The following is a 71,178-nucleotide window of genomic DNA, read 5'->3' as shown; positions in this document are numbered from 1 at the left end:
TGCAGATACTACCCATTTGACCTAGCCTCGATGGCTTTATCAGAACTCGACTAGAGGTAGATAAAAAAGAAAACAATTTTTGAAAAGGAAATGAGGGTAAATTGCTACAATTTGATGAATGTGACCTATACTCATGGAGGTGGTGGTGGTGGTGGTGGTGGTTATGTGCCGTGGAGTCGGTTCTGACTCATAGCGAACCTGTACAGGGTTTCCGAGGCTGTAAATCTTTACAGGAGCAGAAAGCCTCATCTTTCTCCCGCAGAACAGCTGGTAGTTTCGAACTGCTGACCTTGTGGTTCGCAGCCTGATTTATAACCACTACGCTACCAGAGCTCCTTACTCATGGAGGCAGTAGCTCAAAATACCAACAGAGAGGGAAGGAGTCTTCATATCAAATATCAATGCTATCCCTGCTGTACACAGGGTAGATAAGGACGGGTAACTTAGACACTGGCTACCTAAAATGAGGGGCAATAAAGGCTCAAAGTGACTGGCTTACAAGTTTTCAAGAGGGAGTTTAGTTTAAGAGTGTGCAGGCCAGCTGATTAAGAAGTGAGGGCATATGCACAAGAACACCCACACTTGCAGATAATACCCACTTGCCTTGGCTTCAATGACTGGATGATCAGAGCTCAACTAGAAGAGGAAAAACAGTAATCAATAGTAACAGTAAACAGTTAACAGTAATTTGATGAACTTGACCTATACCTACGGATGCTGTAACTCAAAAGAGGGAACAAATCTTTACAGCAAGGATCATTCCCACCCTCTTGATACACAGGGTAGACAGGGATGGGCAAGTTGGACCTGAAATGGGGGGAGGGGGAGGGAGGGGAGGAGTACAAAGGCAAGAAGTGACTGGCTTACAAGCTTTCAAGAGGGAGCCTAGATCCAGAGGGCACAGAGGAAGATAGACTCTCCACTGCGTAGTAGCCAATCTGTCTGGGCGGGACTGATGAAAGGAGATGGGGCTAGTACTCACGTGGTACAATAGTGAATAATTTCTATCAGGACTGACTGTGAGGGTTGGAAATGTAAAGGCAGATGTTTTGTAGCAAAAGGAGGGGAGTGGTTGACTTTGCAGGCTAGGAGTGGAGGCCCCTGGGACCATCAAGGGAGAAGAGTGGAGTATAGGACCTTCTCAGACAAGCAGTGATGCCAGAGATGGAGACAGAGACGATGACATGGAGAGATGGGAACTCTAGACCAGAGAGGGAGAGGGGCTGTGTGCTGACAACCAGGGGGCAGGCTTGCAGGGTGTACCCTTTGGTTGGTTGATGATGCATGGAGGGGATTATAGCCATGGCAATGTAACAATATACTAAAGGATGAATGTAAAGCTAGTGTTCTCCCATATAAACAATAATTCACAATAAAACAGTTAAAAAAAAGAGCAGAACCAAAATTTTCAAAGGGCAGCTCAAGAAGACAAAGTCAAATACTAAAATGACATGTGCAAAGACCTGGAGTAAGAAAACCAAAAGTGAAGAACACAATCAGCATTTCTCACCTGCAATGTTGAATGATTCTATGAATATTAAATGATGAAAAATACTGAATGATATAGGAAACATCAAAAAAAGATGGAAGAAATACACAGTCACTGTACCAAAAAAAAAAAAGGTCACTATTTAACCATTTCAAGAGGTAGCATACGATCAAAAACCAGTGGTATTGAAGGAAGAAATTCAAACTGCATTGAAGGCACTGGCAAGAAACAAGGCTCCAGGAACTGATGGACAACAAATCATAATCTTTCAACAAGCTGATACAGCACTGGAGGCACTCACTCATTCATCGATTACAAGAAATTGGAAGAGATCCACACCTGTGCCCACTCCAAAGAGAAGTGACCCAGTGGAACGAGGAAATCATCGAACAATATCAGTAATATCACATACAAGCAAAGTTTTGCTTAAGATCATTCAAAAACAGCTGCAACAGTATAGTGACAGAGACCTGCCAGAAATTCAAGCCAGATTCAGAAGCTACATTGAAGTAGGGCTATCATTACTGAATATTGAGAGTACCATGAACGGCCAGAAGGACAAACAAATCGGTTTTGGAAGAAGTACAGACAGAATGCTCCTTAGAAGCCAGAATGGGGAGGCTTCATTTCTCATACTGGAACTTATTATCAGGAGGGACCAGTCCTTTGAAAAATACTTAATCTTGATAAAGTGGAGAATCAATGCAAGAGAGGAAAAGCGCCAATAAAATGGATTGGCACAATGGTAGCCACAGTGGTCTCAAGCAAAACAACTGTGAGGATGGTGTAGGACCAGGCAGTGTTTGGTTCTGTTGTGCAGAGGGCCATTATGATTCAGAATTGACTCAATGGCACCTAACAACATCACCCATATAAACATCGTGTATTCTCTAGAAAGTGTACATATGACCTTGGGCACATCTCAAAACCTTCCTAAACTTCTATTTTCCCATCTCTAAACCAGAAGCAAGAATATTCCCACTGCCAGTGAGTCGATTCTGACTCACAGCAACCCTATATAGAGATTCTGAGACTGTAAATTTCTACAGAAGCAGATAACTTCATCTTCCTCCTGAGGAGCAGCCGGTGGGTTTGAACTATTGATCTTGTGGTTAGCAGTCCAGTGATTATCCTACAGTGCCACCAGGGATCCTTGGGAACAAGAATAGTAACCACAAAAGAGGATCTCTTGAGAGAATTAAATAGAATAATTGTAGCTCTATGCATGGTTCTGATCAGAGCTTAATATGTGTTAAGTCACTGAAATATCTGAAACAACCCACAATAAATTACAAATGGAGTTACAAAAAAAAAGAGTGCGCGGGGGAAGATAGAGTCCCCACTGAATAGTTTTCATCTTGTCTGGATGGGTCTGGTAAAAGGAGATGGGGATAAGATTCATATGATTCCATAGTAAGTAACTGTTATCATGACTAATCGCAACTGTCACAACTGTAAAGGTAGAAGTTTTGTATCAAAAAACAGGAGAATAGTTAATCTTCCAGTCCAGAAACAGAGGACCCTAGGACCATCAAGGGAGAAGAGTACAAGCAGAATGCAGGACCTTATCCAGAGAAGCAGCACCACTAGAGATGGAGGCAGAGATGAGGACATGGAGAGAGGGAGCAGCTGAAGACTCTAGACTCATGGAAAGAGAGGGACTGAGAGCTGACGGCCAAGTGGCAGGTTTGCAGAATGTGCCCTTTGGTTGTTTAAATTATATATGCCTGAGTGTTTGAAAAAAAAAAAAGAGCTAAAAGAAATATAGAGAAATACTGTTAACTGATGATACTTGGAGGGCATTATAATCATTGTAATTAAACAAAGTATATGATTTGTTGAATATAAAACTGATGATCTGCCCTGTAAACTTTCACTCAAATCACAATAAAAAACTTAATAATAAACATATAAAAGTTACCTATAAAGTAGAACCAATAAGACTAAATTTTGATTTCTTAGTAGAAACCATGCATGCAAGAAGGCAATGGAGAAAAAAAAAAAAGAAAGAAAGAAATGGAATGACATATACAAAACTCTGAAAGAAAAAAGGTGCTAACCAAGAATCATTTACCTAGCAAAGCGGTCCCTCAAATATGAGAGCACAATTAAGACATTTCCAGATAAACAGAAATTAAAGAACTTTGTAATAACCAGACCACCTTTACAAGACAACACACAGAACTCAATGCAGATAGATTACCAAAGTAAAACAAATCTACAAGATTGAAAATAGGGAACCAGAGATATCAATTTATAATGAATTAAACTACAAAGGGGGGAATAGTGTAGATATAGAACATCCAAATAGTAAAGAAGTCAACTAAGTAGATTTCAAAATAAAGCAGACTGTTTTAAAACGGGAGGAAAACAATAACTTACAGAGTAACCTCAAAGAATATGAATAAATTTTCACATTAAGATAAAAAAGAGGAAAATAAGATTTAGTAATAATTGACACAACAGAAATGAAGAAAATGAAAAGAAAACCCACAAAATGAACTCAGTGCAGAAAATTAAGTGGAAAGAAAACAGCAACACTACAAAAAAAGCACACTGCAAAATGACAGCAATCGATTAAAATCTATTGATAATTACACTGACTGTAAATGGATTAAATGTGTCAGTCAAAAGACAGAGAGTAACAGAATGGATAAGAACCAGGATCCTTCAATATGCTGCCTAGAAGAGACACACCTTAAACACAAAGACAAAAGTAGATTAAATATCAAAGGATGGAAAAAAATATATCAAGCTAACGGCAATCAAAATCGAGCAGGAATAGCTAAGTCAATCTCTGATAAAATAGACTGTAAGGTAAAAAACAGCATAAGGGACAAAAAAGGAAATTATATCATGACTATAGGCTTACTTGAACATAATAAATATCTATGCTCCCAATGAAAGAGCCTAAAAATACATAAATTAAACTCTAATAGAACTGAAGAAAGAAATTGACAACTCTACAATGATGGCAGATTTTAATACAATCAGAACAAGAGCAGTGAAGTATGCTTACAGCCACAAGAATAATAATAATAAAAAAGGTTAGAGCTGAAATAAATGAAATAGACATCAGAAAAATAAAATCAACAAGATAAGAAGTTGGTTCTTTGAAAGGATTAATAAAATCAACAAACTAGTGCTAAATCTAACAAAAGAAAAGGAGACAATGCAAACAAATAAGAAATGATATGGGTGACATCACAACAGAGACAGCAGAAATTAAAAAGGATAATAACACAATACTATGAAGAATAGTACCAAGAGTTAAGGACTGGCACTGTGAGATAAAGCGCTGGACTGCAAGGTCAGTTTAAACCACAAATTCAGTACTGCTGCATACTGTTTTTATAGACATTTCACAGCATGTATTGTGCTTTCTCTATACCTGAAACCGAGAAGAAGCATGGCAATTTCAAATATAAGAAATTTCTTTTAGGTAAAGGTTATATTTTAACAGTAGTCAGTCTGATCGCCCTTTACAAAAACAAAAAAAATAAACAAACTCCTTTCTTGGGACTAATTATATTGAACAGGCTTAGGTATTTTGAATTTTATTTTATTTTGTGAGTTTCTTCTACCTCATGTTAGTGTTCAAAAATAAAAATGAATTTAAAGTACTATTAGAGAGAATAAGCCTAAGAGTTCCAGTCTCTCTATAATATTTAACATAATTTAAAATTTCATGACTATAAATTTTATTATGGGAGTTAGAACACTTTATTCCAGATAGCCCCTACAAAGCAGTATTCCTGACCATATGTCACCTCTTAGTGGCTAAGAGAGAAACGAAAGGGCCCCAGTGGTTGGTTCTGTTTCAGCAGTATTAATGGACAAGAGTCTTCAGTGACAACATCAGAGATTCACCTTGTGACTGCCTTTTTGTTTTGTTTTGTTTACCATAATGTCTTCCACAAATCTCTTTTTTTTAATTTAAAATTTTATTGTGAATTGAGTGATAGTTTACAGGGAAGAACATCAGTTTTACACTCATTGCTTCATTGCAATGATTACAATCTCTTCTGGCATCATCATTCAATAGTATTTGCTTCTATTCCCTCTGGGTTTTTTTGTTTTTTTTTTTTTTGGGGGGGGGTGATGTACACACGAACACTCAGGAATATATAATCATTTAAACAACCAAAAGACATATTCTGCAAGCCTGCACCCCCTGGCCTCTAGCACCTGGCTGTCAGCAACCCTTTCTCTTTCCATGAGTCTAGAGTCCTCAGCTGCTCTCTCTCTCCATGTCCTCATGTCTGCCTCCATCTCTATCGCTGCTTCTCTGGATAGGGTTCCCACATTCCACTCATGCTCCTCTCCCTCGATGCTCCTAAGGTTTCCTGTTCCTGGACTGACTGCAAGATTAACTACTCCCCTCTTTTTGTTATAAAACTTCTACCTTTACAGTTGAGACAGTCACAGTTAGTGACTTGAGTGATGAGTGAAGTAGGTCACACTTTAGTGTGACCACATTCATACCTGATTTTTTCCTGCCCCCATTACTTGTTTCCTTGAGCATGTATCTCTGCCCAACATTTTACTGGAGACCTCTGGAACCCTATTCAGGGTTGCTGTGAGATGGGACTGACTTGATGGCACTTAACAACAACAACAATTTAACACAGTGCTGGAAATCTTAGCCAGAGTTTTAAGGCAAGAAAGAGAAATTAATTGGCAAAGAAAAAATAAAAGTCTCTCTATTTGCAGATTCTGTTCATAAAAAAACCTCAAAGACTCAGCAAGAAAATTACTGGATTTCATTTAAATTAGGTTCAGTAAAGTGGCAGGGTACAAGATCAACATCCCAAAATCAGTTGCATTCCTTTACACTAAAAGAGAGCTCTAAAGAAGATATCAAGAAAACAGTATCATTTGCAATAACCAACCCAAAGATGAAATACTTAGGAATAAATCTAATAAGGAAATCCAACACCTATGCTAACTGCAAGGTCAGTAGTTCAGTCCTACCAGTCACTTTGTGGGAGAAAGAAAAGGCTTTCTGCTCCTGTAAAGATTTAAGCCTTGGAAACCCTATACAAGGTCACTACGAGTCAGAACCAACTCGGTGGCACACCACAACCATGAAGCAAAAAAAAACTTCACAACACTACTACAAGAAACCAAAAGAGACTTACAAAAATGAAAGAATATGCCATTCTCATGGACAGGAAGACTTAACATTGTGAGAATGTCAACGTAATTTAAAACAATTGATAGATATAATGCAATCTAAATCCAGATTCCAACATCATTCTTTAAAGAGATAGAAAATCTGATCACTAACTTTAGATGGAAAGGAAAGAGACTCGGGAAAAGCAAAGCTTGACTAAAAAAAGAACGAAGTAAGAGGCCTTTCACTTCTTGAGATCAAAACTTACTATATAATTAAAGGAATCAAAACAGCCTGGTACTGGTTCAACAAAAGATACATAGAGCAATGGAACAAAATTGAGAACACAGAAATAAATCCATCCACCTATGATCAGTTGATCTTTAACAAAGGGACCAAACACATTAAATGGTGACGAGACAGTCTCTTCAACAAATGGTGTTGGCAAAACTGGAAATCCATTTGCAGAAGAAATAAGACCCGTATCTTGGTGACTCCATATAATAATCACTAGACTGTGATCCACAAGGTCCGCAGTTCAAGCCCACCAGCGGAGGCTTTCTGTTCCCCCCCAAAGATTTAAAAGCCTCCGAAACTCTATATAGGTTGCTATGAGTTGGAATTGACTTGAGCGCATTTAACAACAATAAAACAAACGTGAACTCAAGGTAGATCAAAGACCCAAACTTAGAACCAAAAAGATCATCAATGAAAAATAGGGACAAACTTAGAGGCTCTGATATATGGCATATACATGCTATCAAACATAACTGAAAACACACAAACTGAAGGAAAAATGGATGACTGGGATCTCCTAAAAAACTGGATAATTATGTGTATAAAAGGATTTCACTGTAAAAAGATAATCCAAAGATTGGGAACAATTTTTTTACAATGACATTTCAGACAAGGGATATAATTTATAGAAAATCACGACACCACTACAAGAAAAAGACAACCCAATTAAAACATAGGCAGAGGACATGAACACCAAGACATTCAGGAATTCAGAAAACATGAAGAAATGTTCACGATCATTAGCCATTAGTGGTGGTGGTTATGTGCCGTGGAGTCGGTTCCAACTCACAGTGACCCTGCATAGGGTTTCCAAGGCTGTAAACCTTCACAGGAGCAGAAAGCTTCATCTTTCTTCCATGGTACCATAGATAGTTTTAAATTGCAGACCTTGAGATTAGTAGCCTGACTCCTAACCACTATGCTACGAGAGCTCCTTCATTGGCTATTGCTGCTATTAAGTGTCATCGAGTCAGTTCCGACCCATAGGGATCCTGTATAGGGTTTCTAAGGAGCGGCTGGTGAGCTTGAACTGCCGACCTTGTGGTTCAAACAACTTTGTTGTCTAGCGCATTAACCCACAGCACCTCAAATTAGAGAGATGTAAATCAAAACAACAATGAGACATCATCTTACTCCAGCATTAATAGCAAAGTTCAAAAAGTAGAAAACAACAAATGCTTATGAGTGTGTGAACAGACCAGGACCCTCCTATATTGCTGGTGGGGCTGAAGATGGTACAACCACCGTGGAAAATGGTATAGCACTTCCTCAAAAAGTTGGAAATAGAATTAATGTAAGATACAACAGTCCCTCTACTTGCCATATGTTGTTGTTGTTAAGTACAGTCGAGGTGGTTCCAACTCATAGCAACCCTGTATATGGTTTCCAAGGAGCAGCTGGTGAGTCTGAACTGCCAACCTTGCCCTTCGACACTCTGCAGATCTGGAAATGGGCTTAACCTTTGGCTCAATTTTCAGCCAAACAATACACACAATTTCCCTATTCCATGAAGTGAGAGATGCTGATTTACATGCCTACTCTAATCTAGTTTTGTAGGTGTCTTGCCAACTAGGATGAGATGATATTCTGTATTCTTGTTTAGCCGATCAAAGGGACTCTTCACAATATAAACATAAACATTTATGGGACACAAGAGTAAACATAGCTGAGGGACAGCTCCAGATACAGATGTGTTTTATACAGTTATGCACATATGTGTTTTCCATAACACTTGACTATTCTGGAGTTCAAGAACATATTTCTACTTTCCTTTACATTGATTATAATGTTAAGTTCCTGGAGAAAACGTTTTCAGCTTAAACAGCATTTAATGGATTGGCCAAGTGGCAGCATCGATGGACTCAAGTGTGGCAACAGTAGTGAGGTTGGCCCAGGATCGGGCAGTGTCTCGTTCTGTGGTGCATAAGGTCACTAAGAGTCTGTACCGACTCGATGGCACTTAACAACAACAACAACAATGTGCCTCCATATACATAAACACAAAACCAAAACCAAATTTACTGCAATTTTAATTCACAATGACCCTACAGGACACAATAGAACTGCTTCCTAGGGTCTCTAAGACGGTAAATCTTTATGGATGCAGATGGTCTCATCTTTGTCCTGTGGAGTGGCTGCTGGGTGCAAAATGCCAACCTTGCAGTTTAGAAGCCCAACATATAAACCACTACATTACATTCCTAATATGCCCACAGATACTAAACAAATAACACCATTAGGTCACATAGCTATTTGAGGTCTTTAGTTCAAATTTGAATCATGAGTTGGTCCACTTTATTATGAACTAGATCTAACTGGAAGTTCTAACAGAGATTTGAACCCTTTCATTGAGTACAGAACTATGAGTTCCTTTACTAGAACTTCCTAGCAGTAAATGAGTAAATTGTAAATGGTAAATGAATGAAGTACGCAAAGAACTGAGGCCCACTCAACCCATCCCACCCTTTCCAACCCTATCACATCACTCAGCTCTTCTCTCAGAATCAGCCACGCTAACCATTTTTTTCTCACCTGGAATACCATCTGGCCTCACTGCTGATATCCACCATGTTCACTGCTTCCTGTCAGACTCAAGTCAAGAACAAGTTTTCCTTGGCTAACGTCACCACAAACCATTGACTCCAGCCCCCTGTTCCCTCTGCACTTAATAGCGAAGCTGTATCACCCCATAGGAACACATTCAAGGGGAGCTTAAAAAAACTCGTGGAAATGTAATTAAAAGATAAAGGAATTTTCCCATAAACTTTTTGAAGCCTCCTTATATACATCTTCTCCATCATGGCATGCTCTGTATTTTGGTCAATGGCCTATGAGGCCCAATATGATGTTTCCCTATCCCCAGCTCTCCTGCTGGTTCCCTTTCCCAGTCTGCTACAGCCATACTAGTTGGCTTCCTCCATGTTGCTCAAATATGTCAGGCACATTCCTGCCTCAGGGTCTCTGCACTTGCTGTTCCCTCTGTCTGGGATAAAATGACTCATCCCTGAAATGTTACCTCTTCAGTGAGACTCTTTAACCACCTTATTTAAAAGTATAATGCCCTGACTTCTAGCATTCTCAATATTTCCCATCTCTGGGTCCCCAGCCGATCTCCTCCCTCCCTGCCTTCCTCGGATGGCGGCTGTTTATGCTGGACATGTGGCCAGAGACGGGTAAGGATCACGTGGAACCTCAGCAACCTAAAACAGAGCCATTGCCATGCTGCAATGAGTTTAGATGACGGGTAAGACTGAGGAATTCGCACTGACCGCCTAAGACAGGCAGCGTCCCTTAAACAAACAATAAATAAGGGGGAATCTGATGCAGACCGTGCAGACCCGGTCAGGAGGTCAAGACCCTGTGGGCCCAAGTGTTGTTGACCGTCCAAACCATAGGCTCTGAGGATCAGACTTTAGCCACCTAGCAGACATTGAAAACTGTCCCTCATCTGATTATTCAGTAATGCTTGTTAGTAATTTCATACATGAGCCCTGGATATCCACTGTAAAAACCTTCCCTAAAAGCCGAGAATGTAAATTCCAAAAAGGCAAGTCCCCCCCACCTCAAAAAAAAAAAAGCTAAAGAGGATAGAGAGAAACACTGTTAACTGATGATATATGGAGGGGATAATAATCAATGTAATGAAACAAGCTATATGAATGGTTGAATGTGAAGCTGATGATGTGCCCTGTAAACTTTCACTCAATCCAAAATAAAAACATTTAATAATAATAAAAAAAAAAATATTTCCCATCTCTGCTTTATTTTTCTCAATATATCTGAGGGGGCTTCAAAAAGTTCATGGAAAAATGGAATTAAAAGAAAATGGAATTCTTCCATGAACATTTCAAAGCCTCTTTTTGTATTTTACTATTGTTTCTCCCTTGCCAACTCCCTCCCAATAGGTGAGTTCCTTAAGTCCTGGAACTCTGTTCACCACTATATCCCTGGAGTCTAGGACAGTACATGGAATGTAGCACATACCAGACATTTGTGGAATAGATGAATGAATAGTTCTACTTTCGGATCTCCCAGTAATTTGCAGGCTTTAGGACAGAAGAGGAGGACCCTAGTTGAGCCCTGGCTCCCACCTCACTGCCTCACTTTCTTCTAAGGTCTAATCCAGCCCTCTACCACCAGAAATCACCTGGCTGAGAAGCAGGAAGGACTAAGGCCAATAGGTACTTGTTGCAGATGTTACAATTCCCAGGCCACCAGATACAGGATTCTACAAGTTGCCAATTTTCATATTCAGCATCCAGAATCTCAGACAATCTCAGGCCAGAGGCAGGTGGTTATGACTAACTAGATAACTTAACCTGCATAAGAACACTGTCTCATTTGTTGTGAGGTGTTTCCCAAGGAGCAGTGCTAAATATGCTCTTGGACATTTTCAAACAAACACAAAAGTGAAAACAAAAAAGCACCATAATGAACCCTATTTGTCATTGTTAAGTGCCATGGAGTCAGTTCCAACTCATAATGAGCCTGTATAAGGTTTCTGAGGAGCCGCTGGTGAGCTTGAACTGCCAATCTTGTAGTTCAAACCAATTTTGCAGTCCAGTATATTAACCCACAGCACCACACCGGGATTCCATGAACCCTATGGACTCATTGAATTTCAACAATTACCAACGGTTTTCCAATTTTATTTCCTCTATTCCAAAATTCTTTCTGCAACCTCCATTAAACAAATACCTCATCTGCTTTCTTGCAAGCTGGTCTATATTAGACTGATTCTGGCCTTGTTACCACTATATTCTAGCAACTGTGCCAACCAATCTCTCAAGTAGTATCAGAAATAAAACAAAAACAACATCCATTTCCCTACCTAAGGAACAACCGAAAAGGAAATGTCTAAATACTAGTCTGTTTAAGTCAAGGGATTTACCTCTTATGTTGGGAAAAGTTTTGAAAGGGAGAGGGTGTTGTTATTACAAAATGATGAGAGATATGAACTATTTTTATTTGGTTGTATCTGATCTAGAACAAGTGAGTTAATTCAGTTTGCGGGAAAATTCCATTATCTTTTCATTTCATTTTTCCACGAACTTTTTGAAGCCCCCTTATGGTCACTGTGTATCCGCTAAAGATGAAGGACATGACCAAGATGGCAGAAGAGAAACAAAACCCAGTCCTTGTTCTTAAGGAGATCACAACAGGGAGGAGTGGTAAGAAAAGCACACAGATAACTAAGACACAAAGCAGAGTACGTTCTGTGCCTAAGGCAATGTGACTGCAGAAACAGACACTCAAAGCATTCTACCCAGAAGGTGCATACAGCATGCAGCTTAATAAACAGAACAGGCTTGTGGGAGTGCCTCATGGAGACACAACGAGCTTGAGCTGGAAGAATTTCCTTGTTACCTAAAGGGCTGAGAATTCATTAGAAGTTCTCATAGCGTATTTCTATGAACAAACCAAGGAGGCTGCTGAAGTTTGGTTGGGCAGTGCTGTGTGAAAGGAAAGGAAGGCTGACAACCAAGCTCATTCATCTGGTCCTGGAGTTAGATATATAGGAGTAGAAAAATTAAGGGCAGAGCCAGGATGGGAGGGAGATCTACATGGGAATCAATTTGCTATCAGCTTTGTGAGGTGAGGATGGTTTGGGAGACAAACAAGCGGAATGGTTTTGGCAAAAAGGCACTGTGGGAGATGAGGAGAGAGAAAAGGTAAAAATCAATTCCGGTTTGAAAAGGAAAGAAAATGAGGGAAAGAAATCATGAGATCTATGAATCAGAGAGGTAGGATCTCACTGGAAATGGGGAGAGGGGTATGAAGAGGCTATGGAGGATGTTCAATGTGGGAACAGAAAAGGCTCATTTCACAGAAGCTGGGCCTATCAGGAGGTTACCAGATGAAGGACAATTGAAATGAAGGGTTCAGATAACAGGATGTGGATGAGGATAGCAGAAGGGGTGGAGAGAGCTACAGCAATGAGACTAGAAAAAGATTGTAGGGTGAGGTAATACTGGTCTAGAAGGTTTTAGAAGGAGGCCTGGTGGGGTTGTGGGTTGGGCAATAGGCTGCCAACTGTTAGGTCAGTGGTTCAAACTCACCATCTGTCCTGTAGGAGAAAGATGATTCTGTCTGCTCCCATAAAGATTATCATCTCAGAACCCTTATATAAGGTTGCTATAAATTGAAATCAATTCAACGGCAGTAGAGGTTAGGGAGGTTTTGGAGTATATGGATTCCTGGAGGTAAGTTACTTAGCAAAATGAATGAGTGGGGGTAAAGGATCAGTGAGGTGGGAGACACCCAAGGGTGTGTGAGATCACTGAAGCTCCAAGGACTTAGAGAGGACATCTGAACAAAGGGCAGAGAGGTACTAACGTTCAGAGGTCTCAGGGATTATGTGACCAAAATCATAAACAGTGGGATGAGTAAATCACTAAACTATAGGGCAAAGAGTAATAAAAACTATGGGGCTCATGGAATGAATTGATGTTGGGCTTAGAAAGTACTGGAAAATAGGAAATAAAGGGCCGTGAATGACATGGAAAACCAGCAAGTTTGGGAAGCAAGAGAGGCAATGCAGCAAGGTAGTGAAGAGCACAGGATTTGAAGGCTATGGGTTCAAATCCCAGCTCTGTTACTTAGACGCTGTGTGAGTTTCGTGTTCTTCATATACTTGAAAACATAAAAATGTAAAACAGGGACATGGCAGTGGACATAATTACCTCTTGGGGATTGGAGAGAATAAGTTAATTTATATGAGTAGGTTTCAAAAAGTTTTTGAAAAAATTCCATTATCTTTTAACATTAACAATAGCATCCATGTGCCACATATAGTGCCAAGTGCTTAACATGCATTATCTCAGACACTGCTATAATCTTCTCTTAGCAGGTATAGAGGCTTAAATGCGCAGGCAGATTAATGGATATGCCTACAGTCCCATAGCTGAACTGTCAAACTGGTATCTAACTGGAACCCAGGTTTCTTATGATACCAATGTCTTGAATTGAAGCACAGTACTATTGTGCTTTGCAAACATGTTAACTGACAGGGCCTGATCAAGGGAGATGGGTATTTACTATTTAAAAAGTATCAGGGTCATGGGGGCCAGGGAACAAAGTTCATGAAGCAAGTGGACCTTAGAGTGGGGTGCAAAAACAATTGTAATCTGGGAATTGCAGAATTTCACACGTGGAAGGAAATTCTGACATCATTATACCCAACCTCATTAATACACAGATGAGAAAATGAAGCCTTAGTATGAAGAAGGGACTTCTCCAAGGTTTCCACAGCCCCACTGCAGAGCTGGAACTTGAACACACTCTCCAGAAATCTTTGATGCCTCCAATTATTATTACATCTTATTCACCTGTGTAGCCTCCTTGGCACTAGCATGGTATTGGGGCACTTAAGTAATGTGCTGATTAACAATGGGAAGGTGAGAGTGATTTTAGGATGAAGGGGGGAAACATTGAATGAGGATCATGGGGAGAGCCCATCAGATACTGAGGGTCATGTAGATGACTGGGTGGAAAACTGGGAGTTGTGCTAAGCAGTTGATCAACTCACTGAATTTGTGGGGAACACGGGATAGAGTGAGTTGAGTTCACCTAGGAAGATTTGGGGATCACAAGGAGGAACGTGGGAATCTTGGGGTCCTGCGAGTCACTGGAATGGAATGGGGAGAGTCCTTGGGTTGGTGGGTCTCTGGGCAGTGGTGGGAGCGTTCCTGGGCTAGCAGAGCCCATAATTATGAATCGAAGATTACCTGATGAGGTTTTGGGTCAGTGGGTGGGGTGAGGGGGATCACAGGTGGGGAGCAGGCGCAGTCTCGAGAAGAGGTTAGGAAATTAAGGGGGCGGAGTCGCAGGGCCAAATGAAGGGGCTGGAACTCGGGCTGGAACTCGGGCCGGGACCCCGGGTGGGGCATGGGTCAGGCCTCTCTCCAGCTGGCCGGCCACCCAGCTAGGACCAGAGTAAGGTGGGCACGCCAGGGCATTCCTGGGGCCCTGCGCCCGCCCAGCTCCCCGCCTTAAGCACAGTGGACCCACTCTTCCGCAGCCACCAACCTGACAGCCCCAGAGGTCGACTCCGCCGACAGACCGCCAAGCACTGGGCCTCGCCACCAGCGCCGGCCCCGCAACCCGCCTGCGCCATAGCCCGCCCGCCCTCGCACAGCTTGCCTCGCGCGATATCCCGGTTCCAGGGCCGCCGCACTTTCTTCTCCTCTGGATACGCCTCTACCAGGCCCCGGAACCCGTATAGAAAATACAGGGCACGCTCCGCCCCGCACCCTCCAGTGCCGCGGTGACTGTTTTACTTATCCTGGTTCCGGGGCCCCTGAAGCCCTGCCACCTGGGCTCTGAACCGAACCTGTCGGAGCTCCGCCTAGTTCCCCTGTTCGGGTGACGCACGGCCCGCGGGGCCGAGCGCCTGGGGACGGGCGTGGTGACGTCACGACGCCCCGGTCAGGGCTGGGTCGTGGCTCCTAAGCCGGGTCGTTGCCATAGAAATCGGGCGCCGCTACCTGTCCCGCCAAGGGACTCTTTGCACCTGAGGCTCGAGAACGAGACGGGGGAGGAGCCCGAAGCTCAGAGAGCTTTGCGCCTTGACGTCAACAGCCTGTGGGCTAGATGTGCGCTTCAAGAACGCTGGAGGACCGAAGGCCCAGGTTGTGAGGGAAGCGTTCGCCGGCGTCTCACTATTCGCACTGGAGCTGCTGACCCTTTTCAGGGCCCAGAGCCACTACGCTCCCTCCTGGCGGCACGCCCAGTGCAGACTGTGCCTTACGGTTCGGAAGCGCTGTACAGTCCGCAGGCCTTTGCTACTGATCTTCAAGCCAATCCTCAGAAGGAAGCGACTGCAGGTATTAATAGCATCTTTTTGGATGACGATAGCGAGTAGCGGTGGAGGGGCTTGCGTCCTTAGGGAGGGCGCCCTGACTGCCCTCTGCGCTTCTCCCACCTCATTCCCTCATCACCCCACACCCAGTCTCCAGGCCCGCTACTAGTCTCCCCTGTAGGCTCCCTTAGGAATGAACAAAACAAAAACCCTTTTACTGCTTCCTTTATCAGCGAATAGGGGAATTAAAAAAAACCTGGTGGGAAATTAGAGTAAGCATTTGGTTAAAACAAAAACAAAAAAACAACAAATAAATGAAAGAGGAGGAGTGTTAGATAGCGAATTGGATAGGAACTGAGTACCTGGGGGGTAAAATGGGAGCGAAACTGGTGGGTGTAGCGCTGTAAGATAATAACCAAGGACGGCGGTTCAAACCCAGCAGCCTCTCCTGGGAAACCGAATACAGGGTCGCTGTGAGACTGAACCCACTCGACAGCATTTAACAGCAACATATCCTTTTGGAGTTTTGAATTTTACGTTTTTTATTAGGTTTCCTGCCTTCCCCCCACCTCAAAACAAGAAAAAACTGAGAAAAGAAATTAAAAAAAATTTTTTTTAATTAAAGAAGTATTTCCATACATTAGAAACATTTATAGAAGACTGGGTTTGGGGTCTATGTTAGCTAAAAATGCCACTGGAAGTACAGGTATTCTGCTTCTCTCTTCCCGTTTGAGGAACTGTAGCAGAAAGACTCCCTTTCAGAAAGTCTTACACAAGCTCTCTCCCCATTTTCAAAATTTGTTTTGCCTTATTATTTCCAGAGGTGAGTAAGAGTTCTTCGTAGGTTCCCAGTTGGTAAAGATGGTAATGAGTGACAATTGATGGCCCAGGCCTAAGATTAAAGGAGCCCTGGTTAAGCATTAGGCTAGCTATAGATCAAACCCAGCAGCTGCTCTGAGAGAGAAAGGCTGTCTGTTCCCATAAAGATATACAGTCTCCAAAACCCTATAGGGCTGCTCTGCGTTGGAATCCACTCAATGGCAATGGGTTAATAGACACAGTCTGACGACTATAAGGTCCTCTTTCTGTCCCTTTTGGATGAGAATTTGACAAGTTATTTCTTATTGCTCTAGAGAGACAATGAAGCTATTTAAGTAGTTTTGGCATAAATTGCTGTTAAAAACAGAGCCGGGAATAGAACTCAGGATTTTGCCCTCCCTTTCCTTCCCACTCTTTTTCCATAATCAAAGATACATCTGTCCTTTCTCACATTCCCTGCAGCTTCTAATCTGATTGGCTAATCACCTCTCCCATTACACACTTAATACAAATTCTGGAAAGCTAGTGTCTGAGTCTGAAGTCATAGATGCTAACGGTGGGGATACCATGGTTGATGGTTAGTGATACAATAGTTTAGCAGTGAGTGCTTAATGGAAAGGTGGTGGTTTGAACCCACCTGGTCACTCTTCAGAAGGAAGACTTAGAGATCTGCTTCCGTAAAGGTGGGTGTTGTTAAGTGCTGTCCAGTTTGTCCCCAGTCATAGCAACCCTGCATAGGGTTCCCAAGGTGCGGCTGGTGGGTTTGAATTGCCAACCTTGTGGTTAGCAGTTCTGTGCTTATCCTACAGTGCCACCCCAGGACTCCTTCCATAAAGATTGTTGTTAAGTCCCTTCAATTTTTTAGTGAAAGTGCATCTCTTAATAAGAAGTATGGTGTTCCTCCCAATTTTTTCAGTTATTCATGGATAAATATTACCTCATGGTAGAAGGAGATATAAAGTACAACATCAATTCTTTACCTGCTTTTTATTTTTATAGACATAGCACTGAGGAAACTCATTTAAATAATTGGGAAAGGAAGAGATTGGTTATAATGGTAGCCTTTGAGTCTTTGAACTAGTAAATAATATGCCAACAATCATAAAGTGATCTATGAGTACTATTACCAATTACTATCAGTTAGAGCCCTCCTTTAATTATATTAAAAACAAAGAAATGGAACTCACAGGACTTGTACAAGGATTTGTTATCAAATCACTAATCTCAGTTTCAGTCTTAAAAATTAGTTACCTTTTCTCTCAGAGGCACCTTCCTTGTTCATCAAATCCTGATTTCCAGATTCTTTTTCTAACAGAGAACAAGGAGGCTTCAAAAAAATCAGTGGAAAAATGCATTTATCTTTTAATTCCATTTTCCACGGTTCAAACCCACCAGCCTTTCCTTGTTGTTGTTGTTGTTGTTAAGTGCCGTCGAGTCAATTCTGACCCATAGAACCCAAGGAGCAGCTGGTGAGCTTGAACCACCAACCTTGCAGTTCAAACAGCTTTGCAGTCTGGCACATTAACCCACAATGCCACAGCAGGAAACCCTATATAGAGAGAGTTGCTATGAGTTGGAACTGACTTGATGGCACTTGACAACAGTATAAGCTATGAAAAAAAGGTAATACTATGTCTCATTTCATAATTTGTAGTATTGTCATGTACAATACAACTAAATATATCAGTTCATTAAGTGGGAAATAGGAGAGAAGGCATGTTATCCCCTTGGTAAATGTGTGTGTGTGTAGAACTGTGATGTTTGACTTTTGGAAAATATTTTAAATAAGAATCATGTCTAACAGTTAGAAATAACCACAATAGTTTTGTGAGATTTCATTATCAAACTTAAAAAATGTGTTTAATAAAAGAAAAGGTGGTATTTTCTAGGGACTAATGGACTAAGCAGCTAACAATTTTATTTTGGGTCAATTATTGTTAAGTGCCATCAAGTGGGAGGTAGAAAATATAAATTTTATAAAATAATTTATTATAATATAAATTTTCTATTTACAGCTTTATGTATCTTAGAAATTTTCATAGTTCTGGGAACATCTCAGGTAGACTTAAAAGAAGCAGCCTCATTAACCTATTGCTTTTGACTGAAAATACTTTTATTTTCCACTAATAACTAGTCTTAAAGATGACTTGAGGAAAGCTGAAAATAATTGCTTATGTTTAGAAGAAAAAAGTCCTTTCTAGCATCTGCTGCTCTCTGCTTTTTTCTTGGGGAACTCTCCCTCAAAAGCAATGTTTTTTTTTTTTTTTGGTTTTTTTTTTAATGTTTTATTGTGAATTATGTGGTGGTTTACATGGGAGAACATTAGTTTTACATTCATCCTATCGCATATTGTTTCATTGCCATGGTTAAATCCATTCCATGCATCATCAACCAACAAAAGGGTATATACCCTGCAAGCCTGCCCCCTGGTCATCAACACACAGCCCCTCTCCCTCTCTGGGTCCAAAGTCCCCAGCTGCTCCATCTCGCCACGTCATCGTCTCTGCCTCCATCTCTGGTGTCACTGCTTCTCTGGGTAGGGTCCCACTCTCCGCTCTTCTCCCTTGATGGTTCCAGGGACCTCCACTCCTAGACTGCAGTTAATCACTCCCCTCCTTGCTACAAAACATCTACCTTTACATTTCCAACCCTCATAATCAGTCCTCAATTACAATTATTCACTATTGTATCACAAGAGACCTATCCGCACTTCCTTTCATCAGCCCCACCTACACAGATTGGATACTACTTAGTGGAGATTCCACCTTCCTCCACGCCTTCTGGATCTAGGTTCACTTCTTGCCTTTGTAGCCCCCCACTTTGGGTAGCCAATGTCCAAGTTGCCCATCCCTGTCTACTCTGTGTATGGAGGGGGTGGGAATGATCCTAAAACCAATGTATTCTTGAAAAGTAGTCCATGGATGGAAGAAATGACATGTTTCTTAATTCCAGTCATCCAACATTTGTATCTTAACTTCAACATGTATCCTAATTCCAACATTAGCCAAAGTACCCTGGCTCTGAGCACAACTTTCTCTTTAACAGAATTATTTTTGGTGGTGGTAGTGTGCCCTTGAGTTGATTTCAACTCATAGAGACCCTGTGTAGCATTTCCAAGGTTGTAAATCTTCCTGAAGCTGAAAGCCTCCATCTTTCTCCTGAGGAACCACTTGTGGATTTAAACTGCTGACCTTGTTGTTAGCAGTCCAAGGGTTAGTAACCCAGGGCTCCTTATTTATTGCTGTTGTTGTTAAGTGCTAGCAAATCGGCTCTGACTCATAGGACCATGTATAGGGTTTCCAAGAGGGTCTGGTGAGCTTGAACTGCCGACCTTGCGGTTCAAAGCAACCATATAGTCCAGCACATTAACACACAGTGCCACACCAGGACTCCTAAATTATTTATGAGGAGGGGAAACAACCCTTTCTTATTACCTCCCAGGCTTTTACTTAGTGGATCATTCAGTGTAGGTGAGGGATATGCCTGGGATGAGGACTATGGTGAAAGAGGAAATGAATATGCAGAGTGGCTCTCAAAAAGGTAAGTTTTAGGCAAGATTTCATATGCAAGTTGAGAATCTAAATATTAATTCCCTTAAGACTTCTTAGATTTGATTTTCTTGCCTATGTGCCCCTTGGAAAGTTTTCATGTACCTCACATTGTTATTATGTGCCGTGGAGTCGGTTCCGACTCATAGCAACCCTGTATAGGGTTTCCGAGGCTGTAAATCTTTATGGGAGCAGAAAGCCTCCTCTTTCTCCTGCAGAACAACTGGTAGTTTCGAACTGCTGACCCTGAGGTTAACAACCTGATTCGTAACCACTATACTACCAGAGCTCCTTGTACCTCACATTAAAGACTGCTCAATATAGGCAGACCGATAGCTCATCAGCCTTGACTGGTACTCCTTTATTGGTGTTCTAGGAAGTAAAGAAGACTGGTGTTCTGGGAATAGAAGAGGTTTAAGGGAGAAATCTAAGAGGATAGCTCTTAGTTGGTGTAGTTATGGTTTTCTGGTTATGGTCTTCAGCTTTGTAGTTCTAGAAATGTGATTTTGTCAATACACACCAAAGTGTTCTTGTCTCCCAAACAAAATCAAACTCACAGGAAGTTAATATATAAAATAGGATGTCAATGAATTTATTTATACTTCTACCCACCAAATAGATTGGATTATCCCTCCTGTTGGGAAATTTATATAAGATGCTCATTTACATTCAGAAAGTTACATGAGGAGAATGGATCTTGAGAATGGCTGTTGTTTTCAAGCTATGAGAGCCTTGCACATAATAAAAGCTCAGTAAATATTTGTAGAATGAAGGTATGTATCTTTGTTATCGATGCCAAAGTGGAATTTCAGGTTTCTGGGAGGCCAACCCAATGTATTTTTAAATAAGGCAGACCTCTCATTGCTCCTCAAATCATATTCTTAAATTATTGTATCATCTAGGCTTTAAAACCAATAAGATTTTGTGTCAGGGAATTATGTGATTGGAACTATTTTTATCTATCAACTCTGAGCCTAGAAATTGGGACCATTCATTTATAAAAGAGATTGGAGATTGCTCGCCCATGCTTATAGTAGTAGTGATGGTGGTAGTGGCTGAGTGATCTGTATTACAAAAATCTTCCATTTGGTGGCTAATAGTGTTGTTGTTGTTGTTGTTAAGTGCCGTCGAGTCGGATCCGACCCATAGCGACCCTGTACAGGGTTTCTGAGGCTGTAAATCTTTACGGGAGCAGAATGCCTCATCTTTCTCCCGCGGAGCGGCTGGTAGTTTTGAACTGCTGGCCTTAAGGTTCGCAGCCCGATTCGTAACCACTACGCTACCAGAGCTACCTTGACTAATAGTGTACTGCATAAAAATAAACTAAAAAAACCTTGGGTGACCCTCAGTGCTTGTACTTTGCTAGAGTTGTTGTTAAGTGCAGACGAGTCAATTCTGACTCATAGTGACCCTATATAGGCTTTCTGAGGAGCAGCTGGTGCATTTGAACCGACGACCTTGCAGTTAGCACTCCACTGCTTATGCTACAGTAGCACACCAGGAAATCTTAATTAAGGAAGTTATCTGAGCCACCTGTGAGCTGGCCAGCTTTGGGGAACTGCATTGTGGTGAGGAACAGTGCTCTGAATTTCCCCTACTTTGTAAGCATCCTCCCCTCTAGCCCCCTCCAGGAGATAATTCTTGACACTGCTTTTATCAAGATACTCAAAGGGACAAGCCTTTTCAAATTCAAAAATCACTAGGAAGAAGATGCAACATGGAAAAACTTGGCTAGGTCCTATTGGGAAGCCAGAAGACACTATGTCTGTCCAAAGCTTTTTCCAACTCTAGGAAAAGCTACTGAGACAGAGGAAGAGGTGCCAACTTGAGGAGTTCCATTTAGTATTTTAATAATAATAATAAAAAAGACAATACAAAATCCAAACATATCTTTTTACAAGTTCAGATAACATTTTTCCCGAAGTGCAAAATATTCTATGAACTGCATCTTTTGCTGTTTATTGTTGATTGTGTAGATGTTTACTATATTGACAGCTGTGGAAGGCAGATATAAACACAGTCTTTTGAGATTTCTTCTGCATTAAAAAAAAAAAAAAAAAAAAAGGCCTCCCACATAGTAATGATTATTCTCTGACATTTCAACTCACACAGAAAAAAAATTTCAGCTTGTCCAAACTGCTACAATCTGTTGTCTAGATAAGCTGGTAACCAAACTGGGGGTTCTAGTCCCTCTAATTATACATTTTAAAAAAGTATTCCTAGTCCAAATCGCCCAAGGACAAGGGTGTGTTACCTTTCATCTAGGTCAAATCTAAAGATATCCTTGTGTTGTTTGCTTTCACTTTTCTCTCAACTGTGCTTAAGAAGGAAACCAGGCAGTTAATATTTTCTGCTTATGGTCAGTTACACTTAGCCTCCCTTCCACTAGTTAGGCTGTTATATTGAAGTTAGCAGCAAATACAAAAGCTTGAATGCTTTATAACATTTCTGACATTTTGAGACATCATCTAATCCACTCCAGTCACTCCCAAGTATGGAGAGCACTTCTCAGGTATACAAGGTCTCATGAGGGCCAGAGGCCAGGACTGTATTACTGAACTTTCAGCCATAGATCTGAGCCAACACCTCAGACAAACCAAATCCTAGGGAAGTCACAGCAGGCCCAGCGCAATGTCAACATTCCAGGATTCTTAGGGGTGAGGTTGGCAGCTCAAGTCCAGGCTTTGGTTGATTTTTCCTGACTATATTCTCTCAAGTTTAGGGATTAGGCCTGGCCTGAAGTCAGAAGGGATTGGCAGGTTGCTGAGGATATAAGTACCTTTCTGTTATGTGTTATCTGGTGCTTGGAGCCCTTTGGGTAATGGCTTCTCATTCTGACTGAGATCAGGGCAGGCTTTGCACTAAAATGAATGAGGCCCCAGAGCACTGTGGCCTTTGAGAGCAACTATCCTGCAGAGAGGTCTCTGGGCTGGTTTTTGAAGTGTTACCATATATATTATCTTCCCACTTTCCCTACACTGGTAAAATACTTCCTTTATTCTGTCTGGCCTATAAAGGCCTAGTGACTCCCTGAGTGGTGTTGATTCCTCATTTCCCAACCACTTAGTCTCTAGCTTCCTCATGGGTTCAGCAGAAACTGCTCGTTTTCTTAATCCCCAATTGGATGATCTAAATTAAGCTTGATGGACATCACCTTCTGATCAAGATCTGTCTAAGGAGTTTAGTGACCTTTACTGTGGAAATCATTTGCAGAAACTATGGAGTAAATGATTGTAGGAAGTGTTTCGGTGTATGAGGAAGCTTCAAAAAGTTTGTGGGAAAATTCCATTTTCTTTTCACTTCCTTTTTCTACTAACATTTTGAAGTCCCTCATATGTGTGCAGTGACAAGAGAGGCAAAGAAAAGAAGCCAGAGCCTGAAGGCCTAAATTGGGAAGCCCTTTTGTTTAACCTTCCAAGAGAGGTCTGAAATGGCAGCAAGCGAGGAATCAGAATTCCCTGTGGAGGTGGAGAAAGTTGACTAGTGGTTCTCCTGACATCCTCTGGGAAGTGTAGACACTCCTACTGAATGACAATTTCCCCTACTTGGAAACAGCCATTTTGCATCTTTCTAGCAGCTCTTTGACCCAGGCAGTGAGACGCTCCACCCTCACGAGGTCCTGGTGCTGGTTAGTGGATGTGCATGGCGCTAGCTGTGACAATGGTTACCCATTGCTAAGGCTGTTTGGGCTGGTGAATGGAAGTAGGTGGGAGTTGGGCTCCTTTATTTACTGTTGAATCTCTTCAGGATATAGGAGCTGGGGACAGAAAATCAGTGGTTGCCTTTGCCTTTGATCAGCTAGTTTACAGCTTTGAGGGAACTGGAGGAAGAAGATGGAAAGTGATTTTATAGGCAGTTGGATTGAGGATGGAGTATGTGTAGCATTTGGAATTGGGCATGAACTTGTTGGCTATTCATTTTGAAAAACAGTAGTTGAGGAAGTTAGGTTTGAAGTTAATTCTGAGAGGGAATGGCAAACAGGTAGGTGTAGGAAGAATGAACAAAGTCAGGCAAACATCTAGTGCCTTCAACTTCATACCTGGGTAACTGTTCTGCTCTTGGCTCCCAAAGTCTTGTCTCTGGCCTCAGGACCCTAAGACACCCATCTCTAGGTGGCTTTCTCCTGATCCTCTTCCATTGTAGACTGGAGATGTGCACATTAGGAAAAAGAAGATGAATAAGAAAAAAGACAGAGGTTTTCTCTCTTGGGGTAGAGAATTACTGACCAGTTCCATTGGCTGCCACAGTCACGAGGTCCATGATGAGTCCATGGTGAGGCATAGGGTTGGCAGGATTGGTTTAGCAAACACAAGTGTCTCTCCCACCTGCTCCATCAAGTCCCCAGAATTCCTGTCCTACACATCATGTGCTTCTGAGCTATTGTCTTGGTTTACCCCAGCTGAGGGCCCTAAAGTCTGAGTAGCCATTGGTGGAAAGTAAGACAGATTAGATGCTTCGGGACTCAAGGTTCATGAGATTCAAAACGTTTTTTTCTTCCACTCCAAACACACATTCTCCTCTCTTGGGTAGCTATAAATAGGGTTCTAATAGAGAAAAAACAAAACAAAACAAAAACCCAGAAAACAAAATACCCTCCATCTAGACAACATAGAAAGACTCTAAATGATTGCACTTATTAGATGTGGACAAGGTGGGCAGAAGGCTCGCCAAGTGCACACACATTCCTCTTGCTGCCCATGGCCTGGGGCCAGAGGTAGGTGGCTCTAGGCTGACCGCAGAGCAGGGTCCTCTTTGGTGGAGCCAACAAGCCACCTGGAGTTACAAGGGATAGACAACTATGGGATGAGGCTCAAGCTGGCTTCTGGTCAGCAGCCATGTTTCTTCAAGGACAGCACTTAGCAAGAGTAGTAGGGCTCCCCCAGGGAGCACTTTAGTGGGGATGAGGGAATGGCTGGGCCAGGGAAGACAGGAAAAGGGATTAGTGTTTGAGGCTGGCTTCTAATCATTCTGTAGTCTAGTCTTTAGATACATTTTCTTTCCTTTTGTTTTTTTTTTTTTTTGGTGATGCTTTAAAACCTGGTTTCTGTCCTGCAGAGCTATATAGTCTTTCTCTTGGAGAGCCCTAAAGGCATATTCACCACGTAATGCCTGCTGCTCTTCCTTATTCAGCCGGTGTCCACTAGCCCAGTGGTGTGAGCCATCTGTAAGCCCTTATGGAGTAGACCCCAGGCAGACATGTGGGGAAGGAAGGAGATGGGCTGTGTGGGTGGTCCAGGGCCACAAGCCTTGTGCCCCAGAAGTTCCAGCATCAAGGCTGTAAGTCAAAGGCTTCTTTGGCAGGACCCTGGGCTGTTAGAGTCACCCTGGAGGTATACAGCCAAGGGACGTTTTGGCTCCTGATTAGCAAGGCACAACCCTATAATGACAGAAGCCCCCTCATCCCCCTCCCCATTCTTCACTAGACCCACTTCCTTTGTGGGCCTCCAGCACCCTTCTGAGCTGATGAGAATGTGAGCTGGTGAAATAAGCAGTTTGGTTGGGGAGGACAGTACTATTCCGTTACCCCTCAGGGGAAATAGAGCCAGCATTGAATGGCTTTTCCAGGGAGCATGTAGGAAAAGGGAAACTATAAAAAGAGAGACAGAGAGAGACGAGGAGAGGAAACTAAAGACAGAAAGGGAGTGCCTGGTCTGTACTGATTTTTGTCTCTCTCTAATAAGAGAGAGGAGAGAGTTCCTTGTCTGTGGGTGGGTGTTGCCGGCTCTGAGGGCTAAGGAGTCTGGGAGCTTCAAAACCGGGATCCCTGTGTCTAGGGATACTATTTGTAGGGCCTCAGGAAGCTGGAAACTTTGGAGCGGAGCAGCTTGATGAAGGATTTTGGCAGCATTTCTTTGTGCTTCTCTGTGTACTTGAAGTAATTCTGGGGGTGGGCCAGCACCTCAAAGAAAGCCTTGATGAGCTTCTTGTCCTGCAGAGAATGGCAGTGCTGAAGTCAGCCTCAGTATTGGAGGTAAGGGAGAAGGAACACCAGTCTTAACAGCTCCTCTTGATGTCTAATAGGCATTGCCAACTGAACAGACCTAGAAATAAACTCTGGATTCCCATCCCCCCACTTGCTCCTTCTTCAGAATCCTACAGCCCAGTCACTGCTCCCTCCTGCCATTGCTCAGGCCCCAGTATTTGGAGTCATCCTGACTCTTCTCTCTTGTTCATAGCCACAGCAAATCCTGTCAACTCTACGTTCTAAATACACTCACCTCCTGACCTATTCTCATCGTATGTACCTACTGCTCTGGTCCTGCCCACCGTCATCTCTCGCTTGGATTACTGAAATAGCCTCCTAGCTGGTCTCCAGTCCTCTACACTTGCTGCTCTACAGTCTTTTCTCCCCAGCAGCAGTCAGAATGAACTTTTTGGTTTTTAAAGTCAGTTTGTGCCCTCTTTGAATGATAGTAAAGCCTGAGTCCCTTCCACAGCCCTTAAGCTGTATGTGATTTGTCCCCTGCCATTAAGGAGCTCTGGTAGCGTAGTAATGAATCGGGCTGCAAACCGCAAGGTCAGCAGTTTGAAACTACCAGCTGTTCAGCGGGAAAAGATGAGGTTTTCTGCTCCTGTAAAGATTTACAATCTCAGAAACCCTGTACAGGGTTGCTATGAGTCGGAACCGACTCCACGGCACATAACAACAACCTCCCCTATTAGACCACTTCAGTTCCCCTTCACTCTACTGAGCCACACTGGCCTCCCTGTTTTGAACACATCAACCCGCTTCCATGCTCCTTTGCTTGGAATGCCCCTGGTCTTCTCATTCTGGTCTCTTCTCCTCAGAGAGGCCTTTCTTGACCACCCTTTATGAAAGAGCAGTATGCTGTATAGAGAGCCTCCTAGGTACTGTTGTTGTTGTTACATGCTAGACACTGTGAACTGGAATGCAGATCTCCTGGCTCCTAGACTAGTGCTCTTTCCTTGGCATCAGTGCCCCCAGCCTGTCCTACCCCTGGCCAAACAAAAAGAAGCAGAGCTTTTTTTAGCCTCTCTCAATTTAATCAGAACAACTGTACTTTAAGTACTGGAGTTCCACAGAGTGTTTCATTTTAAATTAGGGTGTTGAAATGCTTAGAAAATGTTTGAAAAACATCATTGAATTGATGCTCTTTTGAAATCTGCAAGTTTTGTGAGTTATATTGTCATGATAATCTTTATAATATAAATATTTTACTATTAATAAAGACAAAACTTTTTATGCAGTGATAACTGATGAGGGGCGATTCTATGACTAGGATTAGTTTCTTAAGTAAGGTTTTCCTGAAATTGAGATCAGCGACCCAGGGTGTCAACTCCATTCTTTAATAATAGAACTCTTTATCTTTAAAAGAAATTTAGGTAATTCATTCTAAGAAATGCCATGCCAGATCTGCTACTTCTTTGTGAGGACAGGGGAAGGAGTAAGGAAAGGGAAGATTTATGAAAAAGCATGTTTCTGTTTCATTTTCTATACAAGGGAGCTTCAACGAGTTTGTGAAAAGATAGAATTGAGAGATAATTAGATGTCTTGGGAAGAGGTAGGGGATATTTCACTCTTCCTCTTTCCTTTCTCATCCAAATTTTCCCCAGAGTGTAACAGTGTGAGTGACACTGGGGATCTGGTCCACCACTATAGTCAGGTGGGCTTGGGCTCAATCCTAACTTTACCACTAGACTGGCTCCTTACCTCTCTGTGCCTCAGTTTTCTCAGCTGTAAAGTGGGAATGACTAAAGCACCCTCCTTCTCTAGTGAGTGTATGTCTCATATGAGAACGTTCAGGTAAGCACTTAGCATGTTGCCTGACACATTGTCCAAGCTCATTAAGTGTTGGCTTTCATTATTGTGGTTAAAATCCACTTGCCTTTAAAATCTCCTGGTGGTTTTCAGAGGCATAGAGGCGGCCATCTCGTACTATGTCTTCTACCAGCTGCTCATAGTCCTCTGCAAAGCCAGCCAAGAGGAGGGACTTTAGTGTGGGAACTCTCCCTGCTCCGCTAGCCCCCTCCCAAGAACAAAGCCCCTCCTTTCCTTCCCCCTCTCCTTAACTCTCCTGGCCTTGCTCACCATCATAGGTAACGTAGGGGATCTGGAAGCCCCGGGCACTGTTAGCCTCACTTGTCTTGAAGTTGATCCAGAGTTTCCTGGAGCGGGCCGTGAAGGCGATGGGGCGCTCATAGGTCTGGCATGTCTCATAGGTGGTAATGGAGGATGGGGAGGCTGGGGAGACAAGCAGCAGGTCAGCTTACCCTAGCCCCCTAGAGGAAGGGATCACACTGACAGATCACCCTCCTCCCCCTGCCATAACACACACACACACACTCACTCTCTGTCTCTCTCTCAGTCTGCCCTGGGTTTGGCTCCTCTTTGACATCCGTATGCTCACACAGTATAAGACATTGGATATTTGAATGGAGGAGACAGGAAAGAGACACATGGAACACCACTAGCACCAATGCAGGTTTCTTTCTCTGTTGTCCTAACCTGTACCATTCATTCATTCATTGCCTTTTCCCTTTGTAAGTTTCACTTTTTCCAAGATCTCCTTCACCGTTTTGCCCTTATGGCTCCCTAACTTCACTGTCCCAGTTCTTTCTGTGCTCATCTGCTCTCTCTCTCCTTCCCAAAAAGATTCCAACTCCCTTCCCTTGGTTCAGCTCTGCAGCCACCCACAGTTCTTTCTCATGACGAGGACGTCCCCACACTCGTCCTCAGATGGCAGGAAGATCTCGGGTACCACGATAAGGATCTTGCGCTTGGGTGGGGGGTTGATGTTCCAGATGCACTCCACGCTGGCTGGGTAGTTGCCCGGATAGTTGGGAGACTCAATATAACCGGTGAACTCACCCAGCTCCCCACCACATTGCCGATCTGTAGCCAAGCCCCAGTGAACAGAGCAAGAGAGAGAAGTGAAGTCAGTGCAGTTCTGAAGTGGATGTCAGAATATTTGAGCAGCTACCTTTGTAGTTCATCTAACTTTCCAAGTTCTTTGCCCACCTTCCTTTCTGTCCTCATCTCACCTGACTCTCCCTCCCCCATTACCTAGCTCCAAGAGTGCTGCAGGTCCCAGCCTAGCAGCTGACCTTGAAATTGTGTGCAGCAGGGCAGAGGTGGAAGGTGAGACTTTTCTACCTATCCACCCCCAGCCCTGCTCTCTTTCTTCCCTTACACATTGCTCCCAGGCCTCTCCAACCCCTTTTCATGGCTTGGCCTGCCACATACTTTTGCACTGGGCCACACTGGTAGAACCATCGAAGTCAGTGCTTGTATTTCCTGGACAGCGGGTACAGAAGTTCTGCCGGAAGTCGGGTTGGTAGGAGCCCAGGGCACAGCGGATACAGCGGTGGATGCTCGTGTTGTAGTAGTGCCCAGGAGAACACTGGACTGCAGTGAAGGGAAAACACAGGAGTCAAGGGTGGTGGTCAGGTGGCAGTTTTAGGGCATGGGATGGACAAGACACACTATGGAGAATAAGATCAGGGACAGCAAAGTTCTTTCCAGGGTCCCATCCTTTCCCAGTCATACCAGAATTTTTTAAGCCTAGGGAAAATAAACTTCACAGAATAGTTGGCTACAGTGCTAATCCTTCTGACACTGGGCATAGAAACTATACAGAAATTCATTTGGGTACTGAGGGAATGGGCTACCAGTTTTCCACAGAGGGGACTGTTCATGATTCCCTCATTCCCAGACTTGGGACAGGTGACAAGTCAGGATTCGTCCTGTAAGCAGGACCATGTACTTGGTCAAACATCTGGCCTTTTTCCAATGTGGGGAGGATAGTGTGGTAAATACAGAGTGTAAGATTTTAAAAAATTATTGCACCAAAACAACTCGTACTAACTTGTTATAACATGTCTGAACAGGATCTAGTTTGAGACCGTAAGAAGGAAACGACATCAGTTTGAAAAGAACCTCTGTCAGAGCACCATGAATTCTGCTAAAATTGAAGCAAGAACAAACATCAAGTTTTTGGTGAAGCTTGGGTGGAAGAATGGTGAAATCATTGATGCTTTACAAAAAGTTTATGGGGACAGTGCCCCAAAGAAATCAGCAGTTTACAAATGGATAACTCGTTTTAAGAAGGGTCGAGATGATGTTGAAGATGAAGCCCACAGTGGCAGACCATGCACATCAATTTGTGAGGAAAAAATTAATCTTGTCCGTGCTCTAATTGAAGAGGACAGACGATTAACAGCAGAAACAATAGCCAACACCATAGGCATCTCAGTTGGTTCAGTTTATACAATTCTGACTGAAAAATTAAAGTTGAACAAACTTTCCATTGGATGGGTGCCCAAACTGTTGGGTGCAGATCAGCTACAGACAAAAACAGAGCTTCCAATGGAAATTTTAAACAAGTGGGATCAAGATCCTGAAACATTTCTTTGAAGAATTGTTAACAGGAGATGAAACATGGTTTTACCAGTATAGTCCTGAAGACAACAGTCAAAGGAATGGCTACCAAAAGGTGGGCGTGGTCTAGTCAAGCAAAAGTGGACCAGTCAAGAGCATAGATCATGGGAGCCATTTTTATTTTTATTTTTATTTTTTTTTAATACTCAAGGCATTTTGCTTGTTGTTTCTGGAAAGCCAAAGAACAAAAATATCTGCTTATTAGGAGAATGTTTTGAGAACGTTAGCCCAAAACTGTAGCAGAAAAACGCCTGGAAAAGCTCTATCTAACCAGAGAGCCCTTCTCCATCACAAGAATGCTCCTGCTCCTCCTCCTCATCAAACAAGGGCCATCTTGCAAGTTTCAATGTATCTCTTACCTTACCATCCTGATTTGGCTCCTTCTGACTGTTTTGTTTTCTAATCTCAAAAAAAAATTCTTAAAGGGCACCCATTTTTCTTCAGTTAATAATGTAAAAATACATTTAAAGTGAACGGATGTAAATACTGTTAACTGAGGGTACATGAGGGAATTGGGATCATTGTAATGAAAAAAGTGTATGATCTGTTGAATGTGGGACTGATATCTCTCTAAACTTTCACTCAATTCACAATAAAAAGTTTTATTTAAAAAAAAGAGAGAGACTGTATTGGCATGGTTAAATTCCCAGGACCGTCAGTTTTTAAGGGATAAACTTAATGGCTAGTAACCTTGCTTACACAATCTTGAACTTGATGGAGCTTATGTTGAGAAATAAAGTTTTTATTTTCCATCTTCTAATTCCATTTTTCCACACACACACTTTTTGAAGTCCACTCATTCTCAGGTCTGTTCTAGAGACTTGGAGAGTTTTTTTTTTTTTTTTTTTTAATCAGCTGGGGCTGGAGACAGCCTGCCCCAGTGGGAAGTAAGCAGCCTCTCACCTTTGGTGTCACAGTCCTGGAAGGAGATGGCCCCCTCATGCTTGGTGGTAAGACCCCCACCACATGGGAAGCAGAGAGTCCGTCCTGCTTCAGGCTGGTAGGTACCACGTGGGCATGGCTGGCAGGGTTTGAACCCATCTATAGAGTGTTGTCCAGGTGGGCACTGACCTGCAATGAACCAAGGGCCCAACTCTGATGGGGAAGGTCCTAGGTCACCCCATGGGCTCATCCAGTCTCAGGGAGCAGGGGCACACAAACAGGACGGACTAGGAGAATGGCCTGGAACCTGGGCCTGCTCTTAGGGAAACCCCATGCCCAAGGGCATCCCAGTGCCCACCCTACCCCAGTCTGTTTTGTTTGTTCCCCTGGCACCTGCACATGTGGTGATGTTGGTGGCTCCAAGAGGCCCGTGGGCATCACTCCCAGGGCAAAGGTCGCAGGAGAGCTGCCCTTCTCTCTCCTGGAAGGTGCCCGCTGGGCATGGCACACACTGCTCCGTCTGGCCGTGGTAATACGTTCCCTGCGGGCAGCTGACTGAGGGAGAGTCGGCCGTGCTAGCTACCCACCCCCCACTCCCCACCTCCCAGGCCTGGGACTCCCCTCCCCACTCCCCCAGATTCAGAGAGAATCTTTTCCTCAGGGAAAAAATGGACTCCTGCTTAGGGGTCATGGGACCAAAGTTGTGTGCAGGAGGGTGGTTGGCCCAGCCTGATGTCCTTCTGGATTTCAGCCTGGGACCCAAGGAGGGGATGGTGGCAGGTTGGAGTGCTGTGGCCTTCTCACAATTTAAAATGCAACTGAGACCATAAAGGATCCTGCTCTGAACTGGGCTCAAGCTGAGCCCTCCCAACCCCCCGACCAGTTCCCCCTGAGAGCTTCCTTACCACATTTGGTCCCAGTACGGTGCTGCCCGGGCCTGCAGGCTTCCACCACCTCTGCTCGCTCCCCAGCTCCTGGGCCCGGCTTGTGGGCCAGTTCGTAATCAAGGCCTGCCAAGCGCAGCAGGAAGCGGTCTTGGTGGATGGACTTTCTGAGCATCTTGAGGGACCCTTTCAGCCGCCGCTCCATCCGCTGTCGGAGACAGGGCAGCCCACAGCCAGCTGGTGATACATGGTGGTACAATTCAGGGAAGGAAGAGAAGGAAAGAATAACTGAGCATAAGAACTAGGGGAGCAAAGCTGGGAGCTAGGAGGGCTGTGGTAAGGACGAGCTCTTGGGTTCCACCCTTTCCCTGTGATGGCCATCCTCCCAACAGTGCCCTCAGTCCCACCTGTGGTTTCTTCAGCTTTGACCTCGGCCTCAAGTTCTAGGGTAAGCCGGGTAACCTCCTTGCCTGGAGGGGTCCGGGCCCGTCGGCCCTTGCCCTTCCTCGAGGAGTCACACTTGAGGTGGATGAAGGTGACCTGGCAGTCAGAGCAGGGGGCACCACCTGGGGGAGAGGACTTGTCAACCTGAGAGCACCCCCTTGAGGCAGGAACCATGCTCACTCCCAGCCCAGACCTCTCCAGATACCCTGAGCTCCATCCTCAGTCTCAGTTCTAATTAGTTGGGAGATGTGGGGTGATATCCTGGGCCTTTCTTGGACTGTCCTAGTGTGGTGCTGTAGGATAAGCACTGGACTGCTAACTCAAGGGCAGTGGTTCAAACCCACAACCCTATACATGGCTGCTATGAGTCAGAATCTACTTGATGGCACTTAATGATACATATACAACTGCTCCCCCCGGCTCTGTCCAGAGTTCAGGGTACCCATGGGTTTCAAGGGGCAGGGGAGATGTTGCTGAGAAGAGGAGCCTAAGGTGAGAAGGTTTTGGTGGCCAGACAGCCCACTGGCCCCCAGTCCAGACCTGGCCCCAGCATCCTGCTGGCCTCCTCCATTTTGCCTTTGTTTCGCAGGTGCAGCCGGCACTTGGCATCCTTGATCTTAAAGGAGGCCCGTTGTTTCACCAACAGCACTGCAGCCTCTAGAGGGATGGGAGAAGCTCAGCACAGGGGCCCTGCAGGCTGGGGACTGCTGTTGAGGGTGCTGAGAAATTGAGCAACAAGCCAGACACTTGGCTGGGGAGTAGGATTAGGGAATCAGATGTTATGAACAGAGGGTGGGAGGCAGTAGGGCTGGGGAATTACAGAGCACAACAAGGGGTTCCAGGAAAAAGGGCCAGAGGGATTAAGGGGGGGGGGGAAGTGTGTGTGTGTGTGTGTGGGGGGGGTTGAATACGAAGGGAATAGGGTCAGAACAAGGCCTCTGGACTGGTGCTCACCATGGCAGTGGTTGGCGTGTGTACTGTTCCCAGTTGGGCTGGCGCGGACAGGAGCAGCTTTTGGGCTCGGGGTGCCACAGCTCACAGTGAAGCCATTCTCAGACTCTGAGAGAAGGGGCCTGTCACAATTCGGGCCACCCCCAACCCTCACTGGCTGGAGAATCCAAGGGGGGCAGAGGGGCTATCTGGACAATCAGCCTTTCCTCTCTTCTCCCCCCAGCCCTCCAAACCCTTCTACACGCACCTGGCAAAAACCGGGCCCGGGAGGGGCAGCTCAGGGCACAGGTGTCCTTCTTGCCAGACCGGTTGCAACTGAGCATGGCTTTAGAGGCCCCAGGACTTCCCTGGCACTTAACGGGCTCTAGGGAGGGAATGAAGGAGCCATGGTAACACAGTGGTTAAATGCTCACTCAGCTGCTAACCAAAAGGTAAGCAAGCGGTTCCAGCCCACCAATCCGTTCCATGGGCGGAGAAGATGTGACCGTCTGTTTCCATAAAACATTTACAATCTTGAAAACCCTATGGGACAGTTTTATTCCAAATTCACCTAACTCTATGGCAATGGGTTTGGTATTTTTGGTTTTAGAGGGGAGAGAGGCCTCTCATGTTCTCCCTCAGCTGGGTAATCTGGGGGAAAGAGAATTAGCTACCCAAAAACTAGTATTCTACTTGCAGAGACTTCATGTCTGCAACTCATATGTCTATATCCCCCACCCAGATACACCTCAAGTCTTCCCTAATCTTTTCTCATGGATTACTCCTAGAAGCTTTCCCATGGCCACCAACTTCCTTTTGAAACGGCTGTGCCAGCTATAACCAGTAGAGGGTGCCACCCACCTGTGCAATCCTTGCCGTTCCAGTGTAGCCGGCCCTGGCCTGCGGGGCAGGTACACTGGTAGCTGCCAGGTGTATTGATGCAGCCAAAGCGGCAGCCTCCCCGGTTGATGCTGCATTCATCCACATCTGGGGGACAGACAGGCAATGGTATGAGGAGGGGTAAAAACCAGGTTGTAGGCATTTGGTTAGAGTTGAGGGCATCCCACAATGACATCTGCTCTCAGAAAAGAGCTCAAACCTAGAACCACCCTTATTTCTATTCCAGTCAAAGGAATGATTAGGAAAGGGTCAAGATCACCTGCTTTTAAAGTCTTCCACTCCTACAGACTGTGGGGCTGCAATCTGAGAGCAGAGGAGGGTGCTAAGGGACACTGCTGGGGATGCTCTGCTCTCCCCACTGTCCTCCAAAAGCTTTCTTCCTTCCATTTCTGCATGATGGGCTCAGGGTGACAGGAGTGAAAGCTGGCTTACCCCCACAGTGGGTGAGACCATAGAGCAGGTAGCCACGACGGCAGAGGCACTGGAAGCTTCCTGGTGTGTTGACACATATATGGTCACAGGTTCGATCAAAAGAGCACTCATCTATGTCTGGAAAGAGAGACAAGAATTCAAGCCACTAAAACTGTTTGGGGGTACTTGACCCTGCTCAGATGAAGGCCCCAAGTGAGGGGTCTTAGCTCTCCTCCTCAAACTGAAAGTGCCCACTCATGGGCCCAGCCCTAGGATCAGCAATGTCTACCTAGGCCCTCCTAGGTAGATGCAGGCCACAGCCTGCCAAGCACAGGCATTGGGGCAAAACCCATCCTTCCCTTCTTGCCAAGCTGTATAGGCCATTGTGGAACTAGCCGGCTAATACTGCCTGATGGAGACTTCATAGTGTCCACAGAGTCCCTCTGACTGTGGTCCTTGGCTCTCCTACCCCAAGTACCTCTCTCTTGGCCCAAGTCTGCTCACCCTGACAGTTCCTTTCATTGATGAGGAGCTTGTAGCCTTTCTTACAACTGCATTCAAAGCTGCCCACCGTATTGCGGCAAATGTGGTCACAGCCTCCATTGTTCAAGCGGCACTCGTCTATGTCTGGGAAGTCGGAACACAAGTAGAGAGAGAATAAAAGGTAGTAAGGCTGGCAACAAACAAGGCGATAAGATCCCTCCCACACTCACAGAGACAGGGGAAAACCAGGAGAACCCTGGGCGTGCCCCTTCTGACTCCCCTCTACTCTCCTATCTCCAGTCTTCCCTGCTCAGGGGACTTGTGGCCATTAGTAACACCCTCTGGCCTGGGACTGAGTCCTCTTAGAAACGAACAGTGGGGACCAGAGTCAGGTCCTGAGGGAATTGCTGGAAGCAGGTGGGCATTTGATTTGTCAGGTTAGCCCATGCCTAGTCTAGTGGCTACTGTCCAACTGATGGCCATTCCCCCAAAAAGGCTTGTAGGTCAGGGTTCATCCCTTCCTTGTCCCCTTCCCAGTCCTGTCACAAGAGCCATGAGAGGGGCCAAGGAGAGGTGGATTCAGAGGGGACTCACTTTAAAGGGGCAGCCCTTCAGGGAGGAGGAGCTGGGAGGGAGGCCAGGTTGGGAGAGCCAGTGGGGCTGGGTAGCTGGTGGGGGAGGGTGGGGGGCCAGGCAGGGGGCTGGACTGGGAGAGGTCTGGAGAGACTCAGGCCTGAGGCAGCTTTCAGCACTAGCTAGGGAAGGGGGGCGGGTGAGCTGCTTCCTTCCTGAGGTCAAGTTCCCCAAGCTGGTGGCAGACAGAACCCAGGCTACTCACCCCTCCTTGGGGAAGGGGGCAGGGAGGGCAGCCTTCCACTTCACTCTTAGCATACCTGTCAACAGTCCTTCCCAGCAGGAAACCTCTCAACTCTGGCTGGCTGACCTGCTGCCCCAGCCCTCCCCTTTTTGCAGCTGTTGAGCCAAAAGCCACAAAGGAGGAACCCAGTCCTCCTCCCTGTCAGTCCCCACTCTTGGTGACCAAGGGGACATAGACCTGAGGAATCATTCTTTTCAGTATGGCAACCTTCCCTTTTTTCTCTCTCCCTATATCCCCCAGACCTGGCTAATTTTAAAGTGGGAAAATAGAATGGCCAATGTGGGAAATTATACCACCATAATAGCTATTTGCCAAGCACTGTTTTAAGCACTGAATACATGGAGGCTTCAAAAAGTTCATGGAAAAACGACATTAAAAGATCATGGAATTTTCCCCAGTAACATTTTGAAGCCCCCTCCTCTGTAATTCAATCCTCACAACAAACCTATGAGGCCTGCACTGTTATTGTGGAGAAATTGAGGCACTGAGCAGTAACAAAGTAAGTTGCCTGCAGCCACAGAGTTGTAAGAAGTAGAACTTGACTTGAAGGCAGGTAGCCAGGCTCCCGCTCCTGGGGAATCCTACACAAGGTGGATTTGAATGGGAGCAGTCTTGGTGTGGTGCTAGAGGATACGCACTGGACAGCCAGGTCCGTGGTTCAAATTTACTAGCCCTTCCTCAAAAACCCTATACAAGGTCACTTATACAGGCACTGACTTAGCTTTTAGCAATAACAAAAACATGAATTGGAGCTAACTGGGTGGTACTGAAGAAGAAGGCACCTACTGAAGAGGCAGTGCCCCTAACTGGGCCCCCTCACCTCTCTGTGGCAGTTACAGTCTTTCTCAGGGGGAGAGATCTTTCCCCCAGAGCCTACCTCGAAGGCCTGAGGAATGTGAATTAGGAAGGTTATGGAACACACCTGTGACCTCATGCACATAACAAAGTCAGGGCTCCAATATCCTTTCAGACCCAGGGGCAAATGTGAATGACAGGTTCATTAACCAAGAAGGTCAGGGACCTAGCAGGAGGATAAGAATGGGAGCAAGGAAAACAAGGTAGGGTGGGTGCAGGAGGCACCAAGGAACTGGCTTGTTTGTGCCCCTCTAACGGAGATGGAAAAGGTGGACGGGAGACAACACTAAGATCATCCTCTGCTCTTTACAGTCTGGATGGCCTCCAGGAGGCCAAGGGGGACATCCCAGTGCAGGTATTTTATCTCTGTGTGGAAAAATATTTTTATGATCATTTTCTTTTTCTTTAATCTACTTCCTGGAGTAAAGAATTTATGATCGCTTTCTTCTTCTTTTCCTAAAGTAGGAATGTGTACCTTAAAAATCTGAACTAGCCAACCTGGTAAGGGAATAGATTGTGCGGTCAAAACCCTAGCCAATAGGGTGAGACACAGCCTTGAGACTCGCATCAGGGATTAACAACCCAAGTGGACTGCCCACTCGGTGTGCTCGCTAGCCTGTTCGTGTATGTACGGCTATGCGCAGGCACCCTCTTGCAAGAGTAAATTTTACTTTGCCAAGGTAATTTAGTCTCACCGAGTGTCTTTTATGCGACATCGGGATTCATTTCTAACATCTGGCCAAAGGTCTGGCGCTCCTATGCTCAGGACGCTCTTACCTTTGCAGGTCTTCCTGTCCGGCTGCAACATGAAGCCCACTGGGCAGCTGCAGTGGACACCAGTAGCCGCATCATGGCACTTACTGTCGCAGCCCCCGTTGTTGACAGCGCAGGTCTCTGTTTAGGGGGAGCAGGGGAGGGTAACAGGGTTATGGGCCTGAAGAGGTTCCAACCAGAGGGCAGTGGAGACCACAGAGGCCGGAGGGCAGACCTCAGCTGCCTCCCTGTACCTTAGAAGGAGCATGAAGTGGAGGCTCCCAACCCCCATCCCCTCACAAGTGCAGCCAAGCAGTCCACTTCCCTGCCCCCTACTTGATTGAAACAAGGTGGACAGCAGTGAGGCAGGTACAAGCCAGAGCTGTCAGGCAGGAATGTGCTGGGGGTGGAGGAGGTGGAGAGGGAAGAGAGCAGGGAGGGATGGGAGCTAAGCAAGGGTGCTTCTGGCTGGCAAGAAACAAGAAGGGGCCAGAGAACTTTTCATCGACCACCGCTTCAGTAAGTCGGAGATCATGGTGGGAAGAGTGATCTTCAATCCAATTGATCAACAATCCATCTCCCCCTTCTCTCTGCTCAGCTGTCTTTATTAAAGAAGACCCCAGTTCAAAGCCTGACTGCTTACCAGGGGCAACGGCACACTTGCTGGTCATTTCCTGGCCCCTTTACGTCTCCCTTCAACTCCTCCTCTCAAGGCCCCTTTTTCTTTGTTCCAGATGGAGATAAGCTGGCTGTTTTGTTGTTCTACTTTCAGAATGACAAGGTAATGTCTGGGGGGTAGGAGATGGGGCAAAAGGAGCAGAGTCCAGAGGAAGAGGAAGAGGAAGTTCTCAAGGATGTAGGTGGAAGAATGATAGAAACTCAATCTTTTAGATAAAACCCAAATCCTTATTTCAGTTGAGTCCTTTTTGCTACGTGCCCCCTCTTGACAGAGTGTGTGGGTGAGCTGCCCTCCTAATTTTTTGAATTCAGAGAAGGAGAAAAACAGGTTAAAACTACAGTCTGAGAGAGAAGAGGGGAGTTCAAAGGCATCCAAGGGAAAACCCTCAGCTCACAATAGTGCCTGGCCCAGACAGAAGGATGTAAGGAGGTGCCAACTGTTTTCTAGAGAATTCTCCCATAAAAGAGAGACAAAATCCAGAGACCTTAGCTGGGGAAGAGAGGAAAGTAGTTCTCAGAATTAGGGGAAGTGGACAAGAAAAGCACTGGAGAGTTTTAGTGTCTTCTGGAATCTCTGACTCCTAAACTCAGGTCCAGCCCTTGTCATTGAGGAGAGAGCAAGGCCAGGGCTCCTCAAGAACCTCCCCTCTGGCTGTGAGCACTGGCCCTACCCTGGTCTGTCAAATGTCCAGGGTTGGGAGCAGTCACAGTGGTAGTTCCTGTGTGTCACTCTCACCTTAGTTTCCCCTGAGGTTCCCCACCCTGAGGTTCCCCAAGACCATGGAAAAAACCTGGGAAGGAACCTTGAGTTCAGGCTCCACACTCAACCATCACCCCCATGAGAGCACTCTTAGCATACATAAGAGGTCCCAGACCACAAGCCCCGGGGCAGAGTAAGGGGAGCAGAGATCCTCCCCAAGTCTGGGTAGCTGCTGAGGGGTCCAGGATGGGGAACAGCAGAGCTGGCATACTGTCCCATGCAGGGTTGGGTCAAGACGCTGGGGGAGAAGCACCCACACCTCAGGGTAGCCTTCTCCAGTGCAGGGTGGTACATCCACCCTCTCTGCTCTCCAGGTGGAATTGTGAACAACCACCAGCTTCCTCCTCAGCAGGTACCTGCCTACAAGATGCTCATCACAGCACTTTCCTAAGGGAGGACTGTTGTTCTCCTTAGTTTATAGCACTGTAAACTGAGGACCAGAGAGGAAAGCAGGTTGCCTGAGGTCATTCAGTTAGAAGGTGGCAGAGCTAGAACTCAAACTCAAGTCTGAACCCAGAAGTCATGTTCTTAGCCATTAGAGTGGGAGAAAATGGTGAGTAACGCCAGGACTGGGAACTAAACTGAGCATGAACCCAAGAAAGAAGTCCCTAGTAGAGGATGGTTTCTAACCCTATTGCAACCTTCTGCCAGGTGGCATGGTGGGCATGATAGAGTTGATTGGGTCAGAAGCTATGCAGAAAGGCAAAGAGAGGGGCAGACACATGGGGAGAGGCTGGGGTGTTAGAAGGTGGAAGGAGGGACACAAAGGAAGGAGAGAGGCAAGTGACAGAACACAGACATGGCCAACATGGAGGCTCTGGGCCAGCGCTGGAGGACTCAGGCTTTCTGTCACTCGGTGGGCCCAGTGCCTGGGCTTCCAGGGGGCCCTGCTGGCAGGCTGGGGCCCAGTCACGCGGGGCCCAATGGGCATGCGGTTAGTGGGAGCCCCGGCGGGTTAGCCCTTCCCCTAGGCAAGCCAGAGAGCAAGCTGTGAGAGCAGACATATTTACCATTAGAAACCGCCTGAGGGGGGATGTGCTGCTCTAGCCGCCTTTCCCCTGTTTGACATTGTAAAAAAGCTGTTTAGATGCTGGGCAGAAGCCACTGTGGCCCCAGGGGCCCCAGCCCCCTCCCCACCCCCTTCTCCACCCCATAGGCCCAAACCAATTGCCCCAGGGAGTCCTGGAACCCCAGACAGCAGCCTTACTCCCAAGCCTGTCCTGTCTGGTGTCCTTAAAAAAGCCTGACTCCTGCCAAGTGACTAAGGGAAAACTGAATCTCAGAGAGGAAGAATCATGGGGCTAATACCATACAGCATGCTGAAGGCAAAGCAGGGATGCAGCCTCAAGCCTCACCAACTCCCAAATCTGAATGTCCTGATGGCGCCCAACAATGACATTTCCTCCCACTAGGGCTGGTGAGAAAAATAAGATAAGGCAAGAAGGCCAAATACGCTCTACTGGAGAAGAGGGAGAGGACTAGGAAAGGAAATAGTTGTGAATCCTAGAAGTGCCTCGTTTGCTCTCTTTGGCCTGACTTGGCTGTGGTCTGGATGGCAGAATGGGTCTTCAGTTAGAGGAGCACTCAAGCTAAGTAAGGGTACCCTCAAAAGCAGCCATGACCAAGGCTAACTCAACAGAAAGACACCAGAGAGGAACGAAGCCTTATCCTCATGCCCCCCTCCCCCCTGTCCTACTACATGCAGCTTTTCTTTGGGGACTGCATGCTCTTTCTTTTGGATTCTGGAGATATGTGTGAGTACGTCCAGGTGGTGGTTAGAGGTTTAGAAAGCAGAAAAATTAGGACTATGAGGAAAGGTGACAGGAGGCGGAGCAAACCAGCAGGAGAAGACACTGTCCCAGGGTCTCTGAAGAGTTTGTTCATAGGGAAACATGTAGCAGGAAAGACCTTAATTAAAATCAAGGAGAACTTTTCAAACCAGGTGCGCAGTTTTCTGGAGCAGGTATCCACCTGTTTGTGTCTGGGGAAAACCAGGGGGCAACTAACTGGGTCCCAAGCTTTGAGCCATGTCCGTGACGTATGCAGTTTCACACAGTGTGACTGTTTCCACACTTTCCCCTCCCCAGCATGTTGTACGCCACCAGATGAGCAGTTGTCCACACACACCCAGGCCCACAGAGCAAGCACACCTCCAAACACTTCCTTTGATTCCCTACATCTCCAGAGAGACACCTTGCCCCACCATCTTTCTCAGCTGGAAGCCCACAGTACTTAGCCTTTGCAATTAGGAATAAAACTCCAGGAATTAAGGAATGAACCTCATCTATAGTAGCTGAAGGTATGTGAGGGAGGGCCTAGGGATTCAGGAGAAAGGGTCCTGGTGTTAAGAGGGCCCCAGGCCAGGGTGAGATGATGGAAGCCTGGGGTTGGTGAGGACTTGAGAGGCAGGTGGCAAGGTGGAGCTGAGAACGAATACTACTGGAATCTGACATGGAGAGAAGGCAGTGTGGGCTAGGAGAAGGCGAGTGGGAAGGGGACTTAGAGGAAGAGTGAGGAGGGCAAAGATAAAGGGGAAAAAGATACCTGGAGCCAGGAAAGCCCATCTGTCAGCTCAGAGCTGGTGGTCCCAGAAAAGAGAAGCTGCCCCACCCCTACTAGTCCCAGAGTGGTGGCAGTGGGCTGTGGTAGCTCCCACCTAACCACACTGGTCAGCTGAAGAGCCTCTGGTCAGGTCCAGTAAGCTGAGTGTCCCCAGTGCTCCTCCCAGTTGTCAATTAATCAGCCTGGAGCAATTAGTCTGTTTGGCAACAGCTCAGTGCGATGAGAAGAGAGGAAGCTCCCGTGGTGGGGGGTAGGCAGTGGGGAAGGAGTCGGGTCAGTCCTTCAGCCCCTCTCAGAAGTTTCCTCACTAGGCCTGGCATTGTCTGGGTCCTCAGGCCTTCACCATTGCTCTATGCCCAGCACCTGGGCACCAAGTACCCCCACTCCCATCCCAGGGGGACTGGGTTCTCCTCTGGCCTCACCCACCGATGCATGTCTTCCCGTCGGTATGAAGCACAAACTTGACATGGCAGCCACACCGGGGGCCCTGCTCTGTGTCATCACATGTGTGCTGGCAGCCACCATTACCATAGTTGCATGTCACTGTGCACAGAGGGGGCAGGAGCCTGTTAGCCTTCTGCTCCCCAACCCTGCTGCTCCGAAACCCAGATCCTGGCCCTTGGTGCTAGTTGCCTCTCCCATGCTCCCTTTCCCTCCCAATCCCGTGCTCTTGCTCTAAGCTCCCACCTCCCTCCTGGCCCTGTCTCCACCCACCCCTCTGCCATCCCCACCATCTCACATTTACAGTTCCGCTGATTCTTGGTGAGCTCGAAGCCAGGGCGGCATTCGCAAGCAATCCCCCCCTTGGGTGTCTCCCGGCAAATGTGGGCACAGCCATGGTTCTTGTTCATGCAGTTCATTCCTTCTAAAAGGCAAGAGGAGGGAAGTGAAAGCTCTGTGCCCCAGGATGGGATGCCCGGGGGCGGGGGGCACTAGAAGGGGTGGTTGGGGACCTAAGAACTGGGAGAATTCCACTGAGGTGGCCACATGAGGGGGTGCTGATTCTCCCCCTCATAGGCCTCCTGTTCTGCTCACAGAGCTGGGTGCTGCTAAACATAATTCAGTGGCCATTCTAAATGATGAATGAATAGATATGGATCCCTATTGCAGGAGGAAACTTGCATGATTACCCTATCCTTCAAACAACCCCAAAAGAGATATGTGTCTAATAGTTATTCCGTACTGTGAGAGGTACTGGCTGGATTTAGGAAGGACTCAGAAAAACATAAGACATGGTCCCTTCCCTTAAAGAACCTACAGTTATGTCTGCTTCTGTGCTGGGGCTACAAGAATGGACAGACATAACCCCTGCTCTCAGGGAGGTCACAGTCTAGTGGGGCAGGAGAGAGACATAGAAGCAGACAACATGGACCCCAATATTCCTGCCTGACCCCCAAACCCAGGGTAAGGCATTGATGAATTCTCTCAGATACGCAGGAGCTTAAGCTCAGCTATCTAGTCAGGGCTATCAGACACCCCAGCTCTGGACATAGGGGACACTCTGCTGTAGCCTCAGTCCCACACAGACCCCAACCCTGATCTTGTTCACACACAGCCTTCAGTGTGTGACTGGGTTGAGAACAAAGGGTGAACTTGGAGGCAAGGAGAAGGTCCCAAGCAAATTGGCAGAGAAGCCTGGGCCAGGCCGGGCAGGTCAGGTCAGGGCAGGGCAGGGCAGGGCTGACCTTCTGGCCGCTGGATGCAGGTGTGCTGGTTGTCGCTGAGAAAGAAGCCTTCCCGGCAGTGGCACTCATAGCTGCCCATCATGTTGACACAACTCTGCTGACAGCCGCCGTTGCCCTCGGCACACTCGTCCACGTCTGTGCAGGAGAGGTGGTGCAGGCCAGGGTCCAGGGAGTGCCCAGGACAAGGCTGAGAGCAGTCTTACCAACCCAGCACCTCCCCACAGCCCAGCATTCAGCCAGGCACGTCAAGTCAGGCAGTTTTGACTCCACACATCCCCCCTCTCGCCCTCCCATCGGGGAATCCCACTGAGTCTGAGGAGGCCACCTCTAGGGCAGTGCTGGGGAGCCAGCGAAGTGGGGAGGTGACATCTGAACCTGGCTCCTCTCCTCTAGGGGAGGACTGGCCTTCTCCCTCACCTGTTGAGAGTGGGCCTGAGGGCAGAGGAGATCATCACAGGGGGACAGCGATGGAGCTAAGAATGGAGATGTGGTCAGGAAAAAGTAACAGGGTGGCAGCTGGCTGTGTTGCAGTCTGGGACACAGAGGGCCTGGGGAAGGGCTGTGTTCTGGGAGAACCTTGGTGTGGCACTGAGGGTGGGGAAACTTCTTGTGGGGCAGGGGCCATTTCTGTGGACAGGCCATGGCCGGGTCCTCTCTTCCCTCCCCCTATGCCTGGGCTTACTGCCATATTTCCTAGCCTTTCTCCTATTTTGGCTTTAACAAAACAAAGTCAGGCAGCTTGGCTGAGAGGGATGGGGGAGAGCTGCCAGGCCACACCCTAGATAGGGGTGGGAGAACAGTAGGCTCTCACCCCAAAATCACTACCCCCAGACTCGAGTGCCAAGCTCATCACTGCAGTGCCTTGACTCTATCTCCAAGCTAGCTACCACCCTCCCTCCCAGGTCCACAGCCCTCCTCAATTGGCCCCGGCCCAGGAATCATCAGGGGGGTTTGTTGTTAAGTGCTGAAGAGTCAGTTCCAACTCATAGCGACCCTGTATAGGGTTTCCAAGGAGCAGCTGGTGAGCTTGAACAGCCAACCTTGCAGTTCAAACTGACCTTGCAGTCCAGCGCATTAGCCCATGGAGCCACACCACGACTTCAAACAGAATAGCTAAAATCTGGGTTCCTGAGGGTCTCAATTGCCCCTCCTTTCCCATCACTGCTGTGGACCTAACCCTATCCTTGCCCCTTCTAGCTTAGTGTACCTGTTGGAAAAGCTTTATTATCTCTGCCTCAGCTCCAACTTTCCCTACAACCTTACTCCTCCCAGTTCCTATCTTCCTGCTCTTGCCCTAGCCTACCTTTGTTTCTTCCTTCTGCTGTTTGCTCTCTTCTATTTCAATCTTGTGGCTTTGCTACTATAGTCAATTTCTTTCTTCTAGTTCTCAGTTAGGAAACTGAGGTAGCACATGGACAGCTTTCTCAGGGTCCCCCTAAGAGCCAAGGGTAAGGTTGAGACTTTGAGCCTGAACCCTAGATAGCTCAGCCTCAGGCTCTGTCATCTCCTCCCCCTGATCCCTTCTCTGCTTACCCTTCTGGTGTTGCTATTCCCTAAAACACATTAGGGAAACAAGGCTGGGTGAGAATCAAGGGCCTAGAAAGACCATATTTCCAGTCTTGTAGGCAAGTCACTTTTCTTCCCAAATGAGTACCAAAAGTGGTCCTCAAGGGTTTCTGGGTAGGCATGAAGTAAGGCCCTTCCTAGGAGCTAAAGTGGTGGGAGAGGTGGCCAGGATGGGGGAAGGCCCAGAGTGACCAGAATTTACAGACCTGGGTTGGGAATGAAACTGATAGGCCAGTCCAAGGATGGGTGTAACTGGGTTTAGAGGAAGCTCTGTGGTAAGGAGGCTCTCCTAGGCCAATGGGACCTCAGAAGGTGGGTATATGGTCAGGTGAGGGTGATGTGCCTGGACGGTCTGCTTTCTGGGCACCTCTCCTGTCTTCACTTCTTCCAGTCCCCTATTTGCGTCCGTAACAGAGAGTGAAAGTTTGGGAAAGGGCCCCTGGATTCAAATTTGAAATCCTTTTCTGCTATGGGTTTCAGTTTTCCCTAGCAATTTTCCAAATTGACAGAAACCAAAATTGAGTTCAGGTCCCCAGAGACTCTCCTTTGTCTGATTCTGCTTTTGGGACCAAGGGTATCAAGTCTGATGGAGGTATCAGGAAGGAGTAAGACTGGAGATTGCAGGGAAAGCTGGGGAGAACCAGCCTGGAAGGACCAGAATCTCCCCAGAGCACAGGGGAAGATGTACCAGCATCATCAACATTCCTATTTATTGAACATCTACTATCTGCTAAGGATTGTATGTGGCCCTTCCCCCATGTTCTACCATGGTGATCCATTTGGCAGCCCTTTATGGGAACATTAAACACTGGTTGCCACCAAGTGGATTCCAGCTCATGGCAACTCTATGTGTGTCCAAACAGAACTGTGTTCTATTCAGTGTCTGACTTTTCAGAAGTCTCCAGGCCTTTCTTCAAAGGTTCCTCTGGAGGACTCAGACCTCCCACCTTTTGGCTAGTAGTCAAGTGCATTAACCATTTGCATCACCCAGAGACTCTATCATTCCCATTTTAGAGATGAGGAAACTGAGACTCCCAGAGATTAGCTGATTTGTTCAAGGCCTCAAGGCTTTAAGCAGCAGAGCCATGGGTCTGTCTGGAGTCAAAGCATCATTCTTCTCTTAATGCCTCACATTTATTCTCAGCTGCTGACCCTTGCCCAGAGAGAGCTTCCTAGCAGCATCTCCTCTTATGTTCCCCATCCAATAGCAGAATTATTTCATCCTCACTCGGAAATGACCTTGTTCTTTTGTGTGCATGTGTTTGGGGAATGCGGTTCTTTTTGATAGTTTTTCCATTCTTGCCTCAGAAATGCTGAAAATGCCCCCCACCCCACTAGACACTCCACACCGCCCCCCATAGTCTCCCATGCTCACCCAGACAATTGTGTCCATCGTGTGCCAAGTGGAATCCATCATAGCAGGTGCATCGGTAATTGCCAGGGATGTTGACGCAGTCGTGCACACAACCTGCATTATCCTCTCGCTCACACTCATCCACATCTGTGGGAAACAAGGAACAGACAGGGTTCAGTTGAACCCTCCCTTGCGCCCTCCACTGTTCACTCCTGGGATTGGCCCTGTAGGTTTAATATAGCCTTCCTTGTGTGTGTGTGTGTGTGTGTGTGTGTGTGTTTACATAGTTACTTTCATACCCTATAAAACATTTTCCATTTTGCTCTTTTCATCTAAACTTGTCATAAACAGTTTCCCATGTTTCCACTGAGACTTCCTAATTAGCATTGTAAATAGTTGCAGAATATTCCATTGTGTTGCTATATCATAATTTATTAATCCCTTTTCTCTATTGTTAGACACTTAGATGCCTTCCACTTATTTTGCTATCATAAATAATGCCTCAAAGAACAACTTCATCCCATATATTATTTGGTTTCTTTTAGTTTCCTTGGAATACGTCCCTAGGAGTGAAATTCCTGGGTCAAAGGGTATGAATAACTTTTAAGATTCCTACCAAGTATTACAGAATCACTTCAATTTTTCATGCCAGGAGCTAATGAGAGTACCTCTCCTCTGAAGTCTCACCAACACTGAAGGTCATAAATTTAAAATAACACCTCAAGGCTGCTTTAATGTGCATTGCTTTAATTATGAGGGAAGAGAAGTGTTTGTTTACAGTGTGAGTTTCCCCTGGGGTCAATTGTCTGTTCCCATCCTTTGCTGGCATGGTGGAAGGGTCTGAAGAGGAAGGCGCCAATGTCAAGGAATGTCAGGCTCAAGATTCTGATCCCTAACCCCTTGCTGGGCTGTAGGGCTGTGAGGTATTCCTACCATGGGTCTCTGCATTCTATAGGATGCCTTTTGTACAAATGAGAAAACTTCTCCACCCTTTCCCCCATGTGAGTGGGGATTCCACAGAGGGAGTGCACAGTCTGGCCAGCTGCCCCCAAGCCCCTCCTCTTGGGTGCTCCCAGCCTCACCTTTGCAGTGTTTCCCATCTCCTGTGTAGCCAGACTTGCAGATGCACTTGTAGGACCGTGGGGTGTTCTGACAGATAGCATCGATGTGGCAGTTGTCGGTCCCCTCCACACACTCGTCCACATCTGACAGGAGGAGGGGGCTTATGAGACCCTCTGTTAATGCCTTCTAAGGGGTATGTTGAGGGTGTGTTCCCAAAAGGCAAAATCTGTTCTTTAAAACACAGGCAGCTACTGATCCAGAAGCAGGTGTCCCCCACCCACCTAGGATTTCAGAGCAGGAAGACTCTAACTTCGGAAGTTCAGAATGAACCACCCCACTACCCTCACACACACTGCATCCACAATGGCAGTGAAACTCCTTCGTTTGGAAACTCTTCTCGGTGATTTTAAAACAAGCAAACAAACAGTCCCTGGACAGGGTAGCACACTCACCAACTAAAAACTAAACAAATCCACTGCCATCAAGTTTATTCGGACTCATAGTGACCCTAGAGGACAGCGCAGAACAGCCTCACAGGGTTTCCAAGGCTGTAAATCTTTACAGAAGCCTCAGCTTTCTCCCTTGGAGATTTTGATGGGTTTGAATTGGCAACCTTTTGGTTAGCAGTCAAGCACTTAAACCACTGTACCACCAGGACTCCTAGACTTAACAGACAACATGAAAAGAAATATTCAATGTAATGTGAATTAGTTTACCTTTCTTAGGAGCAGACTTAGGTAGGAGGGGCAAAAGAAAAGGCCTGGATGGGGGCAGTGGCCTTTGGGAAGGTGACAAGGTCCAGGGCCATTGTTAGAAAGAGAGGAAGAAAGGGAGACTGGGTACTTGAGGAAAAGCTCAGCAGCTTCATGATTCTGCTTGAGACCAAGCCTGCTCCCACTTGCCTACCATGGCGCCAAGAAGCTTTAGAGGAGAGATGTTCCATGCTGGGAGATTTTCCTAGGCTTTGCGCTGCCAACATTGGAGTACCAAGAGCTGGCAGGGGTTGGCACCAGCATCCTGAAGGCTGACAAGTGCAGCCCTTGCAGCTCCCAGCAGCTTGGCCAGGCAGCCTGCCCATCCCACCACTCGGTGCTTTCACTCTACCCCAGGCGGTTCTTGTTCCCATGCCCCGCACCACCCCTCTACCACTAGTACTCTGGTAGCATAGTGGCTACGAATCAAGCTGCGAACCGCAAGGTCAGCAGTTCGAAACTACCAGCTGTTCTGCGGGAGAAAGATGAGGCTTTCTGCTCCCGTAAAGATTTACAGCCTCGGAAACCCTGTACAGGGTACCGACTCCACGGCACATAACAACAACAACAAAGGCAACCCAAGACCTAGTAAAAAAATAAAGACGGTGGTTAAGAAAGGACATAGATAACACTTGTATCTTCGGGCAACAAAATCTATTGCTTGTGTCTGAGGCAATGGTATGGTGTCCATAAGCTGAACTGAACCAGTTTCCATTGTAAACACTAAACTGTTGGTGAAATGTTCCATACTGAAGGTTGTTGTTGTTGTTAGTGCTATTGAGTAGGTTCTGCCCCACAGAGACCCTGTATAGGATTTCTGAGGAGCGACTGGTGAGCTTGAACCACCAACCCTGCAGTTCAAAGCGACATTGCAGTCCAGCTCATTAACCCACAGTGCCCACCAGGACTTCAGGTGGAAGATCAAAGGTGACTCCAGTCTAGCCAAAAGGAGAAACAGGTAAGTAATAGGATGTGGTCAGAGTCCTGAGGGCCCAGAGATGCAGGGAGGAGGCCTCACCTGGGCAGACTCATTCATCCTCCAAGATGCCTGATTCCACCCCCAGGATCCTGGTAAATTGGGCAGGGCCAGGGCCTGCTTACTTACAGTAGTTTAAAAAACCTCCTCAGGTGATTGAGGAGGCCTGGTGGTGCAATGGTTAAGCTTTCAGCTGCTAACTGAAAAGTCAGTGGTTCGAACTCACTAGCTTCTTTAAAGAATGACAGCCCTCTGGGGGCAGTTCTACCCTGTCCTACAGAGTCGCCATGAGTCAGAACTGTAGCTAAGATGGCAGTGGGCTTGGGGCTTTTAGGTGATTCTAGCGTGCAGCCAAGTCCTAGTGTGACACTGTGGGATAAAGCACTGGACCACAAGGTCAGTTTGAGCCACAAAGCTGGCGGTTCAAAGTCACCAGCCGCTCTTTGGAAATTCTATACAGGGTTGCTGTGAGTTGGAAGCAACTTGAAGGCACTTACCAACAACAACAATGTACTGCCGGAGTCCTGGAGTGGAGCTGTAGGATAAGCACTAGACTGCTAACCAACATTTAACAACAACAACAATGTGCAGTCAGGAAATGAGCCCCACTAGTTAATGGAAAAGGAGCTCTGGTAGCGTGGTGGTTACGAATCGGGCTGCGAGCCGCAAGGTCAGAAGTTCTAAACTACCAGCCGCTCTGTGGGAGAAAGATGAGGTGGTCTGCTCCCATAAAGATTTATAGCTTCGGAAACCCTGTGCAGGGTCGCTATGAGTTGGAACCGACTCCACGGCACACAACCACAACAACAGTTAATGGAAGATCAGAGGAGGAAGAGATTACTTCTAGTTGTAATGGGAATTCCAAGATTGTATATATGGGGGTGGGGGTAAGGGTGCTTCAAAAAGTTCATGGCAGAATTACATTCTCTCTTAATTCCATTTTTTCCATGAACTTTTTGAAGTCTCCTTTTATAAATGGCAACATGCGAGTAAGTGAGATGAGATTTGGAACCAATACAGTCAGACTTCCAAGTGTGATTTGTGGACCATCGAATCATCTGGGTTTTGTTAAAATGCAGATAGTCAACCCTCATCACAGACCTATTGAACTGAAATCCCCAAGGTGCTTTACATATTTTTTACTGAATGAATGAATGAGTAGACCAGTCATCTCCCCAATGTACAGACACACTTGTAAACCCTAGTTTGAAGCAGTTAACTGTCCCCTGCTCCCATATTTCAAGAAGCACTGAAAGGTAAGACTGAAGCCACCTAGTGTTAAGGAGAAACTGAAATTTGGAAGGGTGTCCCCAAACACCTCAAATCCTCTGGGTTGCTTAATGCTCTGCACTCCATCCACTAACACTCTTCTACTCCTCTATGCCTGCTGGTCCTCCCTGTGAAGTCATTCCAAAGTGAGAGAAGTGGGGGCATGGAAGACTAGTTCATCAGAGGGGCACCTGTCAATGTTAAGAGGCAGAGTGGAGAAACAGTTTATCCAATTGATGGGGAGAAAATAATACAGTAAAATCTGTGAAACACAGACCTATGTAAGGCAGAACACTGTCAGAAAAGCAAGAAAAGTGATACAAGGACTCTAGACTCAAGGAAAGAGAAAGGCTGTGTGCTGATGGCCAGCTGCTGGTGGTCAGGAGGCAGGCTTGCAGAATGTGCCCTTTGGTTGTTTAAATGATTATATATTTTTTGTGTGTGCATACCACCCCCCGCAAAAAAACAAAACAAAACCCAGAGGGAATAGAAGCAAAAATACTGTTGAATGATCATGCACAAAGAAGACTGTAATCATTGCAATGAAATGATGAGTGTAAAACCGGTGTTGTCCCATATAAACTATCACTCAATTCACAATAAACACTTTAAAAAAAAAGAAAAAGAAAGCAATTTGTTCTGTAAACCACTCAAATCACAATAAAAAGAATTTAGTTGACCCTAAAAAAAATAAAACAAAAAAACTAAGCACTGTCCTTACACCATGTCCTCCTGCCCTCTTCCAGTCGCTGCCTTCCTCCTCTGGTGGTGGTGTGCCATGGAGTCAGTTCCAACTCATAGGGATCCTGCGTAGGGCTTCTGAGGCTTTAGATCTTTACAGGAGCAGAAAGCCTCATCTTTCTCCTGAGGAACAGCTGGTAGTTTTGAACTGCTGACCTTGAGGTTAAGCAGCTGGACTCGTAACCACTATGCTACCAGAGCATCTTGCCCTCCTCCTCTTGTTGTTGTTAAGTACCGTGGAGTCGGTTCCGACTCATAGTGACCCTGCGCAGGGTTTCCGAGGCTGCAAATCTTTACAGGAGCGGAAAGCCTCATCTTTCTCCCTCAGAACAGCTGGTAGTTTCAAACTGCCAACCTTGAGATTAGCAGCCCGATTCATAACCACTACGCTACCAGAGCACCTTCTCTACTCCCCATTAAAACCCTAAAGAGTTGTCCGTACCCATAGTCTCCGGCCCTCTTCTCCCATTCTCTTATTTTAAAAAAAGTTTATACCTCCAAGACTATGGCTCTTAGTCACCCTTCAGGTCTGGGACTGAACTCACTCCTGTGGCTCAGTTTTCAACCAAACCACAGAGAGGTCTAGAAGGGGAGCAATAACACTAGGAAGGTAAGCACACCTACGAATAATCAATCATTTGAGATCAAAAGGGCAGCATTTATCCCAAGGACAGAGTTCAGAAGGGTTCAAAAAGAAGGAGGAACGGAAACAGGAAACACAGGGAGGAAGTGGGATAAGTGAGGGTACACTGAGGGGATGACAATCAATGAAATGAAACAAAATGTGTGTGCACTGTTCTGCTCTGTAAACCTTTATCCAATTCACAATAAAAAGTTTTTAAAAAGTGATACAACGGTGCCCTGTCAAAGATGGAAAACTTGAAAGACCCAGAGCAACAAGGCAGTTCTATCAAGTTCTGGCTCTCTCACAGGTTCACTGAATTGGGAAATGAACTATGTTAGAAAGGTCACACACTGGAACCAAACCCAGCTCTACTACTCTCTAGGGAGGCTTTTTGGATTCTCTATTTCCTTCCCTTTAAACAGGGAAGACAATATCTCCTCATAAGAGGCTGTGAGCAGTCAGGGAATTCATCTGTGTGAAATGCCTAATGCACTGTCTGGCATATACATAGTAGATGTTGTTGTTAAGTGCCGTCGAGTAGGTTCTGACCCACAGCGATCCTGTATACGGTTTCCAAGGAGCAACTGGTGAGCTTGAACTGACAAACTTGTAGTTCAAACCAACTTTGCAGTCCAGCGCATTAACCCACAGCGCCACAATAACTAGAAGCTTGAGATAAGTATTTAACTATGGCTGCACTAGCCACATGTGGAGTGTTGAGCAGCATCATGTGGCTAGTGGGTATCAGAATGGACAGTGCAGTCATGAACCATTTCCATCATTGTAATGAGTTCTTCTGGACAGCATTCATCTAGGAGTTCTGAATAAGGGGTACCCCTGTCCCTGGGTGGACTGAGAAGACTCTTCAAGGAGTGGGATTCAAGCAGAGTTTTGAAAGTTGGATTAGAATTTGACAGAGAAAAGAAGACAAAATTCTGAGTAGTTAGACATGTGAAGAAAGACAAGGCACCTAGAGGTCCCAGTCCATGCTCTCTGCTCCCACATCTCATATATGTCCTCTAAACCAAAGCCAATCCCATGGCCATCAAGGAGATTCCAACTTACAGAGGCCCCATATAGGAAAGGGCAGAACTGCTCTTGGGGTTTCTGAGACTATAAATCTTTATAGGAGCAGATAGCTTCATCTTTCCTCAACAGAGCAGTTGGTGGGTTTGACCCACTGACCTTGTGGTTAGCATCTCAATGTTTAACCCACTGCACTACCCAAGGTTCCTGTAAGCCTTCCAGGAGATAAAATACTTTTAATGACTAATTTCAATCTTCACATGGTTCAGTACTTAGTCTTACTTGCTCTTGTTTATTCTCTGCAAGAGGAGAGACTAGCTGATCCAGAGGTGTGTCTAAGGTATGGCAGAGATGATGACTTGGGTGCCACTTGAAGGGGCACACCACTTCTGTTAACCATCTCAGGCTCCATTGCCAGTTGTGAGAGCAAGCTAAAATTAATGCTTTCTTATTTGAGTGCTTCCACGGATCAAGGCAGACTATGTGATCTTGCTCTGTTGAGTGTAGAAAGAGAAGAAACTGGGAGAAATGACTGAGCACTTCCTAGACCAACTTCCATCAGTGAAAGCAAGGAAGGTGCCATTGTAATTTTCATGTGGTATCATTATGTGATAAGTAAAAGAGTCAAAGATAAGCTTGATTGGTATTTTTGAGCTGAGGTGATTATTCAATGGGTGCCAGATGTTTTGAGAGGAGTACAATTTCAGTGCTTGCCAGTCTCTTTGGTTATGCCTCTGGGTTTTGTCATGCCTTCCCTGTGATCACCTTGTGAGTCTTGAACACAGGCATGGAGTCCCTCACAGCTTTCTCTTCCTGGCATCAGACAATCCAGTGTTTAACATTCACCCTGCTAATTCTGCTCTGAGCTCTCTTCTCATTCTTGTCTCCATCCTTTCCCCAGCAGGACAATTTGGAAACTTATCTGAAAGACCCTCTCCTGGGGCCATCTCAGAAGCATGAGCATGATTCATAATGGCCTGCAGCAGGTCACCTCAGCTACTTCTCCCTTTGTCTCCCATGCCTGCCCCACAACCCAAGTCTACCAGTGCTCACCAGAGCTAGAACTAACCTCATGCTGATCAAAGTTAAGTCTGAAGATCCTGGCTTCTCCCCCCATCGAACCTCTCTCCCTCAATCTCCTTGATCATATCACTTAGCTTTCTCCAGAAATCTTTACTCTGGAAAACTTTATCTCCTCCTTACTCCCTCTGCCATGCTTACCGGTTCTCTTGCTCTTTTCTGAGTATTTGCACATCTCCCTTTCCTCACATATGAAATGCACTCTTTTCTCTTCTAGTCATACTGTACCCAAATTGTCTTCCCAAAAGCTCTTCCTGTGAGTCCTTGTTCCTGGTGAGTCCCTGGTTCTAGGGGACTGCTTGTAAATGTCTAGGAGACATTGCTCTGTTAATACCGAAAGCTCTGTTTATATGGTCAACTGTTTATCTGGCTTAAGGGGCCCTTCAAATACCTGCATGGAATCTTTTGAAGAAGAACTGGCCTACAGCAGAGCTGTGGAAAAGGACCCCAAGTTATAGCTAGCATCTTCTCCTTTCACCCCTTATACTTCCAGAAGTCCCTCCTACCATACCTGCCTACCCAGAACTGTAATGGCAGGACATACTGTCATCTTATCTTGTCTTCTCAGGGCACAGGTGGTTACTAGCTAGCCCCATAAACCCATGAATACTATTGAGCATGGATTGGTTTAGACCAGTGGTTCTCAATCCTGCCTGCACACTGGAATTCCCTGGGGAACTTTTTTTTTTTTAAGGTTTTTATTGTGGATTGAGTGAAAGTTTACAGGGCACATCATCAGTCCTGAGAAACTTTTTATATATTGACCAGCGCATCAGGATCTCGGGGTGAGGTTGTTGTCTCCCTTTCCCAATCCAGGTAATGTAAATGAACTATTGGCCCAAACTGGGAAGAGAACCAAAGACAGCAATCCATCAGAGTGGTGAAGGGAAGGTAAAAAGAAGGCATTCTAGAGTGACACTGTGCCAGTTCAAATACAGTTCTACCCATGCCATGTGGTCCTGGCCAGTCTCTCAATTTGCCTGCCCCTCCTCCCTAAATAGGACTAATAAGAGCACCACCCTATGGGGCTGTCATAAGCATCAAATGCGTTAATATTCATCAAGCACTTAGTGCTGCAATGCAGGCATACATACAGTAAATGCTCAATTAATTGAAGATGTAACATTGAGGATTAAGGTACGCTTGACCCAAGCCACGGTATTTTCAACACCTGATATGCATGTGAAAGCTGGACAATGAATCAGTAAGATCATAGAAAAATCGATGTATTTGAATTACGGTGTTGGCAAGAGTATTGAAAGTGCCATGGTCTGCCAGAGAGACGAATAAATCTGTTTGGGAAGAAGTACGGCTGGATTGCTCCTTAGAAGTGATTATGCCTAGACTTCATCTCCTGTACTTTAGATCAGTCCCTGGAGAAGGACACCATGCTTGGTAAAATGGAGGGTCAGTGAGAAAGAGGAAGACCCCCAACAAGATAGACTGGCACAGTAGCAGCAGCAATGGGTTCAAATATAACAACAGTTGTGAGGATGGCGTAAGATCGGGCACTGTTTCATTCTGTTGTACGTGGAGTTGCTATGAGCTGGGACTGACTCGATAGCATCTAATGATAATAACATTATCCCTCCTTTCCATTTTCTCCCTTTATGAACTTCACCCCTTCATACTTGCCTTATCAAAGTGTGGGGCCGAGTGTAGGAAAACACAGCACCAGGAGCACTTGTGGTAAGAATTTCTAGAAGACACATCCCTGAAGCTACATGCTCCACTGTCGAGTCTACCTAGCTGGAAGTGCCCAAGAAAAGGGTGAAGTGGGAAAGAGGCCAGTTGGGAACCAAAGAGCTGCTCTCCACCACTCTCCTTTGCAAAGGCGATGGAGATCTCCCATCTCAGCTGAGGTAGAGGCTGAAGTAGGGAAGAGTGGCGGGAAGATCAGAAACCTCCCTGCCTTCTGCTGTCTGGGCACTAAGGCACACACAGGTTCCATAGCTACAGGAGCTTTTCCCAGCATCATTGGACAGTTCTTCTGGTTTTGCGTCATTTTCTAACAGGGCTCCATAAGCTCTGCTAAATGTAGGGAGAAAGAGATGAATGGGGATGGGGGATACGAGGGCCAGAAGGAAGACCAAAAAGGGTCCATTACTACAACATACCAGTTGCCATCGAGTTCTGTAGAACTGTACTCCATAGGGTTTTCAGTGGCTGGTTTTTAAGAAGCAGCTCACCAAACCTTTCCTGAGGTTCCTCTTTATTATTGTTAAGTGTTGTCGAGTTGGTTCTGACTCACAGCAACATGGTGGGTTTGATCCACCGACCTTGCAGTTAGCAGTACATTGCTCATCCTACAGTACTACACTAAGACTCCGTGGTACCTCTAGGTGGACTCAAACCACCAACGTTTCAATTAGCAGCCAAGGCTGTTAACTATTTGCACCACCCAGAGATCCTAATTATAATATGTTGTTGTTAGAAGTCATTGGGTAGCTTCCGACTCATAGCAGACGAAACACTGCCTCGTCCTGAGCCACCCTCACAACTGTTGCTATCCTTGAGGCACTGTTGCAGTCACTGCAGGAATCCATCTCACTGAGGGTCTTCCTCTTTTCAGGGTAGCCTACCAAGTATGATGATACACCAAAACAACCAAACCCACTGCCATAGAGTCAGTTCCACTTCAGAGCAACCTTATATCATTTCCAAGGTCTCCAAGACTGTAAATATTTATAGAAGCAGAAAACCTCATCTTTTCCCCATGGAGTTGCTGGTGCATTTGAACCACTGACCTTGTGATTAGCAGTCCAACATCTAACCCACAGACCCACTCCTTAAGCATAATGATGATGGTGGTGGTGGTGGTGGTGTTCTGGCAAGTCAGTTCTGAATCATTAACAACCCTGTACAGGGTTTCTGAGCCTATAAATCTTTATGGGAGCAGAATGCTCCATCTTTCTCCCATAGAAAGGCTGACAGATTCGAACTGCTGACCTTGTGGTTAGCAGCCCAATGCATAACGCCACCAGAGCTCCTTTAAGCATGATATTAGGTGGTCCTATAAATTCCTTCTGAGGAGGGAGACGTGGACCCCAAAAGAGAAGCAGGAGGATTCCCCAAGGAAATACTTCATCTACTTCACAATGTGGCCTATGTCCAGCTTTGAAATAACAAGTGGATATGAGCAGGAATGCAGGAGCAGGTAAGGCACACATCCCCAGATTAAGTCCAACCTGCCTTTTATGTTACCACAGCCAAAATTAGGGTAGGAGTGCTTGTCGGCAAACTTGGTGGTTTGAAGCATGATCAAGACACGTGACCAAGACATCCTTCTTGCCAAGCCAGGGTAGCTCAAGGTGTGTGAAGTGTCTTCTTCATTCCCTTATTTTCTTATCCTTAAATGTCTTCAAATATCACCCATCACTGAGGACCCAGCTCAGGTACCACCACTAGGAAGCTGACTGTAATTGCCTTGCTTCTTCAATTTATTCTTTCCCTGAACTCCTATGGCATATATATATATATATATAGTGGTGGTTATATGCCGTGGAGTCGGTTCCAACTCATAGCGACCCTGTACAGGGTTTCTGAGGCTATAAATCTTTACTGGAGCAGAATGCCTCATCTTTCTCCCGCAGAGCAGCTGGTAGTTTCGAACTGTCGACCTTGCAGTTCGCAGTCCGATTTGTAACCTCTATGCTACCAGAGCTCCATATATATATATGTGTGTGTATATATACACACACATATATATATGAAGAGAAGCTTATTATAAAGGAAATGGCTTACAATCGTAGCGTTCCAGGTCCACAGCAGAAGAGAGAGCAAGCCTTCCCATGTGTCCATTACATTGGGAGCAGGCCAGAGCCCCAAGGAAACAGCCTTTCAATTGATTGGCTACTCAGCACTCCTATGGCTTTTATTGCAGGTTCTCTGGTCACCTACCAATCCCTGACTTATATGGTTATTTAACTTTCGTTGTGCCATCAAGTTGATCCTGTCCTGTGACTCCTCTATGTACAGAAGAATGAAATGTTTCCGGTCATGTGCCCTCCTCACTATCATTTGAGCCTACTGTTTCAGCCACTGGATCAATCTACCTTATTGAGATTCTTTCTCTTTTCTCCCTGACCTTCTACTTTACCAGAAAGTGAGGTGGCTCCATATAATCAGCACAGGACTTCAAACCACAAGGTCTGTGGTTTAAGTCCACCAGCCGCTCCTTGGGAAAAACATGAAGCTTTCTGTTTCCAAGATTTAAAGCCTTGGAAATCCTATATACGGTAGCTATGAATGGAAACCAACTCAATGGCATTTAACAACTACTACTTTACCAAGCATGATGTCCTTCCCCATGGACTCGGCCCTCCTGATAACGTATCCAAAATATATGTGAGACAAGTAAAGTATCATCCTCACTTTTAAAGAGCATTCTAACTGTATTTCTTTCCAAATAGATTTATTCATTCTTTTCTGAAAGTCCATGGTATATTCAATATTCTTTGTCAACCCCATAATTTAACATAATTTCACTTTTAGTGTAGGTGAATCAAACTTCCTATTGGAGCTGTAGGCTGCTTGAAGCCATAGCTTATAAGGCTTTGAATATGTAAAAGTATTTTAGCTGCCATGCTGCAGCTAGAATAAGAGTTGAGCATGTGCATTCAACCATTCAACCAATATTTACTGAGTACCTGCAACTTGCCAAACACTGTGCCAGGTGCTGGGTATTCAGCATTGAACAAAAGAGATTAATTATATGGTGAAGCCATCAGTAAATATTTGTTAAACAGATGAGTGGATGGATGAATGGAAGGATGGATGGATAGGTAGACCAGTATTAGATGGATGGATGGATGGATGTGTGGGTGGATGGGTGATTGAATGAGGTCCATATCCGTGGCATCCTCTCTCCTCTGTTACCTCAGAGAGAAAGCTTACTTCTTTACTCTCATGTGACCTCACAACTTTTTTTTTTTTAATGTTTTATTGTAAATTATGTGATAGTTTACATGGGAGAACATTTACATTCATCCTATTGTATATTGTTTCATTGCCATGGTTACAATCCCCTCCATGCATCATCAACCAAACAAAGGTTATACCCTACAAGCCTGCCCCCCCATTCCTCAGCACAGAGCCCCTCACCCTGTCTGGGTCTAAAGTCCCCAGCCGGCCATCTCTCCACGTCATTGTCTATACCTCCATCTCTGGTATCACTGCTTCTCTGGGTAGGGTCCCGCTCTCTGCTCTTCTCCCTTGATGGTCCCAGGGACCTCCACTCCTAGACTGCAAAGTTAATCACTCCTGTCCTTGCTACAAAATGTCGACCTTTACATTTCCAGCCCTCACAAATAATACTGATAACAATTATTCACTATTGTATCACAAGAGACCTATCTGAATCTCCTTTCATAAGCCACGCCCAGACAGATTGGATACTACTCAGTGCAGATTCTACCTTCCTCCATGCCCTCTCGATCTACGTTCCTATTTGAAAGCTTGTAAGCCAGTCACTTCTTGCTTTTGAATCCCCCCTATTTTAGGTAGGCAATATCCATGTTGCCCGACCTCACAACTTTTATGGGTGGAAAGCAATCCTAGGAAGTTTATTCCTAAATTAAGGAGTAGGAAGACAAGAAACTCCAAGACCAGAAGACACCCAGTTAAAGGCACTCATTTGATTAAGTGCTGGGGCCAGAAGAAACCTGGGATCAATTAGTCATAGGATCTCAAAGCTATGACTGATCTTAGAAGTCATCTAGAGAAGCTATGGGCATCTCTTCTAGATCACCCTGCCAGATAGATGTTCCCCAGCCTCAGTGCTAACACTCTTGATGATGAGGTACCAGGGGCCACCTGAGACCAGCAATGCATTACTACTGGTCTGTCCCCTTTTCTGTTTCCCGTGCTGTCTCCCACATCCAAGTAACATCCAAACAGAACCAGCTCAGGTTTTGGCCATGATATCCTAACCTATCATGTGCACACATACCCACATATGTGCACATGTGGATTAGCGCTACATCAAAATGGAAACTTAGGAAATTGGAAGAGTCTGTCTTCCCAGTTCCAGCTTTTCAGGCTATCTTCCCAGTTTGGGACTGGCTGTGTTCAGTGACCTTGGCTAGGGCCTGGGCCCCTCCTGAGCCTGGACCAAGCTTGGGCAGGAGTGAGGGAGTCCTAGGGAGAGAACGTCACAGTAAACTTCACAAATGATCCTAAGGAGAGTAGATGGAGCACTTTCTTCTTTTTAAAAAAGTTCCTTTCTTCTCACACAAGCTTAGCCCACCCAGTTGAGTAGCCAGGAAAAGCAGTTGGAGCTTGGCAATTAGAAGAGAAGGGGGCCATTAGGGGGCCCTGATGAGTTCTTTTTGATCTCCTCCCTATGCCTAGGCAAGCTCTTTGCTCATCTGAATGTGCCCTAAGTAGACAGAAATTACCTTTCTCTCCATGTGGACAAAAACAACATCCTTGACTTAGAGGACATACAGGCCAGTGTTCAGCGATGGAGAGAAAGGACAGACACTGGATGGTCAGGGGCAGGGGAGTAGGTAGTAGGCAGAGGCTGCAGGTTCCAGTTTTCTGATCAGGGTGGGGGAGTGGAGAGCTAGTCTTATAACTCCAAATTTATTGAAAAAGAAAAACAGCATAAACAATGTCAACGTCAGGTTCGTATAATTCCATACAGAATGCAGAGCTATTTTATTTGGTCCTCAAACAGTTCTGTCATTATACAGATGAGGAAACTGGGGTCTAGAGAGTGTATCTCAACAGGTGTCAGCAGCTAGTTTAGAGTCAGGACCCAGATCTACTGATGCCCAGTCCAGTGCTCCCTCACTGTGTACTGTCTTCTAGAAGCGCTTGAGGAAGGAAGCCATGTCTCAATTACTGCTGCACCTCCTCACATCCCAACACAGCAGTCAGGTGGGCATGATGCAACCATTCCAAATAACTATGGATTGGAATGGAACTGAAATTTAGGATGCTCCTGGTAGGAAATTAATAGCAGGCCTGAGACTTTGGGCATGGGGGCAGTGAGGGAGGAAGGCAAGTCTGAGCAAGTGGGCAGAGACAGAGGGCAGTATGCCATGGTGGGTGCAGACAGGGTTGCAGTAAGGAAGGGGTGGGTAGGACAGCAGTAGGCAGGTGTCGCCTGCCCTTGGATCTACTATGCTGGGGCCAAGCAGGTGGTTAGAAACAAAAACAAACATCAGGGATACAGGTTCCTGCTGTTAACAGCTTCAAACCACCAGAGGAAAACTCCAAATAAATATAATTAGAAACTTGTACAAACGTCTTCTCTGTAAATCTGCTCCCTGGGGTCCACCCTTTAAAGGTCCCCCTTGTCCCAGTGGTCACATGCCCTGACACTCCACCCTCACCCAGGGACTCCTGCAATCTGTTTCACTGTCCTGGCCCTTCCCTCTGGCCCAACAGTTCCTGCGCATGTCTTTCCTCAGCTTGTCACCATCAGTGACCAGACCTGGAGAGCCTGTGGCCTGGGACTCTGGAATTCAAACCTCACAGCTCTCTAGGGCTGTGGCTGTAGCCACAGGGAAAACCATAGGCGGGAGGCCACAGCGCTCTCTTTAGGGGGTGTCATCCCACCCGTGCAGCCCCATGATAGGATCCATTCCCAAAGTGGAGTCCCTGGGTAGTGCTGACAGTCCACACACTCAGCTGCTAACCCAATGGGTGAAAATTCTAGTCCACTCAGAGGTGCTGCAGAAGAAAGGCCTCACGATGGACTGAAAATCAGTGAAAACCCTGCGGAGCACAGTTCTACTCTGACACACAGGAGTCATCAGAAAGTGGAAGTAACTTGACATCAACTGGCTTTTTAAATTCACAAACTAAAAACTGGTGCCTTGGTCTGAAGAGGGCGGATGTCTAGGATGGGGCAGAATACAGAGTTGAGAAAACGGTGTGGGGCCTAGGACACAGCCCAGCACAGACTATCCAGTGCCACTTCCCAGCTCAGTTGGTTACACACACACTCAGACTCACAAGCTTGTTCTTTAGGGGCTGTTTTCAGAGTCAGAAGCCCCACTGAAGGACACAGTAAGAATTATTGGCAACTTGTCATTGTGAAGTGTTGTTGAGTTGGTTCCGACTCATAACAACCCTGTCTAGGGTTTCTGAGGCTGTGCATCTGTGTGGGAGCAGAAAACCCATCTTTCTCCCATGGAGCGGCTGGTGGACTCGAACCACTAACTTTGTAGTTCGCAGCCCAGTGCTTATTGTATAGAGCCATTGTGCTTCCCATCAGAAGCCTGAGGCCGCAAGAGACTTGGGAGAAGAAAGGAAGCATATTCAAGAAACTAGATGAGCAAGAGAAGTGGAGCAGAGGGTCTGACATTCAAACTGCAATGACTGGGGTGGTCAGGTTGCAGGAGACCCTGAGCAAGAAGGATCTCAATGAGAGGAGCAGACACCCAGACGTGAAAGGGATCCTGTAGACACTTGCAAGTGAGGAAGAGAATTTCTATTATTTCCTTAGAGACCTCAAATCCTTAAGTTCTGCATTTTGCTAAACCCACTGGCACCACAGCCAGCCAATGCCATTTGGGACTGGCACTGTGTGGATGTGGGAGGAGGAGAGTGGCCAGTCTGGTGACAGGAGGATTAATCTGGGAGGAACAAGGGCCTATGTCACCTCTTTGTCCAGGTGACTGCCTCCTCGACCCCCAGATTGGTCGTGGTTTCACAGCTCTTCCAAAGGCTGGCCCGTCACCTTCCCTCTCTTCTTTCTCACTGAGCCCAGAGAAGCCGTCCCCAGGTCTGGGCCTCTTGCGGGCACTGCCAGCCTCAGAGCAGCTCTGCAGTTTCCAGCTCTGACAGGGACTCTTTCTTATAAGCAGTCATGTGCTAGGAGTATAGGACGTCAAGGGAGGCCCACACCCTGACACACAGGGACCAGTACTGGAAGCTGGGGCTTGGTGGTGGTGGTGGGGGTTCAGGCAGCAAGCTCTTCCACCCACATCTGCTCATGAGGGTCTAAAGCCATTCATTCCCTTCCCCCACCCACAGTTTGAGGCACTGGGGACCAAGCCATTCCACTTCTTGACTTCTCCAAGTAAAACAAAACACATATTGCCCTGCTTCCTTCTTCCTCTTATAGGAGCCCCTTGAATGCACCCCCTTACCCAGTCATGCACACGCACGCTCACACGCCCCGTGAATGCACACCTCACATTCCCAAACTCACACCCAGGGCCGGCTCCTTTTACAACAGGTCCCAGCTGCTCACATCTCAAACCGGTTCTTAGGCGCTCAGATTCCTGAAGACTTCAGAAAACAATCTCATTTGGGGATTGCTGATAACTCTCTGCTTTCTCTGCCTGCAATAATTTCAGCCAAGGTCTTCTAGCCCCTCTCTCATTTCACCCTACAGCGATTCAAGGAGGTGAAGGGTGGGGGTGGAGTGCAGGAAAAAAATTCTGTTACTCCCATCCCTCACCCCACCCCTGCAGGCTTTCCCCAAGCTCTCAAGAACATGTCATTGAGAGAAGAGAGGTCAAAGGGAGTCGGGAGGAATTTCTAAGCAGTCAACCCCTCCTTCCCCACTCCTTCTAGAAAAATAGAAGGGGACTGTGAGAGGGAACTGATTGAAGATTAGGCTCTGAGAGGGGGTAAGTGTCTGTCTGTCTGTCTATCTATCGCTCCAGTGTGGCCTGGACCAGGCACATGCAGTAGCCGACTGCCCACGGGGCCACCCTCACCCACTGACACAGTTATGATTTTCATTTCATATTTTGGAGGGAGGGGCTAGGAGGAACAGTCCCCTCACTGTAAGAGCTGGCCACAGGAGCTGAGGAAAACGGGAGGAGAGGAAACAGCCACATTAAAGAGGAAGAGAAGGGTGGGGGGAACAGAGAGAGAGACACACACATACACTCAGACAGAGACCCAGAGAGACACACAGAGACACACAGAGACAGAGAGATACTGTTTGCCTCCAGATGAAAGCTCTCAGGCCCAGAGTTGATGTTACTTGGAAAGTCTAAATACACGACTCTATCAAAACTCTATCCCTAATGAGGAAAGAAAACAACCAGGTAAACTAAATGGCTAGGCTGGCTCTACTAGAGCCCGCCCCAGGGGACAGGGGACGAGTTTCCCTGCCCACCCCCCAATCCCAGACCTTTTCATTCTGCTGAAACCTGAGCCCTACCTAAGGATTAGTTAGGTCTTTTTAACCACTGCCACCCCTCTCCCCCGCCTCCAAAAAAAAAGCAAAGCAAATTAATGCTTTTAAGTTAACAATTATCTTGGTTATCCAGTCTGTCTACTTTAAAATACATAGACAGGCACTTGAAAACCACTCAAAACCATGTACACTCATGCTCACTCACTCCCTGTCCCACAAGCTACCCGCCACTCAGTCACACACAGTTCTCATAGGCACTAACACATTCACGTTCATGCTTAGCATCAGCTACATCCCTCCCCCTGCCCCATGGGAAGATGATTGTGGTCTCTCTCTGACACACACACACACACCCCTTCAAACTTAGGGCTCCCTTCCTTGATTTCCTCCTCATTTCATACTACTTTGGTTCTTCCATTGTGGGGCTCACCAGAGAAAAAGGACAGAGACCCAGATATCAAAAGTACTAGTAACTCCATGTAAGATACTAGTGAAGGGTATTTGCATTTTAAAGACATGTCAGAACTTCATTTTCAACCAAGGAGGGCTTTCCTGGTGCCCGCTGCACTCCGTCTATGGGTAAGGTTGTCAGGTTGTCCTGCCGGTCCGTACTTATCTTTCCTGTAGTCTTTGTCTGTGGATTTGGGTTTAGAAACCGCCCTCTAAGTCAGTAAACCTGTGGATTTGGGTATAGAGATCGCCCTTTAAATCAGTAAACCTGTTGTTAGGCAATCTCTGACAATCTCATAGATTTCCTGAATAGCAAAGGGTCAAACGTAGCTAAAATGAGGGGCTTCAGTTATGCCAAGTTAGACTCAGGAACCATAAGGAAGGAAAATACCAAGTAATCAAAGATCAGTCAGAGCAAGTGTTGGTGGTGAACTGAGATGAGCAGCGGAGAACACTAGTCTGTAAGTTCCTAGAGGGTAAGGGCTTTCACCCTTGGCTGCATTTCCCACTGCACCCATCAGGGTGTCCAATGCATGTAGGAGCCTTGAAGTACCTTGGAGGAATTCCTGAGTCCTTCTGTCCCTGAACGATGGGCCAGTCTCTCCCAGGCTTTAGAGCCTTGGCTTGATAGCACCTGTCTCCTCTAGGGGTCTCCATCTGTCCCTGGGACCCCGTTAGATACATAGTGCTTGCTCTCTTCCCTATCCCCAGCCCCCACCACCTCACCAGGCCACCACAGACACTGGCTCCAACTTGAAAGAGGCCCTTATCTTGTCTCTAGATTACTGCACGAAATCTGTTCCTTCTTTCAGACTAAACTCCCCAGCTAATTCCATGTTATGAGTAAGTCAACACACACTACAAAAGCCAGCTTTGTTTATGAAAACACAAGCAAATCCACAGAGGGGAGAGGGACTGCTCCCAGTTGAGGATGGAAGTGGGCTGTCTGGAACCAGGACAGGAAAAGGGGTAGTTTGGGGCTGGAAGGGCATGAGATTGGGATCTGGTATGGGACAAGGACTCCAGTTCTGGAAATGGGCAGGCTAGAGAGAGAGTTTGCTGAAGAGGCAGTGTTTCAGGAGAGGAGGGTGGCAATGATAGAGCACCTCTCTTTAACAGAATGGGAGCCCATCCAGTACCCAAAGCAGCTTAAGAACCAAACGCTCAGACTCCGGGACACAGTGACCTCACTGCCAGACACTCAGGCTTCCCCAACTCCCAAGTTCAACTTCCCCTTCTGGCCCAGCCACCTCCTAACCCCAGCTTGGACAATAGGCAGAATCCTATCCTTCTAGGCAATGCCTTGCCAGAAGAAGTTTTCTTTTTGTCTATATAAATCTCTTCCTTGGAGAGGACCTGATGGGGGAGGGGTGCAGCAAGAGGTCAAGGGGGAGGGGAAACTGTCCCCAAGAGCACTGTCTTCACACCAGCGTGGTTTCTAGGAGCACAGCCTATGAGATGAAACTGCTCAGCTTTGGGACTGATGAGGCGATGAGCCCGAGGTCAGGGATGGGGGCGGGCGGGCGGGCCTCCCGGGTCTCTCTTTAATTCCTAGAGGGATCTGTCAGAGCTCCCGAGCCTGGAATTTTACTTTGTTATTTTAATGTAATTCTGACCTGGATTTAAATGGAACTGGAAACCCGAGGCCTTAATAAATAAATATTATGATAAGAAATGAAAGCCATGCAAGACGAAAGAGATTTCCCCCAAAAGAGGCAGAAACACAACATTCTAGCCGGGAGCCAGTCACAGAAAATTTCCTTCTCTTCAGCTCCCTAACATCCAGTGTGAGAGACGAGTTGATTTTTCCATAAAAGCCTTTCTTTTTCTTGAACATTTTTCCATTTGATATGACAGCAACTTTGAAATTTAGATTTAACTTTAACTAAGGGTTGGGGGTGAGAGGAAGAAATCTACTGCGTGGCTAAAAAGTTTTCAGTCTCTCAGTCTTTGCAGGCCACGACTTTAAAATTCTGGCAAAGTTTAAGAGAAGAGGAGACTCTAATACTGTGGAGGTAAAGACATCTTTCAAGAGACTTGGGGTGGCAGTGAAGTGAAGCAGAATTCTACGATGCATGGTCATTTCGGCCACCGCGCCCCTAACTTCGTACTCCTCTGTGCTACCTCTAGCTCCTTTAGCCGTTCGCCCCGGGCGCAGCCCCCAGAAGTCAGGTCCCCAGCCAGGGAGTCCGGGAGCACTGGGCCCCGTCCTGACAGCATAATGCAACCCAGCACCTGCCCTGTCCCTCGGAAATCTCGCCCCCGCCCTCGGGCCCCGCCGCCCCGGCAGCCCTGGGGCCACGGGCCCCTCCTTCCTTACCTTGCGCAGCTTTGCTGTGTTGGGCGGCACGGGCGTGGACCAGCAGGACCAGCAGGCAGAGCCCAGGCACGCGTCCGGAGCCCATGGCTGGAGCTGTGGACAGCCGGGGCAGGTCTCGCAGTCTTGGGAGGACGGAAACTGGTCGGGCCCCCGTGCGTCGAAGGGGGAAGGGGAGGTGGAGCCCCGCCGGGGCCGGGCTGGGGGCTGCGGGCAAGGGGTGCTGACCGCGGCAAGCTCACGATGCTGACGGCTCCTCCCGGTCGAACTGGTTAGAGCGAGGCAGAGAACGAGACAAGGCGAGGGGCGCTGGGCGCCGCTGACGAAGAGGCACCCCCGCCTTCTCCAAGTTGGAGCGGCGGCGGCAGCGGGGCTGCTCCGTCTAATCCCACCCAAGTCCCAGCTTCGCTTGGAAAGAGCTGCAGCGGGGAGAGCGCGCCGAGCCGGAGCTAGGGACCTGAGAAAGGGGAGGAGAAACACCGCGCCAGAAACACGCCCTTTCTGCCTCTCTTTCTTCCTCTCTCGCTCTTTCTCTCAAGCTCCGTCTCTTTTTCTTAGCCTTTCTCCTCCTCCTCCTCCTCTTTCTCCTCCTCTCTTCGCTCTTTTTCGTTTTCTTCCTCCTCCCCCTCCTCCTCCTTCACCACCTCCTTTTTCGTGCCCTTTTTTCTTTCAAATGGGGCCTCGGAGCAGCGACCGCTCCCCCTGCGCGCCCGGGCGCGGCGGCCCCCTCCCCAGGCTGCCGGGCCGCTGCCTGCAGGAATTTACAATCCGGCGCTGGGGGAGCGGGCCCGGTCTCCATGGAGACGGCTTCCCCGGGAGCAAGGAGGTCAGGCGCAGACCGCGCACAATCAATGGATCAATGCAAACCCCGCTCGACTCCAGACCAAACAGCACCCGGCTCCAGCTCGCCTCTCTCCCCGCGGAAAGAGTGGGGGAGCGCAAGTGCGCCCCCGCTTTGGCACCCGAAGAGGGCCGTGCGGCACAGGTTTGCACGCACACCCCCACGAGGAGACAAAGAGGACGTGAGGCGTCGGAGGCCGAGACAGACATGGACTCACCGGCACTAAGGCATGCTCACCGACACATATGACAGAGCCCCAAAGGACCTTGCTTAGCCCGCACCACACGTCCATCTTCAGGACTCTATCTCCATTCCTCAGGCTAAGTCCACTTTAACTCAGGTTCAAGAAGAAAGTAGTCTTCCTTTTGAACGTTGCTAAAACTGCTAGTCCTGGGCAGGCCCTCTAAGACAGCTCACTGAGCCACCCTAGCCACACAGACCTGAGCTCGCATGTACCCACATTCCTAAGTTCAGCACAGGGACAAATGCGAACCCACAGAATCATGGCTGTATGCAAACACACACCCACATTACAGGTTTAAAAACGTGGTCCAGACCCATCCATTTTTGACCCTCCATTCCTCCAACTGCAGGGGCAGCAGAAGAAAGAGAAAAGATATATTTAAAACGAGGACAAAGTGCCTGAAAGAGCAATGTCTCCAAACCATCAATGCTGCCTGCCTCCTGACCCACTCTCAGTGTGCGCCTTCTTTCTTCCCATCCTAGAGGAAAGGTGATGGGGGCTTTCTGGGAGTGTTGGACTGAAATCAGATGGAGACCCTGCTAGGCCCTAACTTCAGAGCCAATCTTCTGCAGAGAAGAGATGTTGGGATCCAGCCTAGTCTCAAAGAGCTCTCAGTTACCTGGGAGGCAGACTTTCCTGAAGATAACTCAGTTCTTAAATCCTTGCTACTACAGTCTACGGCAGTGGTCAGCTACCTCCTCAAGCCCCAGCTGAGCCCTTTCTTCACTAGAGATTGGTAGAAAAAAGAGGATGGAAACAAACAGGTATCTGGGTTTTTTGTCCCAGCTTTATCCTGGGGACAAAGATTAACTTAGGGCAAGTCACTTTTCAATGGGCCTTAGTTTCTTCATCGAAAAAACAGAAGGATGGGGTTTGTTCAGTGGTGGAAGCCTGGGATGCATGGCCTGAGAGGTGACCACTGAAATGGGAGTTTGTGGGTCATGAGACTGTGGAGGCCAGAGACAGGTCTTTCCAGATGATCTCTGGGTCCCCTCTAGCCTGTCACTCTAGAACTCACTCCCTCCTTCATTCCACTGAGAAGCCCCTCCCCCTCACAGCCGCTTTGCCTGCTGCCACCAATTATATGTAGGGCTGGGGGACAAGTGCGAACTTGCCACCCTCTCGTTTCCAAACAAGAGAATGGTTAAAAAAAGAGAGAGAATTGAAGGCTGCCAGACTATACCTGATCTATATGGGGCAAAGGGAGGGTGACTGTACTCTGCTTTACGTTGTTTTCTCTCTGCCTTGCTTTGGGCACTAATGTAAGCTCCTCTGGGTCCCTAAGGATGCCCCCAGCCTACCCTCTATCTCACAGCTAAGGTAGACACAGAGGATTCTGTAGGGGAAGGTTAATGGGTCATCAGGGGCTTTTTATCCCTGATGTTCAGTGTAATTTCTTGGCCTTCTAAATGTGGACATAGCCCTAGTTTAGGGGGACAGAGGCTTGGGAAGTTGCCCTAACAAGCTGTTATGTGTCTGAGAGCATGGATGTCTTTTTTTCATTCTGTCAGCTTTTCCTCTGCTACTCTAGGGCCAGATGAGTCTTTCTTCCAAATCTGGACAGAAAAGGCAGTTTCCTGTCCCCTGAGTCTGGTCCAAAACACCCCAGCCCTTTGGAAGATATGGCACTGTAGGATCAGCAAGGTTGGCAGTTCAAACACACCAGCTGTTCCTCAGAAACCCTATCTCTATGAGTCAGAACGAACTTGATGGCACTTAACAACAACAACATGGCAGAGGCAGAGTTTCTGACACTGTGCACTATAAATTGGGCACACGTTGCCCTCTGCCCGATTTGCTTCTGCAGGACTCACAGTAGGACAGTGATTCAGAGAGATGAAGAGGAGAGAACAAGGAGATAGCTCTTGCAAGTGATGCAGCAAAAGCAATGGCATGTACCCTCATGGTCACCCCTCACTGGCAAAGGCAAAATAGTCAGTGCTCTCTGGGCCTCCTGCATTCGCCTCTCTGGGTTGCAATTTGCTCTTGGACTTCATGGGCCTTCAGGGATGCTTCTGACATCCATCTCTTCAAGTATCTGGGGAGAGGACTGGCTGGGGCATCAGAGCAGACGTATTTCAATTCCCATCCTGCTTAGGGATACCTCTGTCAGGTATTTGAGAGCCTTTACTTTTTCTTTCTGCATCTCAGCTTCCCCACATCTGTAAAATGACTCCTGGTGTGGTGCTTTAGGATCAGCATTGGACTATGAACCACAAAGTCGGCAGTTCAAATCCCCATTCTGTTGTTTTCTAGTTGTATGGCTTCAGGCAGCTTACTCAATCTCAGCAAATGTTCATTTTCTCATGTGAAAAAGGGCACGCATCTCATAAAGTTAGGGTGCTCATAAAATGAGATAACGTGTGGAAAACATCTGGCACATAGTACGTAGGCATTCAAAAGGTGGAGGCTACTATTTCATTACTTCCACAGCCGGAGTCCTGGTGTGGCACTGTGGGCTAATACATCAGACTACAAAGTTGTTTGAACTGCAAAGTTGGTGGTTCAAGCTCACCAGCTGCTTCTTGGAGACTCTATACAGGGTCACTGTGGGTCGGAATTGACTTGACAACAACAACAAATTTTCAGAAGGAGCACTGCCAATGTTGGGTAGTCTTGTTCCAGGCCAGGCTTTGATGTGGCTGAGTGCAGCCAACTGGGCTCCATTTACCTCCTCCAACAGGTTCTGTCTGTCACACATTCCTTCTGAGAAGGTTCTAAAAATTCCGTGCATTCCAGCACACTGTCCTTGTTGGTCACACATGTGGAGAGTTTGAGGGAAACTCACCTTCCAGGTAGTATAGTTCTGGACTATCTCCTTCCCTGCTGCCTTGAACCTCCTGCCATACCTTTCAAAGACATGGACACTTGGTGACATGCAGTAGAACTCACAGTCACCATTTACCAGGTGTTTTCTATGTGCCAGGCATGCCATCAGAAACCCATGAGGCAGGCATTGTTGTCACCATTTTATTCATGTGAAAATGAGATGGGTAGGTTAAGTAACTTGCCCAGGATGACAGATTAAGAAGGGGAAAAGCCAGGACTTGAGGTTAGACCTGACTCTGAAGCTAATATACCTCCTCCAGTCTCTATACAACCTCTTCTGAATCCATAGAGACCCAGCACCCTCTTGCCATTGTTATAGCCTAATCATTAGAGTCAGCTAAAGGTCCCAGGCCAGCCTCTTCACAC

The 71,178-nt window shown here is 46.5% G+C and overlaps 2 protein-coding genes across 4 annotated transcripts in view; both read right to left on the bottom strand.

Annotated features, from left to right (window-relative positions):
* Window positions 1-15,036, bottom strand: part of ZNF76 (zinc finger protein 76) — a 46,647-nt gene extending 31,611 nt beyond the window's left edge. The window contains exon 1 of the mRNA XM_006860560.1: window positions 14,931-15,036. The gene's annotated coding sequence lies outside the window, so the exon portion shown is untranslated. The remainder of the gene's footprint in view (window positions 1-14,930) is intronic.
* An 8,788-nt stretch (window positions 15,037-23,824) lies between these two features.
* Window positions 23,825-67,317, bottom strand: SCUBE3 (signal peptide, CUB domain, EGF-like 3). 3 transcript variants are annotated; one of them, XM_006860388.1, is made up of 22 exons: window positions 66,902-67,026; window positions 47,575-47,697; window positions 46,514-46,639; window positions 43,573-43,707; window positions 42,627-42,752; window positions 42,314-42,430; window positions 37,912-38,028; window positions 35,424-35,546; window positions 34,941-35,057; window positions 34,470-34,595; window positions 33,877-33,993; window positions 33,633-33,737; window positions 33,219-33,335; window positions 32,642-32,800; window positions 32,256-32,471; window positions 31,744-31,905; window positions 31,372-31,539; window positions 29,275-29,436; window positions 28,726-28,923; window positions 28,120-28,272; window positions 27,917-27,996; window positions 23,825-25,998 (listed from the first exon to the last, which is right to left on the bottom strand). In XM_006860388.1, exons 1-22 carry the CDS (start codon window positions 66,984-66,986, stop codon window positions 25,849-25,851), a joined length of 2,982 nt encoding a protein of 993 aa, XP_006860450.1. In that variant the 5' UTR covers window positions 66,987-67,026; the 3' UTR covers window positions 23,825-25,848. The 3 variants fall into 3 exon arrangements, with proteins under 3 accessions (XP_006860450.1, XP_006860452.1, XP_006860451.1); XM_006860390.1 differs by lacking the exon at window positions 66,902-67,026 and adding an exon at window positions 40,336-40,383 and having other exon boundaries at window positions 24,886-25,998; window positions 47,575-47,644; XM_006860389.1 differs by having other exon boundaries at window positions 25,095-25,998; window positions 42,627-42,749; window positions 66,902-67,317.
* Window positions 67,318-71,178: the final 3,861 nt, after the last annotated feature.

Source organism: Chrysochloris asiatica, unplaced genomic scaffold, assembly GCF_000296735.1.
Source record: "Chrysochloris asiatica unplaced genomic scaffold, ChrAsi1.0 scaffold00038, whole genome shotgun sequence".
Lineage (NCBI taxonomy): Eukaryota > Metazoa > Chordata > Mammalia > Afrosoricida > Chrysochloridae > Chrysochloris > Chrysochloris asiatica.
The sequence above is the reverse complement of the archived record's forward strand: the minus strand, read 5'-3'. Positions and strand labels throughout refer to the sequence as shown.

Bases quoted from the DNA above. Each gene is read 5' to 3' on its own strand.
- SCUBE3 (XM_006860388.1), bottom strand. From the start codon at position 66,986: ATGGGCTCCGGACGCGTGCCTGGGCTCTGCCTGCTGGTCCTGCTGGTC. The intron at 32,801-33,218 runs GTCTGGACTGGG...CCTCTCCCCCAG, and splicing joins CAGCAGGATGCTGGGGCCAG to GTGGTGCCCCCTGCTCTGAC. The intron at 25,999-27,916 runs GCAAGTGGATTT...CATTCTCTGCAG, and splicing joins ACCACCAGGAGATTTTAAAG to GACAAGAAGCTCATCAAGGC.